Below are 71,722 nucleotides of genomic sequence, written 5' to 3'. Positions count from 1 at the left end.
TTCACGCAGCCTCACTGGCAGAGACAGAGGTCATGTGGGTGGGAAAGGTGAAACATCATTGCTACAAAAGCAGTTTCTCTGTAACCAGCCCACTCCCATGTTCTCAGCAGATTTAGCCTGTGCCTCCCCAACTACACACAGTGATAAAGAATACAAGCTAAAAACCTTATCTTTGAGAAAAAGTGCATGGGAAAGGACCATTATTGACAGTCCCATGCAGGGTCACAAATCCATGCTGGTGTTTGAAACAGGAACAAAGAGAAACCTTCAGACATTGAAACTCAAGGAGGGGGGGAGGAACCACAAAATAAAAGGCCAGTCTATGAACATGTGGAAATACAATTCTCAGAATTGCCTAAGTGAAAGGGAAGCCCTATATTTATTTCTGAACATCCTATGGTGGTTGACAAAGCAAATTCACAGCAATAAGGGGTTACAAAGAAAAGAGCTTATTGTCAAATCCACTGACACGGAGCAGCAACAACTCACTGCAACGGCAGTCAACACCTTTCTTGTAAATACTCCCTGCCCTGTACGTGATCTGCTGCTTGCAGCAAAGATGACCCCAAGCACATGGGAAAAGGATCAAAACAAAAAGCACATGATGGTCCTTAACAGAAACTACATTGTCCATGGAAGGGACAAACACACATGGCCTTCAGATCCACATAAAACAATACCAGGGCTGCAGCAGGGCTGAAACTGGGAAAAGCAGATGCTGCCCAAAGCAGAATCTGCTGGAGAGGTTTAACATGCACATCACATATCAGGAAATCAGACTGCTTTCATGTGAGCAAAGAAGAGATCATTGCAAGCTTATTTCCAGCAAGCATCAATGAACCGAGTGAGAGAGAGACTCAAGAGACTCACAAAGGCTGGCAGAGCTTGGATGCAGCTACTTCTGGAGCCAGCTCCAGAAACAAGGCCTGGCTTAAGGTCAAGAGCTACTGACAAACGTAGGAACAGTTCTACAGCATTTCCTCTTAAGAGATGCTATTATCCACAGCAAGGACCAGAAGATTTCAGCTGGTCTGCATTCGCGGGAAATTAGAAACTGGCACAAAGCAGGAGGGGCCCCGAGACATGGTGGGAGGGGGGAGATCCCCCCAAGCCACATGTTTTTCACTCCTTCAAAGATGCATTCAGTTTAACCCTCCAATCCAAAGCTGCTTGTGCAAACGTAAGAAAACCATCTCTAGCTTTTAACAGGTGCCAAATTCATTATATTGGATTATTTGGATTTTAGAGAAGCAAATTAGCTTTGGGCCAGTGGAGCAGACTGAATGATTTACTGAAGTCCCTTTCACAGTGCTTGTCATAATTTTACAAACCAAATACAACACGCAAAGAGTTTTACAACCAAACCATTTGCCTCCAAAAGTAATATTTGCCTCTTCATGCAGTACAAACCTGTGCAGATGGCATGGAAGCTACCAACATTGTTTGTAAGGAATAATGCATCTTAATTCCCAATTCACAGTAACTGTCATGGAAAATTTACACCGTGTTTATGGCTAATTTAGAGCTAAGCCTTAACTTGCAGCTCAACCGTGAAAGAGTGGCAGATAAATCTCATCAGATAGAATGGACGAATATTGGTGGTGCTCATGTGGCCCGAGCATCTCCAGAGGATGCTCTCTCCAGAAATGGTGCTGGAGCAAGATGAGGAGCTCCTGGGTGCCTGCAGGTGGGCATTCACTGCTTTCCATGCACACATCTTACAGACAGGAGAGGAAAAAAACCCTCCAAACTCAGCTACAGCTGCCTACACAGATATAGAAGGTCTGTTCACCACATTTCAGGTCATCCATTCTCTTTCTACACCAGGATATTTGCAATCAAAACTTGAATTACTAAGTAGGTGACAAAACCCAAAGCTTTTCCTCATCAGTCAAGCATGAGGTGATGCTCAGAGTCCCAGGGTGGAGGTGCAGTTGTGCTGCATCTGTGGCCATCACCACTGCATCACTCTTGGCTTGCAGGGATGTCCCATAGGATCTGGTGACAGAATCACAGTGCCACGCCAACAGGGACAGGTGAACGGAAAAGCCCAGGCCAAAAGTGACCTGGGAACCAGCTGGGTCCTGCCAAGGAAGGAGGCCCTGGTGTTGCTGTTGGCTGCCTGCCCTGCCCCAGGGCTGTGCAGGGAGCCCAGAGGATGCAGCAGATCTGCAGCAGATCTGCAGGAATGGGAGGGGGATGCAGCTGCCCTGGGTTTGGGATGTTAAACAGAGCCTGGCAGTGTAAAGGAAGAGCAGCTCATGCCCTGAGGCTATTCTTCTCTTCCTTTCAAAAAGAAAAAAACAAAACAACCAAAACCAAGCAAAAACCAACAAACAAAAACAACCCCAAAAGAACCCCTTGCCAAAAAAACCCAAACACCTACTTACCCCCAAACCAAAAAGATTAAGAGCATGAGGCTGACACCTCCTCTAAAAGGATTTTTAAGAAATCCTCTGCCTTTGGAGTGTTATCTAGGGGAGAGTTATCCCATAGGCATCACACGAGGTTCAAACTCCCCTCCTCATTAGCAGTGACAAACATCACTCACAGAATGGACGTGGCTCTGGCACTGCTGTGCACACTGCCAGCCAGAGAAACATGCAAAGCAGCCACTTGAAAAACAAAATTCCCCACTTTCTCGTGCATGTGGAATGAGCATGATTTATCTGGGAAGGAATTTGCCCTCAGTGTTGATCTCCTTAAAAGAGACAGTGACTAAAATAGCTACAGGCTGCTCAAAAATTAACCAGTTGTCGTGTGCAAGCGACCTTCTCCTTCTCCTGAATCCAGACCCTTAACCCAGCACCCTGCCTGTACTTGGTTAGTCCCTGTCCCACAGCAGATCATGGCAATGTTTCTGCACAGGCAGAGATTGGTATCACTGCTGGATGATTTTAAATTCAGCAGAGGAGCTGGCAGCCCTGCTGGCATGGGCTGCTGAGGCAGGAAAACCATTCCCAGCTTGGCCCAGGCAGAGAGCATCCCAGGACTGGGAAAAAGTTATTCGGTAGGAAGGGAAGGAGCCAGCTGACACAAACCACTCACCCAGCCAAACAACCAGGATTGCAAATATCAGGAAGCAGGATTAGAATCACAATTTGCCGACACAGACATTATTGGCTTAATAGTGTTTATGAAACATAAAGTGAATTGGTTGGGGGAATAGAACCAACCAACCACCAAAAAACTCTCCCAAACCAAACAGTCTGTCTTGCGTAGGTTCATGTACAAACTCTCCCACACAGCCTGGGACCCAGTTTTGGATCAAGGCCTCAGCTTGGCTTTCATTTACCAGCCAAAAACAACTGAGCAAATTTATGGGGGGGTAGAGGGGTGGACAGGGCTGGGCAGTGTAACGGAGGTTGTCATCTCCTTGGGTTCTCTGGGCTGGTTTATGTTTCCTTGTCTGCATCCTATCTGTAGTTGCCTTCATATCCCCATGGGAACAGAAGGGAGATGAATCCCTTGGAAGAGCTCCTCATCCCTGATGGGTGCCCAGGGCCAGGCAGGAATTCACCCCTAACACCTGTAAGCTCTCACCAAGGAGTGATGCCAGATGTGAAATGCCTGAGGTGGACAGGGCACACCTTGGGCAGGAGACCTGCTGGACGCAGCAAATTCACAGGGAAGCTCCAGACAATTAGATGCTCTCCTACATCAAGACATCGTAAGGATGATCCTACCATCATTGTAAGGATGATGAGGTACCTCACAATGTAACAGAGGTTTTATTGAGTCTTTTTACTGGAGTTATTATTCACAAAAAGCTTTGTTTTAGTCTTTGCCTTGGGAAAAAGAAGAGAGTACATTGAAAGGTTTAATGAACCTTTAAAGACATCATGGCAGGACTGCCAGCTTAACCTGCCAAAACAACATTATTGAGGTCCTGGAAATTCACGATAAGGAAATGTGTGTTTAATGTACCTTGTTTAACTCCTATTATTCAGAGGAATCAGCAGGTGTATTTCTCTGAAGCACACAAGATGCTAATGCAGACTGCATGCAGCCATTCGGTCTGTGCCTTTCTACAACTGAAGAAATCAGATGGAAAGAAAAATACTCTTTCCTCTCTCCCCAGAGCCCTCCAGAGGCAAAAGGGTCTTTTTTCAAGCCTTCTTTTAAGATCCAGCTTCTGTATTCTTTTCCAGTGCTTCAACCAACTTGCTGTGCTCTTCACTGCAGTTCTGATGCCACATTCCAGCAAACTTCCCTTTCTGCACAACACCAAACATAGAGGCACTTATTTTTGTACTACTCTTGCAGTGACAAAGTAAATACTGCTAAGGGAGCTCCTGGAGCACACCTCAAATGTCTGCCCCAAACAGCTGATTATTGCTGTTGTAGCCTCTTGTAGCAAAGCAGCACAGATTAGCCTGGTTGAAGCAGCATCCACAGAAACAAAACCACAGCGTTGTCATGGGTGAGATGGGACAGGTCCATGTTTGAAGCATGGGCAGGAGGCCCAGCTGAGCATCCCAAAGTGCCAGAGGCAGCCCCGAATCCAGCTGACCCAGACTGCTTCATTTTGTGTGCTTCAGACCCAGGCTGCCACCTTGGAAACTCTTCCTCCCCTGCCTGCTCAACCAGGGAAGCACTTTAGCACCTCACCTGAAACATCACCAAGCACTTAGTCTCGGCTCATGCCCCAGATTATTGCAGTTCCCGTGGCCCCAGCACATCATCCCCCTGGTTCCTCGTGGAAGGAAAAGCAACGGTCAACCCCACACTGACACAGCAGCAAGAGCTCCCGGCTGAAGTCCTGGTTTTTACACAAAGAATGTGAAAGCCGCACCTTGCACTTCCCAAGGGAGCACCAGAGCTACCAAGCTCCTGGCAGCTGTTAGTGCAGGTGGTCTGTCACCCCGCAGGTAAAGGCGCACACACACATAACAGAAGATGCACGGATGCCGAGGGCAGGGTGCTGTGACTCACTGCTGGTCCTGGGCTCAGGGAGGGTGGAACGGGAACAGCTCTGTCTTTGCTTCCAAAACTGCTCCATCTGATGGCGAATCAACGCAAAACACATCCATAACCCTGGAAGGGAGGGCGCAGGTCTGGCCGAGGAGCTGGCCCTGTGCTCTCTGCCTCCACCTCGAGCACCAGCTCCCTCGGCAGCACCGCAGCAGGGTGCAAGTGCTCCCACCAGCACGAAGAGCTCTAGGATGGTCTTATCACATGGCTCAAGTGGTTGGGAAGGGGATTGCCTGAAATATCTGGAAGGGGCTCTGCAGACCACCAGGTCCAGCCCAACATCCCCAGAGCAGCATCCCAGGACCCATACAAGACATTTAAAGAGGGGCAATCTCCATCCTCCCATTCCCAAGCCTAGCAGTGCTCCCAGATACAGCTAGTCCTCCCACCAGGAATATTATTTGAGACCCTGCAAAAAGCAGTATCCTCCCCAGGCTATGCCGAAGGGATGTTCTCTGCTTCTGGGCACATAACAGCAAGGAAGGGATGACAGGAGAGTAAGAAACAGCTCTGCATCGCTCGGCCTGGCATTCCCTGTGGAAGGTAGCCCCAGGCAGCTCTTCCCAGCCAGCCTGTGCTCACTCTCCCACTTGCTGCTGGTGCCAAGTACATGGCAGCAAAGGCCAGGATTGCAATCAGAGCCTCACTACTGGGCTGGGAGCATCTAATGTAAGACAACAGAGGCAATTGGAAGAGATAAGAAAGAAGTTATTCTGCTATTTCCTATAACGTGACACTAGACTGTGCTAACGAGAGGTGAGGACACCTTCTGCAAGTGGAGCAGTTTGAAGCATTAATGCTATTTCCCTGCTTTCATTAGACCTTCCTGTCTGACACTGAAGAGGACACTCCTTCCTGATGTCCTGTGTCTGCACTCCCCGTTACCCATGTCCTTTTTACCCCACTCATCTTCATTCTCATGCAGGTGCTTGCAGAACAGGGCAACCAGCAGCCGATGGGCACAAGCTGCCCAGCCCCTCTGCCCTCCCTTTCCCTCAGTGCTGTGGGTTTCTGGGAACAATGCTGGATTGCTCCTGCTTACTTAATCAGTCCCAGTTTTTACAGCACCATTTAAACGACTTCCTCAGGAAATTTCACAGGCACAGTGGCAGGCATTGATTTCAAGCACAAAATATCCCAACAGAAAACTTAAAAAGGAAAGATGTGCTGTAATTATATCTCTTCTGGGCTTGCAAGACGGAGGAAGACAAGATATAAACTAACACAAGCACTGAAGCTGTGATGTGCAGTAATGCTGTAACTAATACAGTCAAAGCTTTCAGAGCACTTCTCTTGCAATCAGGGCTTTGAAGCCTAAGTGCAAAGCTTTCCATTTGCTTGCACACATGATCACAGCAGAGTCCTTTTAAATGGCACAATCTCCTCTCTCCACAATCCAGTTAAACAAGCACAAGCAATTAAATACCTGTGACAGCTCTTGGTACACAAAAAAAAGGGCATGAAATGCAAATCCAGGTTTTCAGTCAATTTCTAGAAATAATAAATGCTTTAATAGAAGAAAACCAACTACACAATGAATGCAAGATAAGGGCTCTTAGAAGGTCTGAAATTACTTCAACTCTGTCACAACAGACATGTTTATGCAGCTTCTGTGAAACTACTTTTTCTAAGCCAGTTTAGGATCTGCACTTATATTCCACTCTCTACCTAAATGAAAATTGATCTGTGATGTTTCTTTGCTTCAAAGCAGACATGATATACAAAGTATGGAAGGGTTTGAGGGTGATAATTATTTTCAAGTTATATTCCCAGATACAGAAATGAGGGTTGGAGTTGGGGGCGATTAGAATCACAACTTTCTTTTTGTTTCAGTGAAATTAATTTCAGGATGCATATACCAGAGAGACCAATTATCTCACCGTAAGACCCATGATGAGTCTGTAACTGAACCCAGGTTTTCCCACAGTACAGACAGCATCCTACCTCTTGGATCGTGCCTTGTTTCTATGGTAAAGTCTTTGCTCCTACAGGGCCAATGTCCTCTGGTTGCAGAGCAAACATGGCAGATTGAGAGTCTCTTCGCATTAGTTTGCTCCTGTGAAAGGAGAACCCTACCAATAAAAAGGGACCCCCACTCCTCTAGTGTCCCAAAGCCACCCCGTTGTGTTGAGCAGCAATGTGGAAAGTCCAGAGTCAGACAATACCAGGTACAGATTTAGTGAAGGATTTACCCTTTTAGGCAAGGTCAGTCAGAATGAGATTGCATTTACAGCCCACATGGAATAAGCTGCCAATCAGCTCCAGGGGCTGCAAAACAAGAATTGTTTTCACTTTTAATGTCCTTGAACTCGCATCACAGAAGACAGCCACCCTGAGGAGCTCTCCCAGCCCTGGTGCACCCAGTCCCTCTCCACAGTGGAAAAAACACTTTAACCCAAGAGCAGAATAGGATGAGGATTTGGGTTTTGCTAGGGTTTGTACCATGCTACTGGAAAAAAACAATGAAATCAAATCACTGCCCAATTCTTGCATCTGAAAATTTGTTGAGGAGAAACTTGATTTATTTTTCTAAACCTGATTTTGCAGGAACAGTGTATAAGTAGTTTTACATCTCCCGCTTCTATAGTTTACAGCCTGTTTTGACTCTGCCACATACACTCAGGTATAAATGTCATGTTTGTTTATAACAGGGGAAAACACATGTATTATTTTACATCTCTCCTCAGAGCAGATTTACCTGTTGTGGTTTACAGGAAAAAATAAAAATCCTCATTATTGGCAGAAGCAGGAAATTCAGGCATAACTTTATAACCACGTTTTATGGATCTGATCTGCAGGAGGGGCGTTCCTGGAGACAATCCTGCTGCTGCCTTGTAACTTGTTCCACTTTCCTCACCTCACAGCTAAAGAAGAAACGAAGCTTTTATTTCAAGGCTCAGTTTTGTGTTATTACCAGCACAGCTATTTATAATCCCTGGAACAATAGCTGACCTTGGCCCAGCGCGAGCACTTGGATACCCTGCTCCTGCATTGTCCCACAGCATTCCCACCCCGCTGCCTGCGGCTGCCTTCCCTCCCCGAGGCTGCCAAGCCCTTGGATGCAGGGTGGGGACATCACAGAAATCATAAACAAAGCAAAGCAAGCCACGACAGTCAAGGCTCGACCCACAACACATCTGAAGCCGGGGAGAGGTGATATCTCCCTCCCCCAGCCAGCACAGAGAAAAAACTTCCCTGCTGACCTCTGTAATGAGATAGTTTGCTGTGCTATCAGCAACTGCTTCTTGGAAGTACAAAGCAAACTCTTTTCACTGGCAGTTTTCTTCCTTTCTTCCTGGAAAATAAGCCAGGTGTCCTGGTTTTTCTCCTGGGTTATTTTTGCAATAAGGAAGTAGCAATGAGGGCAGAGAGGGGGACGCCCCTTGGCCCCGCAGAGCTCTGGCTGAGAGCTGGGTCCTTGGGCAGCCCTGCTGGGGGGCCAGTGGGATCAGCTTGCTGTGCTGCAGGGGGGGGTGTTGCTGCCAGCCCCCACCAACCTCAGACACATGAACTACACCTGAATCCCCTCTCTTAGTGCTTATATACCAGCCTGGGCAGCCCTGGGAGGGCTCAGCTGCATAGGCAAATGCCCTGGTGTGCTGGCAAAGGGAAGCTGGTGTTGAGGAAGCCACAGCACTTTGCCAAGAGAGGAAGGGTTAGTGAGGAAGGGCAGAGAGCAAAGAGGAGGGTCAGAAATTGGCCCCAGAGCAGGGGCTTCTACTTGCTATGGGGTCAGGTGGACAAACCTGTTTGTTTCCAGCACTGCCTCTGGGGAGCATGTCTGGGGTGCGGGGAGCAGCTGGTCAGACAGGCCAGAGATCCAAGTGCTGCTTTGGGCTTCCCTTGATCAGAGATCCCCACCAGAGGGACCTCTTGCTCAGAGCTGGGGAAACCAAGCTCCAACCATCCTTCTGGGCTGTCTTCTGCCCTGGGTTGAGCCACAGGCTGAGCAGCAGCAGCTCTCAGGCTGCACTGACCGTCTCTCTCCCTGGGTCAACACCTGGGTTCAGGTCTTTTGGAATAGTAGCCTAGATTTGCTGGGCAGAGGGTGGGAGAATAACTGAGGCAGCATTCCACCTCCCACCGGCACAGGGGGAGGAAGGAGGGCAGCCCCACACTTGGCTGGGCCCCCTCAGCATGTGGCCAGCATGGCTACCCTGAAATAAGACTGTTCACTGGAGTAAAATTCCTGCACCGTGATGGCGAGGAGGAGCAGCCCTTGTGCTGAGCCCAGCCTCAGGTGCATATCTTGGGTTACAAGTACTGACCTTCCGGGAGACCAAAGCCCTGTTCTCATTTTCTAGGAAAAAAACATATCCTCCTTGTTCCAGCAGCAGCTGCTGCTGGTGCATGTGAGAAAGGAGGGGCAGGAATGACGAGGTGCTCTGGGCCTCACCTCAGCAGAATTGCTGAGGAACCACGTGTACCCAGTGCTTGGGCAGAGGGACTTCAGCAGGGCAACAACTTCTGCCCTTCTCCATCCATCCCTCTTGAACAAGAGAAAGCACACGGGCACAATCCTTGTGCTACGTTTCAGTCAGCCTGAGATCCAAGAACCATTCACTTGGAATCATGTTCCTTTTCCACCTGATTTAGACCAGACCCTTGAATTTGCAGTTAAATACAAAGGGGGAAACCTTTCACCCACCACGCTAACTTTTGAGCAGGAAATCAAGTCATTCTGATTTTGGGATTCCCACCCAGAGTGAAATTGAATCAGAACATTCGCATAAAAACATTTGAGAAACTGGGTTCTCCATCTCCCATTAAAATCATGTTATTGCAGGAACTTGACATCCACCCCTCAAAGGAAAGGCAGAGCATCCATGGGTGCCTGCCGCTAAGGAGCCACACACAATTAACCCCTACATGGGTATCTGTGAGGCTGCATGGACTAAGTGGGCTTTATCAGAGCAACTATTTAAGGCTGAACAATTTCCTCCTCCCTCTCCAAATAGGCTCCTCAGCTGGCACCGGGCCCAGGGGCAGGAGGAACCCACCAAGGGAGCAGTTCTGCTTCCCAGCCACGGTGCTGAGAGGCTTATTTCTCTCTAGCACGAGTATAAATAAATTTCAACAACAATTGGATTAGAGGTTAGATTGTCTCTGAAAATCCCCAGGAGAGCAGCAGAAACAAGGAGAGGATACGGAGCTGCCTGCCAGGCAGTTTGTGCCAGCACACACCTGGGGCGAGCCCCAACCAGCCCGACAAACAACACGTCACACGGGGACCAGGGTGGCCCAGCAGCACCACAGCAGCCACCACCTCCCCTTGGCATGGCCCTGCTTTTATCACCTGAACCTGGGTGAGCAAGGACAGCAAATCTGTGATGGAGTTTAACTGCTGACATTAATTTGAGAAGAGGTCCAGGCAAACACACACACAGACATTTCCGAGCAGGAGCCGACGATTAACCTCAGGTTCCAGATGGTGTCCTCGAAAATGCCCTGGGATCACAGCTCCCTCGCAGCACGGATAGTGCTATCACAGCATCGCCAAGGCTGGAGAAGACCTTTGAGGTCATCAAGCCTAAATCAGGCAGCAACAGAACCGAGTTAACACCTCAAACCCCTTTCTGTGGAGCGGGGGGAAGCGCAGAGCTTTCCTGCCGCACCGCCCAGCGCCTCCGCTCCGCCTGCAGCTCCAGCCCTCGCCACGGGTTTCTGCAGAATTCAGTTTAAAAAACAAAACAACCAACAAAACAAACACCAGAACCCAGGACCCAGTCGGGTCATGGCAAGAGCCGTGTGGAGAAGTTCTCCGAGCACGGGTGGGTGCCGGCCCGGCCGCGCTGCCTGCAGGTGGCGGTGCTGCCGGCGCTTTGCCTGCAGAGCTCCTGCCGCAGCGCTCGGGGATCCAGGAGCTATCCCTGCCAAGTATCATTCGCTGTCGTTCAGTGTAAGGAGCCTCATCAAGAGGCCGTAAGCTTTTTATGCCTATTTGCTGCGGCAGCATCAGGTGTTTTCTTGTCACCTCCAGGCGCGCCCTCTTCCCTGCTCCCACCCACGCACAGCCTGCTGCCTCCTCTGTCCAAACCACCCCCCCTTTTTCATTTTTCTGGGAAGGAATGAAAAATAAAGCCTCAGGTCATCCTCCAAGAGCAATGGTGGAGGTAAGGGAGCCAGGGGACCTTACCACCTCTGGGAATGCCTTGCAGATGATGCTGTCAGTGCAGGACAGGATCACTGCCCTCCAGCCTCTCCTAAGGCTTCAGGTGGAAGACTTGGCAAGGTTAGACAACCTCACTAGGCAGAAAGTGCTTAAGCCCTGGGCACAATATTAATTTGTAGTTTGATAGTAAGGATTTATTTCAAAACAACAAAACAAACAACATTTCTGGGTTTTATGGTTTATGCTTCTAGAGCAAAGAAAGTAAAACCTCAGAAATTGAACCACATGAAAAGCAAGAACTTTCCTACTGCATGGGCACTGGAAGCAGATGGACTCAGCCCTGGACTTGGGTTGGTTGGGGTTTGTTTTTTTTTTGAACCACAAGGCCATAGTTGCAGCCATGAGAAAACTTTTTACATTTTGGACGCTGAGATCCTGCTGGTTTAAGAAATTTTTGAGGATGCTCTGTGCAGTTTGGCTGTGTTGAAATGTTGCTCTGCTGTTAAATCAAGGTTACTGCTGACCAGAGCTGCCTGAAAATGTCAATACTCCCTCATCCACAACTGTTCCCAATGGCTGCATTTTCCTTCTCACCCCTCATTGCACAAGCAGGACCCAGCACAGCACAGGTACCATCCTACCCTGACAGCTCAGCTGGAAAATCCAGCCAAATTTAGTTCACAACTCACCATATATTTCCATATATTGTTACTTACTTTGGAGAGAAAAGTACTACTGAGAAAACACACCAAACACTCAATTTCATCACAAATACTTTGTCCCATCATCATGTAGACCTGGCAGCACACCCAGCTACTCTGTCCTAGTATCATGTTTTCCTCTCCTGCACGTTGCAGTGTCTTCAGTGTTTGCTTCTCGTTTAAAGTGGTTTTTTTGTTCTTTGGAAGATGATTCCCATTGGTTTTTAACTAGATTCCATCAGTTATTGGGGAGTTTTCTTGCCCACACCTGATTGTACCACGCTTCAAACGTGCTCTGAATGTACCATTAATCAGCTATGTATTTTGATTTAAATATAGTTTTGCTGTGGAGAAATTTTCAGTGATGATAAGAAGGGTAGTCCTAAATGGTACCTCAAAAAAAAAAAAAAAAAGAGAATCACCCACATACATGACTCCATCAGATCATTAATAAACTTTGTGCTGACAACTGAAATGCTCAATAATTATATGGTAAAATTCCAACCTCAAAACTGTCCTGAAACTTTTGCAAACAGCTTGTGCTCCCCCACAGAAGTGGCAAGGCCAAAGCCAGCAGCCTGTCCACGAGTGAGGAACAATGGCTGTGAGCTCAGACTCACCAGCTCGCTGAATTATCTGCAGATTAATTCCCTTTATTGATGTTAAGGGAGTTTCCTTTCTTGATAGGATCATTTCCTGGAACTGCTGCCCTTGGAAAGGAGCCGTCCCCTGCGCCATTGTGCAGGGCTGCACTGTGCAGCTGTGGGGCTGGCTTTTCAGGAGGGCTGTGTGTGTCACTCCAGCCTCTTCTGCTCCAAAGGGGCCACCTGTGGTGTGGCACAGGGAATCTTTCTGCAGATGCCAGAGGTGGGTGCCCTGGTCAGGCTCTGCTGCCCAGCAGAGGCAAAAAGCCCCCGAGATCCCCTTTGGGTTTGCTGCTCATGCAGGGAGTGTCACCAAGGGGGCTGCTGCTCCACTGAGAGTGACAACCCCATGCCAACTCCGTGGCCTTCCATTAGGAAACTCAGGTCTTATGCTGTTTAGTCTTAGTTTTCTCCTTTCACACAGACAGCAGCTCTAGTGTCCTCAAAACACCCCATCCTTTCCTGACCCCATCACTTGTTGCCTGTTCCAGCCATTCCTCTTTCCTTCTCAGCATCATCCACCTCCCTCTCTAGCCCCCCACGTTTCCAGATGCTGTTTTGATGGGTGATTAAGCAACATCTCCCTGCAGCAACCTCTGCTCCACACCAACATCTGCTCCAAACCCTGTTTTCCCAGTGCCCCAGACATGATTTCAGCACAAAGCGGCATTTCAAGAAGCAATGATGCTCTAGGAATTACAAGCCTGCCTCCTTGCACTGCTGCTGATTAATGCTCCGTGGTCTTGGAAGAAAAATTCAACGAAAACCCAAGAGCTGCAGAGGGAAAAAATATTCCTTATGGCCAAGTTGAAATCCCACTGAAATCTCTGTAAGTGTTTCCACTGACTCCAGGGGGAATTGGAACAGTCACTACCCAGGAGACAACCTATAAATGGATGAGATTTCTGTGTGAGTCATCTCTACACACAGCCAAGTTAGATCTCCTTTCTCCAATGGGTCTTTTGTCTTGTCAGTGCTGTTTATGCAAAGAACTCTGTCCTTCTGTCACCTCAATACTTCAATGGCCAGGCACCTGGCATGGTGCACAGGGTGGTGACCACAGGCTGCCAAGCAGGAGACATCACTGCCCATGACTTGAATGCAAATTCATCTGTTCCTTCATGTCAGCATTTGCTTAAAAGCATCACCTTCCATGATGGAAATCTGTTCCCTCCATTTTGAAATAGCACAGCACCATGAAAACCAGGGAGGCATTCAGAAGACCACATCAGTTTATGAAGGTACTTTGTTGGATGGCATTAAAGTAAATATCTGCCCAGACTCTCTTCCCAAGGAGAGCAGCCAGGAGGAATGCTGCTCCCTTGGGGTGTCCAGCACTGCTCTGTGCAGTAGCTCTCAGCCAGCTCTTGCCACCCACCCTCTGTGATAACTTTGTCTCACCAAAGAGCATAGAGCCTGGGAAAAGATGTCTGGAAATCCCACTGGAAAAAGGCTTTCAAAGCCACTGTAGAACTTGGCCATTACCTGGCATCTGAATGAGCAGCAACAGAGAGGGAGCTACACCACCACCTTTTGTAGGCCCAGATGCCAGAAAGCCATTAACCAGAACAGTCTGTAGCTGGAGATCTTCAAAATGTTTAAAAGAAACAAGAAGCCTTATCCTTCAAAAGGGCATAAACAACTTGAGGCCAAGGCTGCCCTCCAAGAACACTCAGAAAAACAACCAGACATGGGAAACAAGTCTTTCAGATCCAAGTTCACCCTTGTCTGCTTCACCAAGCTACCCCTCAAGCTGATTTAAGGGGATTTACACCTGATGTGTTTTAAGAGGGGATCATTGCTGAAGACAGTGGCAGAGAAAAGACATGCAGCAATGAGGGGGAAGCCTTAAGGAGAAATAAAGCCTCCCTCACACCACATATTTGAGACAGAGGAACAAACAAAAGCTGCAATTACTAGAAGGAAACATTTCCAGAGTCAACGATTGTCTAATTAAAATAAAAACAGATATATACAGGCCAGACCTGAGGACAAGCAACAAGTCTGTGTCCCCAGACTGACCTTCTATGAACACCACTTTCTGCCAGAATCTGGACTTTCTGGTGCTCACAGCCCTGCTTTGAAGGATTCTTCTGGACACACAGTTTGTGTTATTGGCATTCAGTTCCCTGAAAATACCATCATCTCATTTGCCCACCTGTGAGCTGCCCATCTCCACCTCAAACACATCATACCACAGCCAATGTTTCTACCAGCTACATCCCTCCCCTCTCCAGGGCTCCAAAAGGACCCATGACTATAAAATCCAATTCAAACCAGGATGCTTCCAGGTCATGATTGGTGATACCTCTAGACAGTGTAACAGGGCCACGTTCAGAAAATACATACAAAATAAATCTTCATTTGCTTCGTGGATGTTTTCCCTTTAGGAACAGGAAAGTTGGGTTCTGTTGGCTGCCTCCTGTGCTTGAAACACATACACTGTCCATTAGGACCTCTCCAAACTTCACTGACTTCATTACATTCTCACATTCCTTGGCATGATTGGCCAAGTGTAATCCTAGGAGGTGTTTAACTCTCACATTTTCATAGGCTACAGCCAGAGGCTCCACGTTAACCTCAGAGATGGTCATAAAGCCACTGCCTCAGGCTATGGAAACTGGTGTGTAATGACACGTTGTCACCTTCTGGGATCATCTTCCCCTCACATCCCAATGCTTTTGCTCTATGTTTCATTTCTCAGTATTATAAATTAAATTGTCCTCACTCTGAAAAATGAGAGAGCAGATTTTATGGTCTCTGCAGTGGGAAGGAAAACACATTAAAATAAAAGCATAAATGTAATATTACCTCTAAAAGTGTGGTTGAGTGACAGCTGCTTTTTTCCCCTAAGCCTAATATTCAACTTTTCAAAACCCCGTTGAACTAAATTCATTTATAGCAACAAAATTAGAATCTAGATAAGTAGGAAAATTTCCTTTCACTTACAATTTTTTCCGCTTTTTTAATTGTTTGGCTGAGAAGCAAGTAGAGCTTTTCTTATCAGTCTTCCATGCTTATTGTTAATTTTCTTCTATAAACTGAACTCCAGACATCTTCCCTGTAAAAGCATGCCAGAATTTACAGTGGCACCAGGCTAAAGCAATAATTCCTGCAGAAACTAAGCAGCTTTCATTACTGTCAGCATGTTTTTCACATCAGAGGAAAAGGTTGGACAATTCAAATGTCATAAAAAAGGTGGGATTATTTTACTGGGAGAGAGGGCTGGAGGATCTTGGTCCCCTTGGTATTATAGCAGCTGTAATTCCTCCTAAGAGGCAGAGGCCTGAGCTGCAGAAATCTAGAGACAAAATATTGGAAGAAAAGCTCCCTCTTCATTTCAGCAGAATTGGAACCAGCACAGGTATGCAGAAATAAGCTTGTTTTGCATCTCCTTCAGCTCTTACAGAAGCTTTTGGCATCTCTTTTCAGCTGGAGCAGACTCTTGCCATGCAAGACAGGTCTGCAAGGAGGTTTGGCACACTGAGGAAGAAGCTAATAGACCTTCAAAAGAAAAATCCATCCTGGATGACAATGCCTAAATTTCTCATTAATTCTCTGGTTGCCTCCTGCAGCCCCCAGGACTTCATCCAAGAGCTCTGGGGCATCAGGCATTTGTCTTTAAATCAAATACTTTGCCACAGCTCCCCATTTATTTTAATTTTTAAGTTAATTTTTAAGCAATTCTCCTTTCTCTCTCTCCTTTCACTTTTACCTCCTATAAACTCATTTGAATGTTTGGGGACAACAAAAACAGGTCCTGCCAACCAACAGTTTCTTGATCTGCATGGAAAGTGGCAGCACAGGAATGGCAGGTGGCAAGAGTCCTTCCCTCTTTAACCTTGAAATACACAGTGATTTGGAGGAACTACAGAGAAAACAAACCAAACCAACGAAAAAAACCCAACACCAAAACCAAACACACACCCCCCCAAACACCAGAACATAGCAGAAGCCCAGCACACACTGGGGAATACAGAAATAAACGTCACTCTCACGCAAGAAGAGAGGCACTTTCAATCTGCAGTCACTAACTTGGCCAGGCAAATTCAACAAGACTTCTCAGAGCCCACTGTGAAAAGCTGGAAGGGTTTCTTGCCACTCCTAAGGCCCAGAGGAAGGGCAGACAGCCTCTAAAAAATCCTTGAGGGGCTTCACACCTTGGAGCTGTTTTCCTACAGGAACAGAGAGAAATGCCCAGGGACGTACATCTGTCCACATTGGAGCTGAATTTGTTCTCTATAGTTTATGTATCTGGTAGTGCTGAACTGGTGGCAGGAGGAGGATTGAGGAGAATTTTTTCCCATTAACCAGCCCACACCCACATTCTTCCACTTTTCAGTGAAGTAACATGAAGCCTACCAAGTCCTGATGCTGTTATATAAATGAAAATAATCTTAATTACATGGTAACAGACACATATTTATGTTGATGTTTAACAGATGATGAAGAAATAATTGAAACTTGAGATTAAAAGTTGATTTTTTTGAAGGGATTCGTGACCATACCATCAGTACTGACTCTGGAGGAGTTCAGTCCCAGGGAGACTAAGGCTCCAGTGTCTTAACGTCACTACCAGTCACTACTAGAGATGTCAAATGAGGAGCCAACTGGTGTGTGCGTGGCCTATGCCTGGCTCTAGGTCTGCATTACCATTCCAGATTGCACAACTGATTGTGGAATAACAAAACCACATGGAGAACCACAGTCAGTGAAAACCACAGGGCCCAGCCAAAGGCCTGGGTTCTGTGGTTGCAGTAGAAACAGAATATTTTCTGGGTAAAATCAGAGGCAAATGCTTTCTTCAAGACCTTAGGGTCATGTTTAGAATTTAACGTGTTGATTACAACTAAGAAAAAAAAATGGCACAAGGTAGAGGAACATTCAAGGATCCTAATGATGGCACTACACTGCTTTTGCTTTTGAAGTGAATTACTGCTCCTCACAACATCACAAAGTAGTTCTCAATGTTGGGTTTTTTTTCAATTCAGAATTAGCTGGAAAAATGTCAAGTTAATATGCAAACCATGAGCCACATCTTTTTTTAACTAACACCACTTTTTTGTGACATCACTCCAGTGACCTCACTGCTTCACCATCCATTTCCTTTCAGCATCCAGATGCACTAGACTCCAGTTCCTCCAGCTTCCAAAAAACAGCAAGAAATAAAGGGGCTTTTGAAAGAAGAAGGGAGTTTAGAACTCTTTCCAGGAGGTAGAGGGGAGCTGCTCCAGTGTGGAGATCCGCAGGCAACAAAGGGAACAGGAGGGGAAAGAAAGATGGTGCTGAGAGACCCATGCTCACAAGGCACAGTGCTCCCTTCAGGACCTTCTCAAAAGTTCCCTAAGGGAATCTCTAGCCATTGCCTGCCCTTCAAGTCAGCCCTGTGCCCACAATTTTTGCAAAGCCAGGTGAGATGCTCTGGGTGTCATGTCACAGCCCAAGGCTGGGCCAGGTTGGTCTCATCCCTTCTGAAAAGGGATCCTGTTCAGATCACCAACACCTCTGCAGGAAGGACAAGGTGGGCTGGCACTAACAGGGCTTGGGTCAAGGCTCAATGAAAATCAATCCTGATTCTGCACAGCAGAGCAAAGGTGCTTCTCCTGCTTAGCATGAAACGGTGGTCATTGAGGAAACTGATCAAGATAGAGTAGCACATTTAAAACAACTTTGCAGATGGTGGGTAGGCTGCAGAGGAAAACCCAGGACACACAATATTCTAGGCAAAATGAAAGCTTGAAACAGCAATAAATTGAAGGAAATTATTTCTGAAATCCCTAGACTGTCTGCTCACAGTCTGACCATATTAAAATGACTGTGCTCCTTCCAGAGCAAAAATACCTGACATGCCTGAAGAAACCTTATGCAAACAGGCAGATATACTTGCCTACACTGTATCTAGGAAAACTGCCACTTGCTGTGGCCCTGTGCTGTGAACCTAGGCACAGCAGGTCATTGTCATTTTCAAAATGGAACAGAAAATGGAACAAAAAGGCAGGAGGAGAGACCCTCCTAGGAAAAGCCCACCAAAGCATTCAAAACACCCTGCCAAGCAAGGCTCTGCTGCACCTTCCCTTCCCTGCTTCTCTGGGAGACTGGGATGCCTGGAAAGAACAGCCAATGCACAGCACCAGACAATTCCAAAGAACAGTCTCAGTTTCTTTAGTAAGGAATAAAATTTGCAATTTTGTGTGAAGTACCTTCATGACCTCTCCCTCAAAGTGCTTCAAATGGCTATTCTTTTTTCCATGAGCTGCTCACCATTTGCAGGAGACAGTGACGTTGGAGAAGCCAGCAGTGTGCCAGAAGCAGATCCAAAAGGCTCTGGCTTGGATGTGAATGCAAGTAGGGAATAGCTTTCAGTATTAAAAAGACATTTTCCATTAATACTTGGATGTCAAGTGAGTAATTTCAGCATGTGGAAGCTACTGCTGGGAAGGGATGTTCATGTGTTAGTTAATGAGCAAAGGTCATCTGGCCCAGGCAGCCTCTCTGGAAGGGACTTGGTGCTGAAGACAGGACAAGGGGGGCTTCACTTAAAATAAAATGGCCTCAGCCCAGCCTCTGCTAATCAGTTATTTTGATCTGGGAACATTTCTTCTGTGCAGCTGCCTTCAGATCTGAGCATCAACATACATGGTTGAAGCCTCCAGAGACGTAGGAGACTCAGACACTCTTTCCAACACCCCCTTCAAGAACAGAGAGTTCAAGTGCTCCAAGCATCAAGCTCCACATACAGAGCCTTCTTACTCAAGTGGCATAAGTGCTGGAAAAGGCCAAATCTTCTCTGCAAGTTTTCTCACCTCAAAAAATAAATACACCCACACAGAATTTGGAAGAAAAAATAATGAGTGTAAATATTCAGTGTCTCAGATACTGGGCTCTGAAGCTGAGGATGTAGCTGTCTACCTGTAGCCAGAGGAGAGATGTTTGAACATTGGCAGCTCAGTTACAATCCAAACTTTTCCCCAACAATGCTTGGCTGCATTGGACAAGCAATGCTCCATCTCAGCTGGAGATGTTCAACACCATCCTCTGAGGAAGGTGACCTCCTACAACCTTCAGTGTGAAAACTCTGCTTGCTGGCTCTGCTCATAACCCGAATGATTGAAAGTCTCTAGGTATCTCCAGAGACCTTCTGGGTTTCTGCTGGTGCTGAGCTGCTCCCTGGAGAAGGAGTTCTGCTCAGAGACACCAATGGAGGAGCACACAGAGGCTGTAGGCTGGCTGTTTTCCAGAACTCATATGCAGCAAGAAGGATTTTGGTATGATCATAAGTGAAAGCGGGACTGAAACAGAGAAGGAAAAATATGGAAAATATGAAAGGAGGGACAAGTTTTGGCAAGAGGAAAAAAATTTAAAACAGGCATTTTTGAGGTGAGCACAAGAGGAAAGGACTGGATCTCACGAAGAAGTAGAATGAGGGAAGAGAGACATTGGTAGATGCTTCTCTGAAGGCAAGGCTGCTCAACCCAGCAGGGATGTTGCTCTTCTGAAGATGGTTTGCTGAACTAGTTACTGTGGTGCTCAACACTCCTGTAGCCCAGCTGGGCAGGCTTGAGGATAAGGAGACAAAGCAAATGGAGGAGGGGGCAGAAGGGCTGGCATTTTTAAGTCACAGGTGAGGGAGCAAGAAACACTGGAGAACAGGATGATCCATTTAAAGAAAGTTTGGCAGAGATTAAATAGTTCACAGCTGCCCTGTGGCAGACCGAGGCCTGCTCTACAAAGTGTGACTTAGTAAAATTGTTTTACCTTTGTTCCCAGGGTTAAACATAGGAGAAAAAAAACCTGCAAGTGCCTTCTCCATTCATCCCAACCTTCCATGTTTCTGACATTCCTTCTTTCCCTTCTCCCCCTGGCCTCCCAGGGCCAATAACATTCCATGTCATAAGCTGGAAACAATTAATGCAGAGACAACAGAAAAACATCCTTTACAGATTAGTTCACATGAGCAATTGTATTAGTGTTCTCAGCAAAAGAGTGTTGAAGCCAAAAGGCTCCTGGCTTCAGCCACTGCAGGTGGTTCCAGTTATAGTCACCCTCTTAAAACTAAAAGCACAGACTTGCTGCAAGTGACAGTCATTCTGCTCCTACAGTAATGGTGTGACATGGCTATGACCTACTTGACTGCCAGAGCCATGTCTATCTAGTCTCCAGAAACAGATCACCAGAACCTGAAGAATGTGGATGGAGTTTATAGTAAACATAGTTATACTACCATCTTACAGCAGTGGTGTGTTTTCTACATAAGGCTCATAAAATCCAAGGCATCTCTATGTGCAAAATGTAGAGCAATGAGGGGAAAAAAATCCTCATTAAAATCCAACAGATGAAACACAGAACAAATTCCAGAGTCTGTGCCAGGACTCAGCCAGCAGCAATTACAGCTACTGGAGACTAGAGCTTTACAGATGTCTGCAGCCCATGGACACGTCGTTGGGGAAGGACAGGTGATTGTTCACAAACAGACCTCAGGTCATGGCTTGAAAGGCCACACTAACCTGAACCTACACTTCCCATACACTTTTTCTCTATCCAGGGATGGAGCTGTTGGTGCTACAGACAGAACACAGGGCAGTCACAGTGCTGTAGACCTCAGCATGGTGCTGGGGACAGTGCTGAAGTTGAGCTGCAAGTGCTTTGGTTTGTGTCGTCAGCTCCATCCCTGGATAGAGAAAAAGTTCACGTTAAGAAATTATTGCTTGACTTCTGGCCCTGGTTAAAAATAACAAAGGAAACAGAAGGTAAAGACATCTTTCCTCAAAGGAGTGGGCTGGAAGTAGACTACTCGAGGGTACATCTATGAATAGTCTCTAGTGGGTGGAGCTCTTTCGGAACAGCAGCACTAACACGTCTTTGCTTTTGGACCAAAGTGTGGCACACACCAGTCACCAGAAGGCATTACTGTTAGGGCTAAGTCAGCCCAGAAAGTCATCTACAGAATCATGGAGCAATTTTAGTTGGAAAAGACCTTTATCATCAAGTCTGACTGTTAACCTAGCACTGCCAAGTCCACCACTAAACCATGTCCCTCAGCATCACATCTACACAGCTTTGAAATCCCTCCAGGGATGGTGACTCCACCAGTCTCCTGGGCAGCCTCTTCTAGGGCGTGACAACCTTTTTGAGGAAGAATTTTTTCCTAATACCAAATCCAAGCCTCCTCTGACAAAATCCATACAATTAACAACAAACACAGAGTTACCAGGACATGGGTGCTCAGGCTGATCAGCACCACGGCCACTGTACCCTCGTCTCCAAGCCTGCTGTCCTGTGCTACAGCCAGAGCTGCATGTTCTTGCATGGATGTGAGTGGGTTCAGCTGCAGCTTCCAGCTGCTGCAGAGCCTTGTTCCTTCTGACAAGTCCAGTTCTAACAGTTCATCTCATGGGAACTTTGATTAATCAACTGGATAAAGTAGTTCAAGGGGCTGTCCCACTTTCAGCAGGACAGCCTCGCTCAGCTAAGCTCCAGCATGGAGCAGAAAAGTCATTCTTTGCAGAGCAGCCCAAAAAGCAGGAGTTAGCCTTTCTTATTCCTTTCTATCCCTGGCAAACAGCTGATACAGTCCCAGAAGCCAGGGAAGAAAATTTTGAGGTAAGAGTCATCACTTTGGGGAAGAACTATTAGAAGCAGGGTGTAAATAGGCAATGGTACATTTTAATGCACATGGGGATTTAATCAAGCTTAATTTCCTCTTCCACCATTGCAGTTGGGAAGGGACTGTGGAACTGTAAGAGATCTCAGATATTTAAACCTGACAAATGAATTCCTGCATCATGGAGCCAAGAACAGATGTGAACCCCTTAACCTCCACCTGTGGTATATCTTCAGTAAGTTCTGTGTGCCCAAGGGATGCTTCATGACCAGCCCATCAAGCATGGTATGGCTGGGCAGGTCCTCTCCTCTGGTCTCCAAGAGCTCCCTTAGGCTTTGTAAGGAGCCAGCCAGCTCTGATGCTCCCCAATGTTCAGTTCACAGCACTGCCAGTCCATATAAGCACCTGGGAGACCTCCCAAATCTCTTGAAAGGCAGGGGAAACCACCAACCTGCACCTGAGGTGTGGATGAGCTCCTCTTTAGCCTAAATCCATCCTGAAATACCAACCTCAGTTTTTTAAGCAGTGTGAGCTACACTCTGATTGTCTCCATCTCTCTTACCAAAAAAGCCCACCCAGGATTTAACAAGAAACCTTTCTCATTAACATTAGACTAAATTTTGGGTTCAGTGAATTGACATTTCCCATCAAAGAAGGATTTCACAGGAAAATTCCTGAACCAGATCTAATTTGTTCCTGAATTGAATAAAAATTCCAGGCCAGATCTTCAAGTGGTGCAGCTCCAGTGCCTGAGGCAAGGTGGAGTGATGCCACCTCAGCAGGGACCTGGCACACAGCACTTTGGCCAGCTACTTTCCTCTCACTCTTTATGGACATTCCAGTTTGCCTTTACCTTAAACAACCCCATCTGCAGTGGGCAGCTGTAACATTAGACCTGCAGCTTGCTCCTGTTTGCACATCTTGCTGCTCAAGCCGTGGTGGTGAGCTTTCTTTGGAGCTATCTCCAGTCCTGTGCTTGGCAGTGGATGGTGCAGGCCAACGTGGTCATGATCCAGTGTTTGTCTTGGTCTGGGGTGAGTTAGCTTTGCCTTTCAGGACAGTTACCTACTCCCATGTCGTGTTCTCCCCCAAACCCTGCAAAAGAGGCTCAACATCCCTCTGTTCCTACCGTCCCCTAATAATCACATGGAAGTTGGGAGAAAAAGATCAGAATAGCACCTTAGTACTTATGCTAAAACAAAGAAAAAAAATAAAAGTTGGGTAGGATCCAGGCAATGCCCATCCAAGCTGAATGGCAGAGACTTCAAGGTAATTTGCAGCCCAAAACCATGTAGCACCACATTAAAGTTCCTTCTAAACCACATTCTTACTCAGAGCTTAGTGGTAGGCAGCCATAATTTTCTCATCAATTATGCAAAAAATTGATTTAATTGCTCGTCTTTCAAAACTAGGCTTGTAAATAGATCCCCTTGTCACAGCAGGGACATCTGGCCACAGCTCAATTGCTTTGTCCTCCTGCTGTGTGCTTAAGATGTTGCTGAATCCCTGTGGTCAGTGGAAGACATTGACCACAGAGACATCTAAATCTAAGCAAGAGCCACAGGGCAGCAGATAGGGAAGGACTGAGGCTGTTTCCGTGGTGCTGATGTCATCTGCTTGTGGACACATGCAAGATTCATGTCAAGGCGTTGACCAACCTTTAGGTAAAGCCATCACTAAGAATCTGGGATAGCCATACCTCTGGAATGAAGGTGGGTGTGGAGCACCCCAGCTTCTCACTACTGGATCTGTATCTAAGAGTGCATCAAAGAGCTCAGAGGTTTAGCCAGTGGCAGTGAAATGCCTTAACTGCCTCCTCAGGCCTAATTTGGCGACACTTGGGGCTCTTAAGCATTAATTGGAGTGAGACAAAACATTTCTCTCTGCTAAGATGTGCCCTCCCTGACTGCACAGACATCTGCAGAGGCTCAGAGGCACATTTCTTTCTCCCCAAGTGTCTGGTTTAAATTAGACTCAGAAACATGTTCCAGATACCAGAACATGGAGAACTCGTGACTCATGCTCCGTCATGCCGATTCTGGCCCAGAGGAGCCTGGTGTCTCCTGTCAAGCAGGGAGAAGAAAACCCAGGGGTACTTTTAATGGTATGGCAGGAGGCTGCCACAGCCAGAAAGAGCTGCCAAAGGGTCTGCACATCATTCATGCACTCAGCCAAAGCTTGCAAGAGGGAGTCAAGCCTCTGATGCATGTGAGTTAAGGCCTAGGATAGATACTTCTTGCAACAGGACAAACACAGCCTTCTGAGCAGTTCCCAAGTCAAAAGTCCCTCAACTGTGGCAGTCTGGAGATTCAGCATTAATTGAATTAATTAATTGATTGATTATGTGGTGACAGCTAGTGAGATATCCTGTTTAAAACCCTTGTGATCAAGAATATGGTCTGAGGATACTATCCAAAGGCCCCCACCTTTCTTTTCAGCTGCTATGGTGTCTTTCCAGCTGCTGAAAAATTCAGCTTGGTTTTTCATATAGTGTCTGCAGTGACAGCATGAAAGAAAAAGTAATTGCACAGGGATTTTTGCTCTTGTGCCTGGGGAAGGCTGCCATGGATTGCTGCCAATACCACCTGCCTGTGCAGTAAGGAGCCCTGAACCCTTCCTATTGCCCCATGTGCCCTCTTCCAGGGTGCCTGGGTAACAACTGAGAAAGGCCAAACGTAAAAGGCAAAGGTTTAGCAGGAACCTACAGAGGTGATCAGGAGAAGGGAAAGTGGGATTTTTATGGATAAAGCTCCAGCAGTTCTCATGTAGTGAATGTCTGGATAGTGAGCCGGTAACACAGCACACCACGTTCCCAAGGGAGCTGACAGGGACCTCTGAGCACCATGGATGCCCCTTACCATCTAGGCAACAACTCTTCCTCTCCTCCACACCAGGCTGAGACCTTCCTTCATCACAGTCTCATAATAAAGTCAAGTGCTCACAGGACTACCCTCCTGGGTGCTTTATTTCCCACTCAAAATTAAACCAGATAGAAACCGTCCAAGTAGAAAAGCTGAGAATAAATTTGTGCTAAATTGCCCCTTTTATACTGTAATAAAGCCTTCCTGAGATCCTTCCACTATTAGTCACTGAAATTTACAGGAGTCCTCTAAAATTCCTCTTATGTCATCTTCTTACCTCTTAAAATGCATGCTCTTCACCAAAACCCACCAAGACAGTGCAGTGGAAGTCAGGCTGTGCACTCCTACAGCCAAGCTCACCACACACTGTTGACTTGCTTGAAGGAAAATTCATTCACATGAAAGAAGTGGATGAGGGATACAAACAGCCAGAAGTCAAAGACAATAAAAAAATCTCAGCATAAGTTCAAGATTTTATCAAGCTCTTCTCTTTCCAAGAAGGTACAGCAACAATCATTTTCCTGAAAAAAAGGGCTCGGAAAGGTATCTAAGAAAGAAATAGCAGGGATGGTAGAGACTGAGTTCTTTTGATAATTCATTCTCTGAAAGACTCAGGGTATGGATCTGCACTTCTCCAGTTGAAAGACATTTGATCTGAAGAATATAGTTTTAGAAGTAATGTACACACTGAAAACATTTTCTTCATTTCATCTCTATTTCAAAGCCATTGACTATGAGATGATATGGTTCAGTTTTTAAAAGCCTCTTAATACCTTTTGCCTCAACAAGAATGAGCGAATTCATAAAAGGCAGAAGTTGTTCAAAACAGATACTTCCACAAAGATTTTGTGATACACGTTTTCCATGGTTTAGTGCTCCAAAATGTTGTCTCAGTACAAAACAGGTAAAAATCCCAGGAAAAAAGCCCAAAACATGAAATAAAAGACACAACAGGGCTCCTTCCCCTCGGGTGGCCACTGCTCCTGCCACTCTCATCCCTGGCTCATTGCTCCCCATTCAAGTTCTGTATTTCTTTCCCTTGAAATGACAGCCCACAGCTTAAAATGCCAGTCCCCCAAGACAGCCACCACAAGAGCAGGTACAACACATACACCTTTACTGAAAGCTTCCAGTGGCCCTTTCTCCCTGTGATACAGCCCTGATGTAAAGACTGTACCAGCACATGGGGCTGTCACCTCAACCAGCACAACTGCCCATGTCCAGATATACTCCCATTTTCTTTTTTACAGCCACCTTCTACACCACTGCACAGACATTATTCTTATAGAAAATGGCCTAGCTAGAAGGGACCAAGACTTCAAGAAACGACAAACTTCTCTCAGGATATGGAACAGTGGAAGCCTGTTGCTATTTAGACTTTTTTTTAATACTAGCCTTAGCTACAGTTTACTTTTCCCCACTTAGAAACGTGGAAAAGTTTGTTCAGCTTAAAATTTCCTGTTTGGCATTAGCAGCTGCTGGCTATGATATTTATAAATCTTTCAGCAGACACATCAGCAGGGAATCTGGTTGCAATTAAAAGGTGAGCAATGGGGCTCCCCAGTCCTGCACTCCCCAGCAGAATTGGTGCTGCCTGGGGGTACCTGAGGGAGAAGAGGGGTTGCTGCAAGGCAAGAGTCAGCAGCCAGACTTTTTTTCCACCAGGAAAGTGAAATCACTTGCTTGTGGTATCCAAATATAGTAGGTGGGGTGGAACATTTGGTCAGGAGACCTGGGACCACCTACTCTGAGTTACTGAGTTTCCCTTGCTCCCCTGTGCCCTCCAGCACCCCAAGTTGTGCCGTATAGAAACACACTTCGCCACCCTGAGCATCCCTCCTTGCCCATCTGCCCACACATCCCAGCACTTCCTGCTCTCCCTCGGTACGTCCAGCCTCAGTTTCGCCCAGTTCTTGCTGTCTCATCCAAAGCTGAGCAAGTCAGAGTGCAGGGCAGAAGGAAGAGCCCAGATGAAGACAACCTTTTGATCTCCCAGACAGCTGCCCACAGCTTTCTGAAGCATTCATCTCTGCTGAACCTTTGCTGCAGGTTAGTTCTCCCCAGGCAGCCACCACCTCATTTCAGAGCTTCCCAGGGCTGATTTCTTCCCATGTTTTTAAAAGAGCCTCCAATATCATCGGGACTGCTCCTTAAAAAAAAAATAATAATAAAGGCTCCAAACATCTGAGCATCTCCCTGGACTCAGCAAGACTTTTGCACAGTTGAGGCACAGCATCCTGTGTGGATGTGCTTTTGACCCTTGATGCCATCACTCAACGATAGGCAGAGGAGAAACAGGAGAACATGGTTTCCAGCTCATTCTGAGGAGTCAGGAAGCCTGATAAACAATGAGGCAAGAGAAACCACCAGCCTGAATCAGCAGCTGCTTTTTTGCCTTCAAAAGGACTGAGCTGGGGAGGAGATTACTCAGAGAAGTGGCAGGTGGAGATGACACATGTGCCAGTGAGCTGCTTTCCTCCCAGACTCTCTGGTTTTTATCTCCTTAGCCCTACACCTTGTCCTCTCACTATGTAGAGCCAGGGCAGCCCCAGAGCCTCTCCACTGTGCCCCAGTGACACAGCTGGGACCTCAAGAACAGTTCCCGTGCCCAAGCCCAGACAGTCAGGAATGGATGAGCATCTTTCCTGCCCCATGTGCACACCCATGGAACGTTTCTATCTCCCAAAACTCTCCTCCCTGTATCTTCACAGGCCTTTCAGAAAAGCTTGGAACACTGGTCCTTTTATTACCATTGCCTTAGATTTCAAAGTAACAGCAGTGAGAATGCAAAGTAGGAGCAGTCCAAAAGAAAAAACCCAGAAACCTGCAGTCAAAAGCTGTTATGACAGAAGAAACCAAGTTCCTCATTTGCTGGTTTTACGTAAAAAAGAGGCAAAATCTGCTGAGCAAATAAAAGGCAGAATTGCACAGCCTCACCCCCAGCCTGTTTCCGGCCATACACAGCAGCACCATGAACTTCTTAAAAAGCAGCATTTCCTGACCCTCAAGTGCTCGCAGATGGTGCTGTCCTGGAGCACTTTCTGCTGATGCTCCTCGGTTCCCTTTGCCTTGCGTGACTACTCTGCAGCCTCACTTTGTTTATCCCACTTTTTCCGGCCCTTTATTTGGGAGCCAAGGAAGGGAACCAGCTACTTTTGCTAGTTTAATCACTTGCTGGTGCCAGTGCACGTCTGTGGGGGGGTTAACGGGGTGTGTCACTGCCACTCATGTGAGCGGAGATTGCAAAATCAGGTCCCTTTAGCTCAACTGCAGGGATGGATGGACCGTTGTCAGGGATGAGTTTGTAAATATTTCTATCTGAGGACTTTGAGACCCACAGTCTGAGCTCCAAGATGCCCACTGTAAGCCAGTTCCAAGCTGAGAGCCACAACACCACATGAGCCTGTCCCATGTCCAAAGCCCTCAACACCACTGCTAGAACACACACCATGCCGGGTACAGGGGCTGGGGTCTCTACAGCTTACAGCAAATGGACACATCCTCAGACTAATGTTATAAAGTCAGCCTTAATTATAAAGTGACAACTGCTGTCAATGTCATCAAGATACTTCACCTTTCTTCAGAGCCATCCTCTGGCTCTTCACAGAGGTTGCTAACTCCACAAGTGCTGCATGAACAAAGATAGTGTTGCAATACTTGGGGGTAATGTGGGATTTCCACCTAACAGTTGCTAGAGAAGGTCACTTTTCCCAACTGTAACTTTGAAACAAAGGCAGAGATCTAGAAGACCTACCCAGAAGCAATTGTGGAAATCCTGAATTCTATGAATTCGTCCTCCTGCCTCCACAAAACCACTATTTCAATGAATACAGTCAGAAGGCCTCCAGGTTTTCACAACTATTTTCCAAACAGATCTCATTTTTTCTCCCAGAGTAACAATTGAAATATGAGCAGGTTTCTGCTTGTTGGGTAACAGGTCTTGGTGTACAAGCTGCATGTGAAAAAAATGAAGGTCTGACTTCAAAACTCAGATGAAGTCCCATTGGGAAGACTGACTGAACAGAAAGACAGGTGGCAAGTCACAAGCCTAAGAAGCAACCAAGCTCTCTGAAAAGCTGCAGAAAAGTCAAGGGTAAGTGTTTCAGGAGAGAGATGTGCCTGGGCTAACTCATGACAACTCTGTAAACAATTTTTCAGTGCATCATGAATGGCAGCATCCAACAAACCCTTCCTGTCCCCTTGGTTTCCAGGAGGTGGTAACTGATCCTTAGGAAAGTTATCTGCCTTAGCAGGAGGATGCCTTCATGGGGTGCAGTTTGCTGCAGGACTCTGCACACTTGGTACCCCTTTGCCCTCACACCAAATGACTTCTAGGTAAAGTTCTGAGCTTTTTCAAAGTATTTTCCTCATAAAAATATGACAAAACTGTAAGCCTTCATTCACTGTTGGAAGGGAAGTCCCCCTAAATATTTTTATGGGGGGAATTTACAGGATTTCTTCAAAAACTCTCAAACATGTCATCAAAAAAGACTCAGAAAAAGAATAAACTACAATGCAAGAGTTGCCTGAGCCACAGGTGGCTGCCTCTGATGCAGATTGCTCCTTTAAGCCTGTCTTTCACCAGCACTATTACCCTCAGTTTTCCTTTTTGCTCCACCTGAAACAAGAGTGAACAGGTGCAGTGGCTTTTCCATAGATCACATGTAGGACCAAGAGTTTATGCACAGTGAAACAGCAGGGAGCACCATTTCTTCCAGTGATGGCACATGGGTGGCTTCACCCCTGCCTTCAGGCTTGACTTTCAGGGGTCACCCTCCTGCAGCACATCTGGCTGCAGTGCCTTGGCTTCATCTGAGCTTCTGCCTGGCCTCTGACACACACAAAGGGTTTTGCTGTTCCACCTCTCACATAACAAGGAGCAGGGAGCTGCTCTCACCCACCCCACAGCCCTCCCAGCCTGACCCCCCAAGCACCAGCACTTGGGGTAGGTCAACTCCAAAATTCTTTCATAATCCAAGCAAACAGTGCTCCAAGACTTCCACGATGCTGGAAGAGCACATGTTTTCCACTACAGTGCTGCATGTGAGATCTCTCCCGGGACAAATCACAGTGCTGCTTTTTGTCTTTCTTTAAATATAATTGCAGAAGGCTGCCGGGAAGGAACAGAGTTTTCTAGAAGAAAAGCATCTCTGGCTTTTGTCTCAAGACAGAAGTGAGCAAACCCACCACAGTTAGCTTCCCAAAACACAACATTTCACATTCAACATTTGCTTTTCTAGCCCTTCAGGGATGCTGCTTTCTTTTCACTGCCCCAGCCCAGAGCACTGCTGCTCAGCTGGCACAGGAGCTGCCCCCCAGCATCAGCCTGGCCACCATCATTGGCATCAGCTGGATTTCAGGATTCAGAGCACAGACTTAAAAGTTCTGTTTTTCCTGCATGGATTTCTGTATACATTTAATTATTTTGTTGAACTGCAGCCACTGCAAGTGAAGGAATCATTATTCTACAAAAGTAAACAAGGGCAGTTGCACGTTCCTGCAAATTTTCAATAGAAAAACACTCTTGACTCCAAAGGAAGGAAATAAATAAATAAATAAATATTCTCTTCCAAAAGCCTCATATTTGCTCTCACTTTGGCTCTTTTTGCCCCAGCCTCTCAGGGAGCTCCTGCAGAAGGATCCTGGTATGAGCTCACAGTGGCACACACCCCTAGACTCGGGGTTTTGGGTGGAAATAGTCTGAGAACATGAGAAACCAAGAACCACTGGTGCAGTGTGGTTATGTGCTGAACACCCCAGCAGTATCTGCCATGGCAGTAATCCTAAATGCTCCTTGTCCCAAGGCTGCCCCAGGGATTCTGCAGCCACAACAGCCTGGGCACGCACCCAGCAGCACCTAAAGCAGGTCTGTTTCTTCTCCCCACCCCAAAGTATTGTTGTCCAGAGACTCCTGAAGCTGTAAGTTGAGATGGGGGGGGTACACAGAGGAGCTCTGGCTCCTCCATCCCACCACAGCCCTCAGCTGGGACATCCCTCAGGTTCCCACAGAGATCTCAGCCCCTTGGCAGCACTTCCCCAGGGGAGTTATGTTTATCCTCAACACCAGCAACTTCCTTCTTCCTTTCACTTCCACCTTTCATCACATACAAATATTTTTAAAATATTTCTTTAGAAAATGACAGATAAATTTTATATTCCCACTGTCTCAGCACTCCTCATTTCCCCATCTTTCAGCTGCTCTCCTCTAGCTTCCTCCCTTTGTGCCCCTCAAAGGCTGAAGCAATAACATCTCATTCCCCTTGGTGGGATGACTGCCAGCAACCACCCTTGCTTCACAGGGAACATCCATGGGGTAAAACATCCCCAAAGGGCCATTAAATCAAAGTGAGAGATACAGTCCCTGGTGATCAACAGAAGTAGCTCAACCATTGTCCTTGATCTAAGCCATCTGGGAACACCTCCCTGAGCACAGCAGGGTGAGAAACCACCTTGGAGCAGGGAGAAGGAGGGAATTAAGTAATCTCAAGAGTTTCCACCAACATGAACTGTAATCTGGAGACACCAAAGCCCTGTATTCCAAGTCCAGAGCCTGTGGGAAGGCAGACTGGGATGGCTTCCCAGGATGTGGGATCCTGGGGAAATTAGAGGCAATGCAACAGGAACACCAGCCCTACACCCATTGGACCAGGGGACCTGCTGCTGGTGCCCCACAGCAGCTATGGAGACAGAGCCAGAGGCAGGAGGAGCAAGGGAGGGAGCACTGCTGGAGGGCCAGGGAGGGTAAGCAGTGGAAGGGAGGAAAAAAGGGAATCAGATTGAAAGGATAATTCACCTCTACTTGCTGTAAACACTGCTGGGACTCATAAGCCTGGTATCCTCCTCAAAGCAAGACTAACTAAGTCAGGCAAAACACAGAGGAGATTGTCACTGCATCACCACCAGCCTCAACAACTGCCCATAAACCAGCCCATGGAAAGCCAGGGCTGTATTCTCAGGAGGAGATGAAAACTCCTTATGGGACTTCTGGTAGTTAAACAGCACATCTCAGCAAAGTTTCCCCTATTAACATCTACTCAAGTAGTTTTATTTCATAAAGAAACAATTAGTCACCAAGTTAGACATCAAGAAGACACCAGCAAGAGACACTCACCTACATAAAGGTCAGATCAACTTCCAGCATCCCAAGTTGTGAAGGACTTTGTTTCACTCAGTCAGGAAGCATCAAGGAGGAAACAAAAGCAAAGCAAGGCAGGGCAAAACTACCCTTAAAATCACACATGCTACTACTGAGCAAAATGCAAAGTGGCTTTCCCCCTCTCTCAGGCTTTTGTAGGAGTTACTAATTAATTATTCTAATCACAAAAAGCTGAGCCTCCCCCAGGAGCCAGTCCCCTCACACAACTCTTCTTCCTTGGGCTACTGGAAAGTGCCTCAAAAGGTTCCCCTTCACCACTCCAGCCTTAAATAACAGGACTGTATCATGCCAGAAAAATATAAAGATGAGATGGGAGGTTGGGAAAGGGAAATAAAAGCAGAGTCTGATTATTTTTCACACATTAGAGTTATGCAGATGGCTCACAGCATCCAGGATTTCAATTTGGGTTTTTAATAGAAAAAACCCAACAACCTACCAGTGTGTTTCTCAGCCAGAACAACCTAAATTATCTGTTTGATGGGGGTTTTTTTTGCATTCTGTTCTTGACACCTTTTTCTTTTATCTCAGAATCCTGTGTTGTCCTGTGCTCCTTCAAGTGCACAACAGTGACAGCTCATGAACCAGCTCATACCTCTGAAAAATGATACCAGGCCAGGGTCAGAGAGGAGAAATGCTTTGCCATGCCACTCTGATAACTGCTAGACCTGCTAATACTGATCTGGCCAAATAAGAACCCTCTCCTTCCCAGTGCTCAAGTGGTCAAACTGTGCCATCAGGCAATTCAAACCCAATAAAAAACCAAACAAGCATTATAATGACTTCTCATATTTATATTTTTGATTTTAGTTTTATTTTTTATTAAAAAAACCAACCATTATTAAAAATGATTCATTTACTGGAAGGCTTCAGCCAGGGAGAACTCTCATTTCAAACTCATTAACAAAATGCAGCACAGTTAAAACCTATAGGCATAAACAAATCCCAATTAAAAAAAAAAAAAAAGAAAAAAAAAAGAAAAAAAAAAGAGATAACAGTTTGAATCATAGTTTATAATTATGCAGTTTTCTCAGTTTCAATAGAGAGGCTTTTGTTAAAAGCCTTCAATTCAGAATTTCATGGAAGACTTTTAAAACACAGGGGAAGAAAGAAACACACACTTGTTTAAAAAAAAACACAACAAACAAACAAAAAAACCCAACAAAGAATCCCAAAAAATCCAGGAGAAAAAAAAGAAGGGTAATGGTTAATAAATGCAACAAATGTATTTCCTCCAAAGTCCCTCCATCACTGCTTGCCCAGCCGTACAGCTGGCCCTGGGTGATGTATTTGCTCAAAAAGCTGAACATACACAATTCCTGCCAAGACATTCTGGCCAAAATTTCCCAACTCTGGCACTGGTTTGGAGGGGTTTTTCAGTGAGATCATACCTGGCTTCCCACTTCAGGAGCCTGGAGTTTGCAGTGCCAGTGGGTACCAGTGGGAGTCTGAAAGAGGGGCTTTAATTCAACCCCTTTGGGACTTCCCCAGTGAGAGAGCACCAAGGTGAGCTCTGAGCATCCCTCTGAGCTCCTGAACCAGAGTGGAATGAAGCACCTGCCTTGTACATACATATCAAGCCCAAAAGTGGGTACATTAAAATTGAGACTTAGTGACTACTTTGTGAAAACAAAATGAACAACCCCCCAAAAAAACAACACCAAAAAAAAACCCCAACAATTAACCCTCCCCCCCAAAAAAATGAAACAAACAACCCCAAAACCTGTCCTCAGTGTGGGAACTTTAAGGTCAAAACCAAGTAAAATTGTTCTTAAAATATATACATATATATATGGCTTTTCATTTTTCCTATCCATTTCATTAGGAACAAAAATAAATTTAAGGGTGATATTTGGTTTTTAAAAACAATTCTGTCCTTCTTTATAGCTGTCAGCAGAAGTGGATGGGATGAAGATCTTGCTTGTGGTTGCTCATGATGTGGCTCAGAATCCACCTGAGTTCTCCTTCATCCTCGCTAGTAACCGGGAGTAGACGGGTGCTGCAAGGAGAAGACCAAACTGGGGGGGACAGACACACAGCACCACCCTGTCCCCTCCCCTCCAAGTTATGATCCTCTTGCTTGGAGCAAGACAACAGAATAAACCTGTCTCTGAAGAACAGGGATATATGATGGAAATTAGAAACAAGGCAGAGAAGTTGTTTTACCTAGTCGAGGATTCCTTTGAGAAACCTGCATGGAAAGAAAATACAAACTTGGCATAAATAAATAAATAAATAAAATAAAGAAATAAATCTCTGCCAGCTATAGGAACAGTTTGCATGCCAATATATTTATCCTAGACTTTAAAAACCATGGATGAATGACTCCTCAGGATGATATACATGATTGGAGGTTGACATATATAGTGCCATGTCAAGGTGACACTGAGTGTGCTGCAAAACTGTGGGCTTCATGTTGCAAAACATATTAATTCTTATATAATTAAATTATGTAAGAAGAGAGGATTGGTCGTTCCATGAAACACAGACACTCACTGTCTTTGCAAGTCACAGTCTGTAAGTGACATTATCTTCCAATCGTTAGTGCCAAAATGTAATGACATTAGTTCTACAATGAGAGTTTCTGGGTCTTTTACCTTGGATAATGCAGATGCCTGTTTGAAGATTTCTAACGCGGGGTCTGCAGGCTCATCACCTCTTTCTTGTGGCCTTGAAGCTAAAGGTGGGACATAGACAACATTGAAATACTCTTCAAAGCACACGGGCTGCTTCTTTCCAGTATTCTGTGTTGAAAATCCCTCAATAATCCTCCTCAATAAACTGAAGCAATTGCCACGTGTCACTGCTCCCTCCCCAAGCAGCTCTGCTGTAATGCTGCAGCTCTGGATATTTCCAGCCATGGACCTACCTTGTGGCTGTAAGACAGAGTTCACAGCATAAATCACACCATTCGTGGCCATGATATCACTTTCAGCAACAGGCTCCTTGTTGATGTGTATTACGTTGTTTTTCTGTTCAGGAAAAAAAAAAATAATGTGAAAAGAAAGTAGAAAATAAGAAACTTGGTCATGAGCAGTTTCCGATTTCATTTAAAAAGCCCTCACTTTGCATTCATTCGTGTACTGGATGGCTGCAGGCATTTCCATTCCTCTTGCCAGTTAAGAATATAAAACCAAATTATAGCCTGAGCAGTTTGTACTGGAGTGCTGGCAGGCTTTGGAGCAAAGAATCTGTAGGTGTGCGGGCTGGGAACTTTGTCCCATGGCAGGAGAGCACGTCCACCAGCTTCCTGGTGACAGCAGACACTTCTCCTCACACTACAAGGGGTGGGCGTGGAGATGCCAGACCAGGATTGGGCATGGGAAGAGTCTGTCATTCAAGTTGGCCGACTCAACACCCTCGGAAACATCAGCCCTTCCATTTTTGTCCTGCATTTTCTTCCTCATGCACAGAGTGGGTCTTGAGTTATTTATTTTCTGAAATATATTTTTTCTTCAACAGAGGATCTTACATTTCTTAATGCAGTGCAGAATTTATGAAATGAAATTGTGAATCTAAACAAATCCTGCTGCGTTAAGGCAACCCATGCAGAGCTCATTTTCATTACATTAAAGAAGCCACGTTAGCTGAACAAGCTATTCGTTTCATTTATTTATGCTTTTTCCCACATGACTCAGGGTTAAATTTATAACAGCTCCTGGAAATCATTTACAGTTGGTCTTCAGGGGAGAAAGCTGAAGCAAACCACATTTTGAGGCTGCCAGCTTGTTGAATTGAACACATGGCAGCAGTCCTTCTGCTAAAGCCCAGAAAATGCTGTTTGGTGGGTCTGTGTGTACATTTAGAAGAGGTTGCCACACCATCTAGATGAGCACAGACATACTTTGATCCTCAACATGGACAGCTGAACACAGATCACAGCCCTGCTGACCAAGAAATCCTGTCTGAGGTGACTCACCATGCTGACTTCCAGTTTATCTCCTTGCATGGACTTCAGCCTCACAAGGGCACTGACTGCACCGCTCACCAGGATCTCATCAGCCACGTGGAACTTGAGGATGTTGGCCAGCTCTTTGGCATTGCCTGAGGAAGAAAACACATTTGCAAACCAGCAGCACTGTTTGCTTCTCAGATTTTATGTGCTGGAATGAAATGACATGGAAAATACCATAATTTCCTAAAAGTCTAAATGTAAAATTGAAAAGATCAAGCAGAAGGACATTGATTGGAGCTGGTTAGGACGTTGAGGCTGTTCCTGCCTGGGCAAGTCAGGATCCCAGTGAGTCCAGAAGGACACTCTCTCACTGTACTACCTTGGTACTTACCAAACCTACCTATGAAACCCCTCTCTCTTGTTCTTTCAGTCCCTCATTCCCTCCCTGTGCCCAGCAGGAACCTGCTTCTGCTGCTGCTTTCACTTCCCAAGGAAGTCCAGGGAGGTGAAAGGCCTGTGTGAAATACAGAAGCAGACTGAGCACTCGGGTGTTTGAAAACGTCAAGACTTTTGCCAACACCAGTGTCTTTTGGCAATCACCTTCAGAGCTGAAACTGCAGGATTTCAATGTAGGAAGAAGAAAAGTCCAGGAGAAATGTCGCTAATGGCTCACAGATTGCTCTCCTGGTTCCCCACCCCAACGAGACTCTCCTCATCTAGCTGCGCTTTGAAACAGATCTTAGGGAGAGGAGCTGCTTCCCCTTCACCATCCCTTGTCCAGAAGAGGTGGTGGCATGCACAGCACAAGCCAACAGCCCTCCTCCATCTTCTCCTTTAGAGGATGTACTGTCACTGACAAAACCCACAGGCAAGTGATGGGGAGCAGTTAGTGCAAAAGGTGGCCTCCATCTATGAAACCAGAGCAGCTCCTGCAGCACGGGGGCCCTTTCATTTCACTGCCCGTATTTGAGAACACTGTGAGCTTTTCTTCATATTTTTCCTTCCCTAGCTTTTCTAGGGTGGCCACAGTTCACACTCCACATCCTCACCACCATGATTCACTTCTTCATCAGAAGCATAAGCTAAATATTTGTGTGAAAAAAAAGAAGAACATCTGAAGTGTCTGCATCTGGGATTCTTCATTCCTGCAAAGGTTTACAAGAGCTGCAGAACAGTTCTGAAATATTTATACATTAAGCACTAGACTGGATGTGCAGTCTGATATTACCAGTTTCTCTGCCCTGCACTTAAAAGGATAACCAGCTACCATGGGCTGAAGCTTCCCAAATGATGATGTCAATGTTTGGTTGGGATTTAATGATGAGAAGACATTACGCTCAAATACCTGACATTGTTTCCAACCACAGCTGGTTCTCAACATGAACGAAATAAAAGATCATGCTGCTTATCCAGAAGAGCATTATTAAACATTCCCATGCTTTTTCCACACCCCACCGACACGCCTGTGCTTTTCAGGATATTGGTCTTGGTCTGTGCTAGACTGGAATATTTGTTGTCTTCTCAGGATCAGATTGGTCTTCCTGCTTTGTCCATGTAGGCATAGATGGAACAATAGCTCCATCCTTTTACTACTTAGATTTCATACAGTGTAGCTTGAGACTGAACGTTGACCAAGTTTTCTATTTGCAAAACTTACTTTAGTCAGCCTGATCCTATGGCCACATTCTCACTTCCTTCATCCCTGAGAAAGGCTGTGAGACCCTCATCAGTTTCTCTACAAACGCCAGCCAGAACAGCCAAATTAAAGTCATAATCAGTTTGTAGCAGACACTTACGAACATGTATTCCAAGCAGAAGGAAAGAATAAAGCCATGCCCATGCTTTGTGTGAGAGCTAGTGCCACCCTGTGCATGCTGAGCCTTCTGCTGGATAGGGCGTGTTCAAATCCCATGCTAGGGCCATCTCCAAAGCCCACGTTTCCAACTGACAGGGCTGAAGAATGAGATAGGATAGAGAAACATCGCCATTCCTCCCTGCCAGCAACACGCAGCAGCTGTTCATCTCAAAATGCTCACCCATGAGTTTGTTCAGTTCCCCTTGGGGCAGGGCTCGGAAAGCTTCGTTTGTTGGAGCAAACACTGTCAAGGTACCTGGTCTGTTCAAGTTCTCTGTTAGACCTGCAGACTGGATCGCAGCCACCAATGTACTGCAAGACAGACACACACAAACCACTTCACCATCAACTACTTTTATTAGTCTTTAAGCAATCCCATGTTGTGCTCAAAAGGGAGCTGTGAAGTTACAGTTGCAAAACCCTGCTGGGGTCCAGAGAATCAATTCAGTAAAAAGTTGATTCGGTAAGAAGTGAGCCTCTGAGGTCCAACCAGAACACCTGAGAAATGGCAAAACAACCTGGGAATGCTGAAGCCTGGGGGAACCAATGGTAGTGAGAAGATAGAGAGGTCTGGCCACAGTGGCTCTGATGGGCAGAGATGGTTTTGCAGCCAGCTTCTTACTGTACTAAGGGGAACCACACACTCTTGGCTCACAGTTCATTGAAGGGTTATTTGAAGTCTCTCTCCCTATAATTCAGGGATGAGACTGTGGTTTTAGATGCTCTTTCTATGTTAAATAAATAAATATTCATTACTATGACCCAAAATAAATAGAAACTGCTTTGGCAGCTCTTCTGCTCCTGACTAGTGCTTAGGAAGAGCAGAAAGGTCACCTGAAGCGATGGTCTGCCTTGAGAACATCCATCACTGAGCCAGATGGTGGAGTCAACATTTTGTCCACGCTAAACATGGTCCCAAATCTTCCCCTCTTGTCGTGGGCAGCAATGCAGGCATTTTCAATGCAAAGGTTCTACAAACAGAATTGCAGAAAAAACCCCACTTTGTTAGCATATGCTTCAAAAGAGAGATTTTGATGGTTTCCACAACGCTCGACGACACTTTTTACATGATGGCCATAACGTTACAGACATCAAGTGTCATTCAGTCCTACCCAGCACTGCAGGAACTCACATTGCGGTACACGAAAACCCTCAGCTCCTTGTCACCCAGAGTCTGGAGTTTCTGCCCATGGTAAAGGTATTTTGAGGAGAGCTGGTCTCTAACAATATGGTTCAGAAGCAAGTTTTTCATGTTGCTGTCAACAGTGGGGAGTCCATCTGCAGAAAAAGTATGGAAAGAAGCAGTGATTCACTTATATAAGACACTGAAAAAGTCCAAATGCAGAGTGTTACCTGCACCAGCCTTTAATTTTAAAACTAGGTGCCACTGCCTGTAGCTGAGGCATTTGAGAGGATTTGCACACTTGTGCACTGAAACTTGGCTGAAGACTGAGGGAGATCTGTGGCCCAAACTGGTGGAAGAAAGGGATTTACTCCCCGGGTTACCTTTGAACACTTCATTCACTGGGGCAAGGAGGGTCACTCGTTCACTGCCAGTGAGATGAGAACTGAGACCAGCTTGTCTAAAAAGGTCCGTAGACTTGGAAACTTCAGATTCTTGTGCCAACTCAAATAGGGTCTTAGCTGAAAAGTAACACATAATAACCTTGTATTAAAAGCTATCAACCCATCACTACAAAATATCAGGACACTCCAAATCCAGTGTTTCCTTGGCAAAACAGACAAAAGGAAGGCAACAGAAAGATGCAGAGAGGGGTCAGTACCTGAGTCTGGGATCAGCAACTCATTAACAAAATGTACGACGCCGTTGGTAGCCAGGACATCCTTGTTGGCAATGATGGGCTTCCCGTTGAGGGTCAGCTCTTCCCCACTGCAGCCCACATCCAAGGTGGTTCCTTCCAGAGTCTCCATTGTCAGGCCAGCAATGATGGCCTCAGCACACATAGCTGACTTCAGGATGTGATGGTTCAGCAGGTCTGTAAGAAAAGTGTCTCAGTGAGCTGGGAAAACCAACTAAAATTATTGCAGTTTTCGGGGTCTTGTTCCAGGTCAAGGGCCTCCTGTACAGCACCCAATGGGGCTCCACTCCAACAGATGTCCTGTCATTTTAAATTGTGCTGATTTGAATTCAGCAGCCTGTGAAATGAAGTGCCTGAAACAGAGCAAATTTTATATGCCTTTGTAAACTTTAAAAAGGTTTTGTGAAGTTATTTGACTCACTTGTCAGGAGAGGTTACATTGACTGGATACTAGTTTTCTTGCATCTTGTTGGGTTGATAGAAATCAACATCGTACACAGGAGTACTAAAGGAAAACTCAGAAAAAGGATTGCTTCAGCCCCTTCCTCCAGGTCTGGATAACAACCTCTCTGCCAGGTCTACACATTTACATCCAAAGAACTCTGGGTTGTCCAGTTAAAAAAGCTGGAGTTCTTCAAATAGCTTTAGAGCAGCTGTTGCCAGAATGCATCAAAGAGTCATTCAGATGTCCTTGAGGAGGAATTTAGAACTACAAAATATTCTTCTGTCTCTCCATGGATTCAGCAAACAAGCACTTACCCCTCAGGGCTTCTGGGTCCCCCAGGATCCTGTTCAGTGTTTCTCGTGGGATCTTCTCAAAGGCTTCGTTGGTTGGAGCCAAGAGTGTGTACTGGCCTTCGCTTTCCAGCAAGCTGTTGAGGTCAGAAGCAGCCACAGCAGCCTTCAGAGGAAGGAGGAGAGAGGGTAAAAGTCATTCAGCCAGAATACAAAGGTCAGCATCTTTGTCCAGACACACACTAAGGGCCAGATTTATTAAGGTTTTATAACTTCTGAGATCTTACAAAAAACCCTGAATAGCTTCTTTCAGCACTTTGGTCCCTTTATAAATTTGACCTGGCTCCGTGGTTCTTTTGTGTTCTAGAAATTTGAGTACAAGAGCCCCTTTTTTTGGCAGACTGAGACCTCATTTGAATACCACGATACGCCTGAGAAGACTCACAGTAGTTCCAGAGTGGGATTCAGATCAGAACCCACAGCTGGCTAACTGCAAAACCCCTGTGCTTTTAAATTTATTCCTTCACTTGGCAAATACCAAGGCAAATAAATCAGTACTCATCAAATCTGAGCACTTAACTTCTCCTGAGGCTGAGATTCCTATGGAAGAGTGAGAAGCCAGACTCAGTCCACATCTCCTTACTGACAGTGACAGCAGGGAGACAAGTATTCTCATAAAACCCTACTGATATCAAACACTTCTCTTCCTAAAGCAAAATAAACTATATTGGTTTAAGAGTCATTTTTGGGTCACTAGGCACTGACAAGCTCTTCATGGCAATTCACTGGGAGTGGGATGACAGAACATCCTTAAGGATCCCTGGAGCACAGGTGGGGTGGACTCACCCGCAGCGTTTCCAGGCTTTCCTCGGTCTCGATGATCTGCTGAATGCTGTTGGTTGTGGTGGCAATGACTTTGTCAATGACATGAACCACCCCGTTGGTGGCATGGTGGTCAGCTTTTAACAGCCTGGCACAGTTCACAGTCACAATCTGCAGAGGGAAAAGATCCACAGGGTGTTAATTGCACTAAAACAAGAAGGTAAAGCAGCCTCTGCTGTTTTTCTATTTCAAGCACAGCAAGTGCTGTAATATTGAATCAGCAGGAGCAGAAATGTGGTTTCCTAAGAAAAAAACACAAGCACACAAAGAATGAGAATGCTCCATCAAGAATGCTTGAAATGTTTCATGTGTCAAGAGCTTTGAAAAATAATCTGTGGTTTTGTCTACCCTGAATCATCAAAGACTAAAAAAATATGCAGAACCCAACACTTAGGCAAGATACACAGCAATGTGGGCAACTTCCCTGCACCAGCATCAATGAAACAATCTGTTTATAAATCACAGTCATAGAATCCCAGGATGGTTTGAGTTGGAAGGGACCTTAAATTTTATCTAGTTTCAACCCTCCTGCCATGGACAGGGACACTACCTACTAGACCAGGTTGCTCCAAGCCCCATCCAAGCTAGCCCTGAACACTTCCAGGGATGGGGCAGCCACAGCTTCTCATGGTCAGCCTGGGCCAGTGTCTCACTACCCCTGCAGTAAAAATTTGATCCTAATTTCTAATCTAAACCTCCCCTCTTTCAGCTTGAAATTGTTAGCCCTCATCTTTTCACTACAGACCCTTATGAAAAGTCCCTCTCCAGCTTCCCTGTAGGCTCCCTTCAAACTCCTAAATATGTATCATAAATCAATAACTGTCAACCTAAGCCATACAGACTCCTGGAGGCCCAAGGAGAGCATGGAAGGTGCAAGGCAGAAGTAAAGCAAGGCCACTGTGAGTAGGTTTGATACCAATGTCTTACCCCATTGGGATAATGATGAATCTGGATAGGCAGGTCCTGGTACATGGAATTAAGTGTGGTCCCGTGCTTCAGATCGTCCGTCAGGACACGTTTGTTCACCATGTGGTAGCGGAGGGCATTGAGCAGCTCAATGTTGACGTTGCTGACTAAGGAATCCAGAGTCTCCTGAAAATCATAAAGTCATTTTTCAGTGCTGAGTGAAATTCAGCTGGTTGTTGGAGAGAGCCAGGAGACCTGGCTGCTTCCAGGGTGCTTCCAAGGGGGGTGCACGTGTATGTGCATTAGGGGATGTGTTCATCCTTAAGCCATCTGCGCAAATTAAGAGCTCTGACTTTCACTAGAGAAAGCCAGAGGAAGAGAAGAAAGAAAAGGAATGATGTCTTACAGCAGACAAGGATGCCCAGGCCTCATTACTTGGGGCAAAAATTGTAAAACTTCCAGGTCCTTCAATTTCTGGCCTTAAGTTAGAGCGGTCAGAGTAGAGCTGCGTGGTGGCAGAGCCAACAACTCCCAGGGTTTCATAGATGTTGGAGAGCGGCAGCGCTGAAAGAAGAGAAGGTTATATTCCCCGTACATCATTCATCCTCCCTGCCCTGTGCTGAATTAAAGGAGAGCTGCTGCTGCTGCTGAGAATGCCTGGGGAAATGCAGCTTGTCAGGCAACTCCTATCTGTTCATTAACTAGATCATAAATAATCCCACCCTGACGGCTCCAGCCTTAATTACAGCAGCGTAATCCAGGATCTACGGCATCTCTGCGGGTTTAAATGGAGTTACTCCAGATTTAGATGGATGTGAATTCAGGGGAGCAAAGATGTTAATTGCTTGTTTGTACTCAGGGTGCTCGGAGCTGGCAGCTCACTGCTGGGCTCAGTCTCCACTGTCCTGTCTGCACCAGCCCACGTGGTTAAACCGGGCAGCATCAAGCTTTTGTGGAAGGAAGCATTCAGAAAGCAAAAGCAGAAGATGTCTTTCTTCAATAATCCCAGTTAATCCCCCGCCGACCCCCACCTGTGGCTGAACTGTACTTTCTCCTAAACACAATTTTGCTAACCTCATGCTTGCCAAAAGAAAAACTAGCAGAGATTGGCAGAGCAGTCTGCTACTCTATCATTCCTTTGTATTGCATTTCCAATACAGCTATATTACTTGTTGGAGTAAGTAGTTCCCTATGGCCCTCCCATGCTTGATTAACTTTAATTATATCCAAGGTTTTAAGTTGTCTGGAACATTTTGCATGCTCTGGAGCTGATCTGGCACTCAGCTGCTGCTCTGCTGAGTCCATTTTTCACTTGCTCATGGCAACACACCGCACAAATTGCAAAAAAACTCAAATCCACTTTGAATGATTTTCTAGTATTTCCCTTTACGAGGCAGCTGTATAATTTTAAGAAGTCTAAAAAATGTCAAACATATTTTTACCAGCTGGGCAGCCTTTTTCTCCAGGAACTTTTTCATATCCAGGACAGCACTCGTAACTGATTACTCTGCAATAAGAGATGGATACGGCAGATTAACGGGTGGCGTCTCACTGCTTTTGCCCCATTTGTTATAGTTCTGTGTCCATCCATATTTGGTGATGTTTCTAAGCAGGCCCTTCATTAGAAATCTAGACTTGAACAAAAGACAAACCACAATTTTTATCTATCTCCTTCAGGGCTGTATGTTGCCAGTTTCTCCACAGAACAAAAGCAGACACAATTTATTTTCAAAACCACACTTTCCAGGAGACTTTGTACAAAGAGTGGCTGGAAACCAAAGCCAGAGTCCCAACAGATAACCTGTGCAGGACACTGCAAGTGCTGGTTCATTTGAGCACTTTTTCCATGGGACCTTGGGATGTCCCTGGCTGACTGCTGCTGTCACATCTGATTACTGTTTGGGCAAGATGCCACAACTCCACCATGGCTGCTCCACAAAACCAGCCAAACGTTTCCCCTTCATCTCACCCCATTCTTGTCCATCACCAGAAATTACTTGCTTACTTCTGGCAAAATCCACAAGACAGACCTGCAGGGGAAGGAGCATCCCTGGTCTTGGATGCACTGGCACAAGGGCTTAGGATAAGCTGTGCAAGGACAAACATCACTGGTGGTGGCATGTGCATCTGTGGGCATGCCAGGCACCATCTTTGCTAACCCTGGGTATGTCCATGTGACAGCATTTTCTTCTGGCTGGCAGCAAATTGCACCATCCCCAGTGAAACCAAAGGGGCAGAGAACCCCACCCTGGGGACTCAGGGCCATCCTGCAGGTTTGCAGACCCTCAGTGAGCAGGAGCTGCATCCACCATCTGCAGCTCAGTAAGAAATAAAAGTAATCTGATCCTGAAAGCTGGCCACTGACAGAGGGAGGGGGAAAGAAAAAGAAAAAATAGTTCAGAAATTGCCTGTTTCTTTTTCACAGGGGGATCTTTCACCTATTGCTCTTACTCTTGGTGTGAAAGGAGTGAGGCCATCTGATTGATGAGCTAAGGCAGCCAGGGAATAGGTGTTGCTCCTGAACACAAGTGTTCCCTCTGTGCTCTCGTTGGAATCCAGACAAGTAGGATGCTGTACTGCTGAGCCTCAGCACACTCACTCAGAGAGAAAGGCTAATCCTCAAGCTTCAGGTATTTGTCATCATTTTAACACTGTTAACAAACAGTGGGAATGCCTGGGGTTTAAGAGGGAATTCTTCAGGGTAATTAAGAGGCAGTAAGTAAAACAAATACCTGCTTTTCTGTGACAGAAGCAAATAAATTCTGTGTCACAGTTTCCTAAGGGAATTACAAAGCAAACCCAGACTGATTGTCTAGACATTATATATTCCATGTGGGGAAGAGTTTGCCTAAAGCAATCCCTTCCTTTGACTACTGGAGATCTTAACACCCTGCTGCTCTGCTTGCCCCAGCCCCTCCATCTTGTGATCATTACAAACATATACTTTCTCCCCCCACCACTTCCCTCCCCTACTTCCAGTTTTTCTTTTTTTCACCCTAGAAACTAAACCCAGTCTAGACAGTTCCCTTGGTACAGACCTGTAATCAAAGATGAAGAGCTGATTAAAGAGGAATCCTTCCCAAGTTCAGCATAAATAATTCCTGAGTGCTGAAGTAGGCTTTAAAGGCTTATTTATAGATGGATGGGAGATTAACAAGCAGTGATGTAGGGGCAGGATGCTGATGCACACAGCCAGACACCTGCCAGGAGGCAGTGGGAAGGGGTGAAGGAACCATGTTGCCTTCTCTTCAGCAGGTTCCTGGCCATTTCCACTACCACCCCATGAGGGAAGCTAATGGCAAGAAGCACCAAGGCCAGTAATAGGGCCAGCTCTTTCTGTGCACAGGGTCCTTCAAGCCACCAGTCTCACCTGCTCACTGAAGGTGAATCACCAAAGTCATCTGGTATGCATTTTGCTTTCCAATGTTTGGAATTAGGCACCAGAAAACTTCTGCAAAGGGCCAAGTGAACACGGAGGTCCTCAGCCAAGTGTTTAGACCCACAAGGAGCTAGAGATGGCGATTGTAAAGAACAGCCTCAGCCATTTGGCCTCCCATGGCTAGTGGACTCTGTGGAAGCACAAGACGACCCAGTCCACCCAAAGACATGTGGGCACTACCCAAGGGTGCTGGGCACAGGGCATCCTCCCCTCTGGTCCTGCAGCCACCTGCAGCCCTCAGGGAGGAGCTGCATGGCCATGGCTGGAGGCTTCTCTGCCTTACTTGCAGGACTCTACATCTTGATGCTGCAGTACCCTACACATCCCTACAGGAGGAAGGCTTCTCCTTTGACATGCCCTTCTCCAGGTGGGCCAGAGCCACAGTCTGCTGCACAAGGAGAAGTCATTCTCTTACATGGGCAAACAGCTCACAGGAGAAGACACTGAACAGCTCCCAGACATTCACTGTGTGGTGGATTCTGCACAAAAGCCTTCAGAGCTGCCAAGTCCATCCCTGTTCCTGGTATCTGCTCAGCTGCTGCAGACCCCTGCAGAGGGACAGGCTGGTGCCAGCCATGGGGGTTAAACAAGCAGTGCCCTTCTCCAAAGAGCGTTTGTCATCCACTCTGCAACCAGCCGCTCTGACCATAATTTCCTGACTTCCTCGTTGAGTAATTTCAAGTCTAACCTATAGTTTATCAGCCTCTGGTTTTGAAACATTGTATTTCTTAAATGTCTCTCCATGTCTGACTGCAGAAGCAAACTCCTTGGCTTTTATTAGTCAATGTTTCACTGTTGTTGCATTCTTAGGATCTGAAATTAAATTTTAAGTGCATTTTTCAAGGTAATAAAAATAAGCTTAGGCATATATTAGTGAATAAAGATCCATTTGTAATAATTTCCTGTAATAAAACCCATATGTTTTGTTTCTGTAAAATAAGTGCCAGAGAGTTGTTTTTTTTCTTTCCTGAATTGAGGAAAGTACATCAGACAAGAAAAGGAAAGTTAATTTAAAAGGGAAAAAAAAAAAAAAAGAACATGTTAAGGAGCAACTGATTGCCAGTAGTTATTCCTCAAAAAAGAACCAAAGACCACATTTATATAAGTTGTCTTTTAGTTCTCAAGACAAAAATGAGTGTAGAGACGTGTTCAATTGCAACCTGAGTGCTGGAAGAATGAGTCCAGTGCATAAAGGAGGCAGAAAAATATTAAAAACACAGCACAACAGTGAGAATGGACTCTAGATAAACTATCTCTTCAGCTTTGGAATAACTAACAGTGGAAAATGACCTAATTACCTAAACAATCTTGTTTCAGCGCTCATTAAAATCAAAGCATTGTCAGACTTCTTGCCAACTGTCTTATCTCACTTCATCAGTAAGTGATGCAGTGATAAAAAACATACATAAATCCTCTATCTAATTTCTCCCTGAGTGTGTGAGCCAATACTACAGCAAAGAGAAAGAAAACAAAGAAAAAAAAGCAGATGAAGAGGTAAGAGTCCTCTTCTGATGCATAGGTTGAAATTGCCATGGTGCACGCTCAGCCCTGGTAGAGCAGTACACCCCCATGGACCAGAAGATGCTGCTCAAGAATTTAGGCTGCAAAGCCTCCCCAGAAAGTCTCTGCCACACAGCCCTAACCCATTTGTTTCTGGTCAGAGCTCTGGAGCAACTCAACAGGGTGCCCACCATACCCCAGGGTGACCGTGAGCACGCTCAGCCTGGAGCAGCCACCCAAAGTTGATGTACCTGGGGACACGACTAAAGAGCGGGGACATGGTGCTTTTCCAGTGGGCTTTCTTTGCTGCTCCAGTTGCCCTGTGTCTCCTCAAGGAGTGAATTCTCCATCCAAGAAAGAGTGAAGTTGTGCTACAGGCTTGCAGCAGCTTTTCTGCCTTCCTCACTCAGGGCTGAGTTTCTCTGCCCTAGGCTGTGTCTGCAGGAGCTCATCTTTGCTTCTCTGCAGTACCTGGTCTCTCAGTGACCTCCCTCCTTACTGCCTGTCTGAAACAGTGCTCAGAGCAAGAAAAGAAAATCAACCAAAGCAGTCAAAGCTATCTTCCTACAGCCAGGTATTTACACCTGCAACACACATCCCTCCTGAGCCTGTGGAGTGGATCCAGTTGTCAACAGCTCCAGGAGAGGACTACAGATCCCAAGCAAAGCCTGGATCCACCCAGATCTGGTGACAAACATGCAAATGCTGACTCCTCTGGGATTTAAAGGCTCTTGGTATTGTCAGAACCTCTCCTGGTCAGCTCAGTCCCAAGTACTGGGCCAGTTTAGAGGGTTCACACCATTAACTGTGCCCACATGCTCTTCTGGGTGCTGAGCACTGCACAGCATCAGGCCCCTGACACTGGTTTAAGAGTTTGACTGCTGCAGCACAGCACATCATGGCCTTTACAGCCCAAAGGACTCCTGATTGCTTCCATACACCAGGAACACCACGTCCAGTGGGAGCCATCACCAGCAAACGTTTGTAATCAGAGCTGTCTCAGGGCCTTCTGGAAAATCTGAGTCAAGGCACGTGTCTTTTGTTCTGCACGAGCACTGCTAAAAGGCAAAGTAAGGCCCAGGAGCAAAAATGACTAGGAGGAGAGAAGAAGACAATACCACCCATTGTGGAGATGATGTAAAGCAAAGAACAGTGAGCAAACTCTGTGTGTAATGGGAACATTATCTCATAGGTTAACAGGCAGGTTAATGCTCTGTGAGCTTTCCTCTCAACAATACATCATTGGGTTAGACACTTGGGTAAGAGCAGAGAAAATGAGGTTAGAAGAGATCACCCCATCTCCTGAATGACATAATGAAACACCACCAGATGCCAGTTATTCCACCTCTTTCCAGAGATAAGCGGGTGAGTTTGTCTCTGCCAAACACAGCTGCACACTTGGGTTACATGGGGTTAGTTTCTCCCTTGCTTCAGAGCTGAAGAAATCTGTGCTTTGCCTTCCAGTGAGTGTAACAGCAAAGCTACCCAAACCCACAGCTGACTCATGTTTTCTTTGGAGACCTGCTAAGCCACTCTGTTATCAAAAGAAGCAATCATGATACCACATTGCCACGCCATCACTTTGTCCATTTTATGTCAAAAAAAGCCACCATTTGGCCAAGATGAGGCCCTGAATTCTATTCACCCAAATTAAGTCTTCCCAGATTTGGTGGTTTTGTAGAATTAAGGGGGATGGTGTTGTTAGTTTGATTGTATATTATTGCCTTTTTCTTTCTACTTCTTATTTTCTTTTTCCTCCTGTAAAGACAATTGGCCATAATGAAACCATGATACCTGCTCACTCCCTGGTACATCCTGCAAGATATCCTCCTGACCTACAGAATTTTCCTCTTGTAGAGAATTTCATGGCCAGCACAATGAAAGGCCAGAAGCACAGTGATGACTCCTGTTCTGTCTTCCTCTTCACAGCACCAACACCAGACACATGAAATGAGTCCTGACAGCCAACCATCACAGCTAGACACTAGAGAAACCAAAATAAAAGCAATATGGCTTACCACAGGTCAGGACCTCGAAGTCTGTTATCAACTACAGAGACAGAAGCTGCTCATTCTGCAGTAAATAACAGCACCTTCCTGTAGATCTGCTCACACTTTGCATTGGATGGTACCAGAACCACATGAGATGATCTCCTGTTTGTTCTTCTTGACCTTGCAGATCCAAGACCAAACCCAGCCCACAGCTCTGCACCTTTGCACTGATGCTGGGTACCACGGTGGTGCAGGCTGAACTGTGGGTCAGCAAATGTGTTGGAAAGCCCAGTTTGGCCCACAGCAAGGAAAAAATTCCCTGCTCCTGATCTACAGCTTGGCAGACAGTCAAGCATGCGTATCCTTAATTATCTGCTGACTACAACTTTCAAAAGAATGTCCCGAGGCTGCTTACACAGATACTTTATGCAACAGCTACTTGAATATTAATGTTTGCAATTTTAAATGTGGCATTGGCCTGCAAGTCTAATTAACTTTCCTGGTGGAGTCATCAGAGGGTGTTGGCTAGAACTGACACCTCTTTCTCCTTATTTCTGTTTTCCCTTCCAAAACAAACACGTGCAGATGAATTTTTTGTTCTCTCCAATATCCATCAGCTCTGGTTTGCCTCTTTTTCTTTTTTTTTTTTCCTTTTATTTTTTTTTTAGGCTAGGCAGCATTGAGCCTGGCATGGAGAGAGAGACAGCTAAGTATTAGAAAACATCTGGTACACACTTCATTGCAGCTCCATAAGTATCTATAGAAATGCAATTAGAATTAAACATCAGGGTCTGTATTGACATGGTTCCTCCCATTCTTAACATCTAAGTGGTTTAGGATGATGTTTGCCAACTGAGAAAAACACAACTACTTCTTAGGGATTAAAAGGCTGAAACAATTTTTAACACTCAGACATGGGCCCTAAAGTCCCACATCTGTCACTCCACCTACTTCTGCCCAGCACCCACCTCCTCAAGAGGGTCTTCAGGGAGACCCAGTCCAACACTCAGGTACTTACGTTGACTTCCCGCAGATCTTCCTCTGGTACCACTGCTTGCAGTTGGTAAAATATTTCCTGTTGGTGCCAATCAGCTTCTGCACTGCACACACGTTGGGGCTACAGGTAGGGACAAAGCAGAATAGGGTCTGATAAGCCTCCCTCCTCTCAGTATTGAAGCCCAACGTGGAACCAGACGCCACCTGACAACACCCAAAAAGCCCCACTGGGTTCACAAGGGAGGAAACTTTGAGAGCTGCAAGTTGAGTTGCTCCATCTGAGGCTACAATGACTATCATCATGTGGCAGAAGCTGTGAAAGGGATCTTTCCTCATTGCCCAGATATCTTTTACTCCACTGAATGCAAGATCTTGACTTTTTTCCACACCCCACCTCTCACCAAAATATAAAGAAATTAAGTTAAAAATAATACTTTGGTCAGCATTTCTGTGGTGAACAGCTACTTAAAACTTGGGATCCCAGCTAAAAGCTGCTAAAGTTATGCTATAATTCCAATCCTTCCAACCCCCCCATAACCTTATTGTTTAGGACTTTTATCAGCCTATGGACTGACTTACACCAAAACCAGAAGGGGCGTTTTTGCTGTATGACAGACTCAAGCTGTTCTGGACACAGATGCTGAGCTGCTGGTGGAGACAAGAGCAGTGGCACTGCCACTCATAGTTTCAACACTCCAGGTACAACAGCACAGGTTGACAGTGGTCTTACCAGCCCATAAGACACTGAGAGCTCCTTCTCAAGCAGAAAAGCTGACACACATGTGACTAACCCCTCTGAGAACTGATTGCAGCCTCTCAGCTTTCTAAGAAGTGGTGTCACTGCAAGCAAAGATGTGGTCAAACAGGAGCTGGGAGTTTACTCACTGCTAGTTTGGCCAGCACAGCATTTCAGCCTGGCTCACCATCTCCATGGTTTGTGGCCAGCAGCCCTGGCCATGGATGTGGGCAACACAGAGTCAGCGCATGAGAGATGATTAATGGATCTGGGTTCCAAAGCCACTGACTGCATCTGGGATTGAGCCAGAGGTGTTGCAAAGGCCCAAGCAAGCTGAGGATGCTCAGCTCAACTGAGACCAGATTCCCAACACCAACACCATGCCCCAGTTGCGGCAACAGCACCAAAAGCATGCCCAGGATTGGCTGCCAGGCAGAAGGAGGATAAACAAAGAATTAAGCAAAATACACAAATTATCACTTCAGCCCACCAGAAGTTCTCTGCGTATCCAAGGCAGAGTTCACATTTGCACAAAGGAAGCTCCGGATGGGGCCTGGAGATGCTGTTGTAAAGGTCTTGTTGATGTGTTTAGGAAAACAGACAGCTGCCTGTTTCGTGCTGGGTTTGACCGAGATGCTGCCTGTTTGCCTACCAAAATGAACAAAAGCAAAGTTTGCAGCCCGACCAGCAACTCTTCCTGCAACCATGCTTGCTTTTCACCAGCATGAAACCCAAATTTAGGTCTCTCCAGAATGGGCCAGCCTGCCCGTCATTAGCATGAGTTAACGAGAGGGTCTCCTATACGTTGGCCAACTCCAGCACCAGCCTCGCCGGGAGCTTGGCTTTCCTTCAATGAGCCTTTGTTGATGGGGCTGCTGCAGGGCCCTGTGGAGGCAGGATTTGACCCTGTGTGGCCTTGGCACCTTCATCCTGCCCTGAGGGGAAAGTGAGGGCCCATGGGACCCGGGGGAATTAAGCTTAGGGTTTCCCTCCTTTCTGCCATATCCAGTAACAGGAGTTTGTTTCTGCATGAAAGCGTTTAATTCCCTTTATATATATATATGGTGAGGGACAAAGGGAAATAATCTGCTTACAAAACAGTTAGAAATCACAAAGCCAAACTTTCAGCTGGTGCAGACTGGCCCAGGCTCAGTAATTTCCACGCCAAATCATTGCTTAGAGAGACGTCTGTGCTCTCTGACTCAGCCCACCTCGGCTATCCCGGCCCCGCTGCGCCAAATATGGTTCCAATTACATCGAAATTCCAAACCTTGCCTCGATTTCAGCGTCTGGCTGACGGCAGTGGACAATCCCTCTAATATTCCTCTTGACAAGCCTGGCTACTGAAAGACTTGTTTGATCACTGTCCCTGTATCCCAGGAGCAGCCTGCCAAGAAAACCCCTGCGCCTTCAGGACAGCATGGAAGCCGGCGCTGCCCTGCTCCCTGCCTCGAAGCTCCACGGGGCTGCTGCTCCCTCCCTGGCTTGTAGGGGAGAACTTCTTCCCAGTTTTTCCTCAGTGTGGAAAAATCCCCCCCAGGGCTGTGCTATCAATGATTCCCACAAGCAGGCAGTAGTAGCGGCTCCCTGCCGTGCCTGTTCTGGTCCTTTGCCCATTCTGGCTTAAAATGAATTTGTCAACACTCTCCCCTCTCCTCATTGGAGTTCATCACCTCTGCCATGCCGTTCCCAGCCAGCCACGCTGACTCAAGGATAAAACTGCCTATTGTTCCCTTTCAGCTGAAGCTTTCCACTTGGCAAGCAGCAGCTGGGAGCTGCCGGGACAGGGGCTGCCCTTTGGGAAGGGGCAGAGAAGAGCAGGATCTACCATACAGCCCCAGAGACCTCCAAGAAGCTTGCAAGCACCACATAGTGCCCACAGAGCCAGGTAGGTTTGGGAAGGGCACTCCTAGGTTTTCACTTTAAATGTTAATATTCCTTATATACTTCTCAGCTTCTCTCTTAAACTTGAGCTGATTTGCCTTGAAAAAAAAAAAAAAAAAAAAGAAAAGAAGAAAAAAAGAAAAAGAAAGAAAGTTAATTAAGATGTACAAGTTTTGCTGCAGAGCCAAGTTCTGCCACCCAACGCACTCTCTGCTCAATAGGGACATTGATGGTGTGGGGGGATACTCTCAGCAGAAAGGGTGGCAGGCCTGGTTGCACATCCCTCCTGAGCTCCCTCCTGCAAGCAAAACAACAAGCCTCACATCCAAGAGCTCTTTGGCTGGTTTTGTGTTGCTGTATCTCTTCAGCACATCATTAATCAAGGCTCAAATGTCAGTTGATATTTAAGAATTATCTTGGTATAAATTGCTCTCTCCGTCGGAAAGGGACCAGTGAGGAAAATGTTATGGCTGGATTTATCTGAGCATAATTTCCCTTCATCTGGGAGCTGTGGCATACTAATTCCTTGCCTGTCTCAGAGATCTCAGGCCACGGCACAGACCACAATCTCTTCTTGCCCTGTGCCCCTGCGGGTTGTACAGGGGGCAACAGGCTCCTCTCTGCAGAGAGGAGGGCACTGATTTGCACCAGGACTGCACTAACTTACCGAGTCTGAGCAAACTCCTGCCTCAGGGCTATCAGCAGAATTTACTTAGTTTCAGATTAAGCAGAGATGAAGAACAAGACAGACTGTATTTGTACATAAGTCACTGTAATTCTTTCGTTATTGAAATTTTACAAATAACCATCAGCCCAGAATGTGTCTGTTGGACTCTGAATCTGACCAGACCCATAAACTAGACCCCTTTTCATAAATACTGACCTGGATCACTGCCAGACAATGAATCAAATGGCAATATTTAAGTCTTTGGGTTTTTTAAAAGCATTTCATGACCCTGCCTCCAGCAATCCATTTAAATGGGAGATGGGAGCTGCAGTTCAATGTCACCAGCATGAGAGACAAAAGCCAGCTGAAAGGTCTGTCCCCTTCCTAATTCCCAACGTTTTAAAAACAGTGAGAACAAGTCTTAACATTGGGTTAGTTTTCTACCTACCAGTAAAGACTCAAACCACTCAGTCCATAGCACATGGTCCATCTAGCAAGAGATGTCTGGGTGCATGTTTTTGGATACTCCTTATCTTGGAATGTTTATCAGTAAGTGATGACTTTTGTCAAGAAAACTTTCAAGAGTTACTGGGGTTTCCAGTCAAGAGTAAATTGGTGCCCATTCCACAAAGAAACTTCCCTGCCACTGAACCAATTTTCTTTCTTTTTCTATAAATTAATGGCAACCAGAACTCCTTTCAGAAGATGGTTACCCCTTCAAAATCTGGGGATTCCCTCTGCCCCCTTTTTTTCCTCAGTGGAGATAAGCAGATAAAGAATTATTTGAGGGGATCTAAAACGAAAACATGCAATGTTCTAGCGGGAGGTGTCCCTGCCCACGGCAGAGGGGTTAGAACTAGATGATCTTTACAGGTCCTTTCCAACCCAAGCCGTTCTCCGATCCTATTGGATGTTAAGCATCCTGAAAGAAAGGAGGAAAGTTACCCGAAGAAGAAAGAAAAAGGTTATTTGAGGATGAAAGGAAAAGTCATTATCCCAGGAAGAAAGCACCCAGCCAGAGCTTCCCCCCTGGGCAGGGCAGAGCCGCTGGACGCCCCGCACCAGCCCCGACTCTGCGGCAGCTCCGCACCCGCGCAAAGATCCGCGCGGCCGGAGCGCAACGAGCCCCCCCCCCTCCCCTCCGCGCTGCGGGGCCGCCGCTTCCCACCGGGATTCGCCCAAACGCAGGGGAAAAAAAGTTTTTTCCCTTTCCCCCCTCATTTTTTTCTGCCGAGGGGGGCGGGAGGCGCCGCGCTTACCCGTGCTGGCGGCCGCGGAGCCGGCTGTGCTGCAGGACCTGCTGGTACGGGGACTTGGCGGCGGCGGCGAGGCCCAGCGCCAGGGCCAGCAGCAGCGGCAGCGGAGACATGGCCGGGAGGAGACGGGACGGGCCGGGCCGGCCGCGAGTCCCGTTAAATGGGGCGGCGGGGGCGGGGAGCGGCCCCGCGGGGGGAGCGGAGCCACCGCCCGGCCCGGCGGGAGGGGAGGGGAGAAGAGGGGGCCGCCCCCCGGGAAGGGAATCCATCCATCCATCCGCCCACCCACCCAGACGTCTGTCCGTCCGTGCCCCGTAGCTGGAAGTGGCCCGGGGCGTCCTCCATCCTCCCTTCCAGCTGAGTTTTTTCAGCCACGATCGGTTTCTTCTCCTTCTTCGGGACTTTTTCTCCTCCCTGCCCCCCCCCACTCCTCCCCATTCTTGACTCGGAGCAGGGCAGGGGAGTGAAGCGCTCCTGGAGTCCCATCCATCTCAGCCCCTCTGCCATTCCCCACCCACCCCGGGAGCTTTCCTGGCTGCCCTCCAGCCAGCCCTGCCTTTGCACCAGAGCCTGTTTGAGTGCCACCCCAAACTGCCTCGTCTGGCACATTCTCGGTGCCGGCTGGTGTCACCCCCTGCCCCAGGGACCCTCCAGCACTGTCGGTTCCTGTTCAACCAGCCCAGATGCACCAAGGCTGCCGTGGCCTTACCCCCTTGGCTGGGTTGCTTGTGATCCGTGCAGCCCAGGCGGGAATTTTGCAGTGAGCCACACGACACCTCATTGCTCTGAAGGATCATGGACACCACAGTGGTGGCCCACCTTGGCTGGTGGGACAGGGCTTCAGGAGCCAGCCCAGTCCTGGAGCCAGCCCTGGCATCCCAGTGCTTCATTCCAGCAGCTCATATGGGAAACCTCCATTACAGCAAAGGGCAGAGATGGATGCTCAGTGTTTGTGAAGGTAATAGCAACACAGAAGTCAAACCCTCACTTGAGGCTGTCACTGTGCTAATCACCACAGGATTCCTGGGAAAGAGGCTGTGCAGAAGTCCTAAAGAGGCCAGAACATGGACAAATGACAACTGAGGCTCCTTGTGCAATGCCATGCACAAAGGGACAGGGAAGACTCAGACTGGTCCCCAACCTGACTCTCCACAGCATCCCAGTGTTTGTCATGAATTTGCTTAGACTGGACTGACACCAAAGGTGAAGAAGGGTTCTTTCCTCCCTGAGTCCTCCTGGGAAGCAGGAGGGGTCCTTTGTGGCAACTTACCTTAAGTGACAGACTTCTGCAGAACCCTCAAGTGGATTTGCAGCCTGGGCAGTGGCCGGGGACAGCAGCTGCTCAACAAAGGGTGGGAACTGAAATGTATCCAGTGAGGAGACACTAAGCCAAACAGAAGAAGTCTTTAGTAATAATAAACACTTCGTGTTTACAAATATCTTTTCCCCACAGTAAATAAATCTGATTACTGTAAACAGCATTAATGCTTCTCAGATAAAATACACAAAACGATTCCTCGGTGGCGTTTCCTCTCCTTGGGGAGTGTCTCTCATTGCTGCCTCAAAGCACGTAAAGCATGAAGTCTTACCTGCAAAGGCTCATGACTCCAGCCTAAAAGATAAGAAATAGAGGTTTCAGGTCTTCCTGGGAAGAAGGAACCTTCTTGTGTACTGCAGACCCCGAGTCTTTCCCAAGCACACCTCTGTAAAATTCAGGTATTTTATGAGTGCCTCCACCACTCTGTGTAGAAGAGAGGAGTGATCTACACCTTCCCCAGAAAGGGGTGACTTGGTTCTTCAGCTCTGGGTAAAGATGTAGGGCTGTGAAGCCTGATCTGATGGATGTGCGTTTTCCAGGTCAGAGTTGGACCCTGCAGCCCCAGAAGGGAACGAGCCTCAAAATTCACTCCTCCTCTACCAGCTACAGTAATCTATTGCCAGGGAAAGGCTTAAAGCTCTCAAAAAGTGAAACAAAAAGCAGAGGGAGATTACAACAAAGGCATTGCCAACTGCTGAGTCCTCTGAAAAGAGCAGCTGGTTGCAGTTTCTCTGTTAAGAGCAACAGTGAAGCTCCCACATGGGGCAGGACCAAGCACTTGATTGTAGGCTCCTGCCTTGTCTCCCCCTTGCTATAACACCATTTTGGGAATGACAAGGTCCCTCTCATTCACACAGCTGCTTTATAGTCAGTCCTGTGAGCTTCTCTCCTGGACACCTCCAAAGAGCAGCAGCTCCAGATCCTCAGAAGAGCATCTTTCCCCAGGAGCACAGGGCTGCCTGTCCTAGGATGAGCTCATAGGATCACCATGTTCTTTCAAAACGAGGGTTGATGTCCTCAAGACACCAAAGCCTGCACCCTAGTCAGAAGTTTGTTGAACCCAAGATGCTGAAAACGAACTTGGCAAAGATTTTTCCCAGTGAAGTGTTTTCCTGGAGATTTAAACAAACAGTGGATGAGGAGGGACAGGTGGCTTTGAGGGGTCAGGGCTGGGAGCAGGGAGGGATGGGGCAGCCCCATTGCCTTCCTGTGCCCAGTGCTGGCAGCATCCTGGGTCCCCCAGGTGACACACTTCTTTTCCTGCCCCAATAAGTCTGGATTGATTGTGCTGAGATGCACAGAGCAAGGCAAAGGCAGGACAGGAAAACACTGCGTGTGCAGGCAGGTCGGCAGAGCGGGTGTGTTTGTCATTTGGGCAGCAAAGAGCTCACATGGAAAAGCACACCCCACAAACCCCGTGGGCAAATTCACTCTTTTATCTACCGCTGCTGGTTTCCTTCCTCCCCATCCCTCCCTCCTGCTCCTGCTGCCTCCTCGTTCTCCTCCAGTACATCCTTATTCATTATTCCTCTCCAGCAGGACTCTCTGTACTGACTAAGCCTTCAATTAGCTTCTGTGAACCCATCTGAGAGCTGTTCAACTGTTGTAAAGAAATATTCACATACACCAGGCCATCAGACTGTGACCAACCCACTTCTGAATGGCATTGCTTTGGCTTGCACTTGTTTTAACCTCTGCTTTCCAACGGATGTTTAGCTTGAAATAAAATCCATGGGCAGTGGACTCTCTGCACACTCACACAAATACTTTAAAATCAATCACGTAGAAAATTGCACTTACACAAATAGACCCTTCTATACACATTTCAGAGTAAGCAATGAGCAGAAATAACAGCTGCTCCTCCAAAAGGGAGCAATGGCAAGACGTGCCCCAAGCCAAAACGAAGAAATCTTCAGTAACAATAAACATCTATTATTTAAAAAGCTTTTCCTGTATAAACAAATCTGAAGGCTGAAATTACTGAATCATGAAGAATCATAAATATTTTTTACTTTGTTCTGGGAGCTGCTCAGAAAGGCCAGAGAGAGAGATTTCTAGAAAAAAACCACCTTTCCATCTCTCTAGTAATTTCAGGAGAAACAATCAACAGCGTAGAATTGAAAGATTTTTGTATTTGCCTGCCATATTAAATTTCCACTATCTTCATAATAATGTAAGCAAGAGTTCTCATAATAAAAAGCAGTGACATTTGGTAAAACCCACATTCCTGTGACAGGCTGAATCTCCTTTTCATTTTGTGCTCTATTTAATGGTGTTTTCACATCTGATAATTTTCCCCAGACTAGCTTCTGCTCTCATTTTCACAGACTCTGAGCAAAAACACTGAATACAGCTCTGGAGCATCCTTGCTGTGCTCATTTTAAACTCAGCAGCATTTATCCAGAAGAATTAAACAGGTGATCCTTCATTCCTTTTACTCTTTGGGAAGTGCCCAGCAGAAAGCTCACTGCTGTGGCCAGAGGCACAGCCCTGCATGGGACGTGGCAGAACCCAAGTGGCTCTGGCACAAAAGGAGCTGAAACACACACAACGAGTGATTCAGATAAATGGAATCAGAATACCACAGAGAAATATTCCCTGGAGACAGCAATGCTAACAACCAGTGGTTTGTGCCTGGCTTGGGTAGGGAGTATGGAGGAGAAATGGGTTAATGGATGGGAAACTACCATAACCATGAGCCTGTTAATATCTTGGTATAAAACATACCCCATCTCATCCCACACTCCCACTTTATCTGTTTTCACTCTCAGTACTAACATCGAGGGAAATTATTTCCCTTCTGTGTCTTTTTAGGTCTTTTTGGAACAACTCCTTCCCCCAAAATGCTCCCACACTTGCCTCTTGGGTCATCTTTCCATGTCCCATGTGTTAACGATGTGGCAGATGTTCCTTCACACCACGCTCTGCCTTCTCACATCACTCTTGTAAAAGGATGCCAATAAAGATCACATAATCCTCTTCATTTCCCTTTGTAGACAGCTCCATTTGATGTGTCCAGAGCCTGCAGAAAAAGGAAGAGAACTAATCCCACTTGCCTCCACCGCACACGGCGGGGAATTAATGAGATTTATGCTCCAGCTCTGCTCAAAACTGTGTCCAAAAGGCCCTCAGTATATGTAAAGTGTTATTATCATGTACAGTAGCATCGAGGTCAGCAGTTGGAATAGTGGGGCAGGCAGTACAAGCTCTTTGGAACCTCAGAACTGCCTGTTGGGCTCATTAGAGATGTGACATACAGCGGAAATTCAGAAAATAAAATAAAATATAAAAAATAAAGTAAAATAATAATAATAATAAAAGTAGGGGGAGAACAGAAAGAAGAAAAAAAGGAAATATGCTTTGGGTATGTAAGGGACCAGAGCTTCATTAGAGCCTGAGGAAGTGGAAGCCTTCTGCTCACTGCTGCCCTGGCACAGCCAACACCTCCCTGTGTGAGGCATGAAACTCCTCCAGTGCCTCAGTTCACAGCATCCCCCCAAGTCCTTCCTCATGAGCTACAGACAATTCGGGTCCCCAGCAGGTCACAGACCATGTGTTTGCCTGGGAGGAGCCATGATGCTCCAGAGCGAAGGCAGCACGAGCCCAATTCTGGCACAGCCCCCAAAAAGCTCCTTGAAGGAAATCAGGTCCAGTTACTGTTTATTTTCTCTCTCCTTTCTGATTAAGGGTGAAGGAGCTGAACATCTTGTTGGGTCTGGCCAAACAAATCTAGTCTGAGAAATGTTAAACTGCCTCCCCACAAGCATGGAGGCAGGGTAGCTGCCCTGAGTCAGCTCCCGAGCTCTGAAAGTCACCCCCTTGTCCTTAGGGGCCTTGGGCAGCTCAAGCCAAAAAGGCAATTACACACAATATTCTCCTTCCTCTTCATATATCATTGTGATGGAAGAAATGTGTGCTTTATCTTCTCTGGTATAAACAAAACACTTCTCTTACCTCATCATGTAAGCTTGTAATTATCTTCCCACATTAGATACTTGGAGATAAATCTTTTTAAGAACTTCTCTCCGCTGCCCTTTCTCTCTTGTACGCCAACAGGCATACACACAAAATAAACCCCCTGAAGCTCATGAGTAGTGCTGTGGGGCCAAGCTGATAGCCCCTCATCTGTTTTCTATTTTTTCCCTCCTTCTCCCTGCCCCATATTGCAGATACACGATACAGTAAAATTATAGAGCAGGAAGTCACCAGAAGTAGCAATTCGGGGAATAATTCAATGTCACTTAGTCATATCATCCATATATGAAGAAAGAAAGAGAGAAAACAGCTCCCACGAGGCATTTCTAGCTCTCACATGCTCTCATTTTCTTCCTTATCCTGCAGTTTATCTTCTTGTTTTCATCAAGCCAGCAATACAGTAGAAAAACCCTAAGAACTCTTAGTCTGACATATCTTTCTGGGGAGTATTCATTTCCATGCATAGCTGCATAAGCCATGGAAAAGTCTGTGCCATCACTGGAGAGCAAACCACTTGATGAGCAGAGTCTACAGACCTTAAAATGGATAAAAGCAAGTTTTTTCTGGCCTGCTTCAACTGATTTAAAGGCCTGATAGACATCCAATGTCAGTGCAGTAATCTGCTGAGGTTGGCTCAGAGCCACTTTGTAATGCAGGAAGGGAGCAAACGTTTGAGCATCCTGAGCCAAATTACAACAGACAGTTACTTTGGGATGCTAAGCTTTGAAATCTGAATTAATTTTGGTTTTTAGGGTATATTGGAACTTCCTAAAAAAAAAGTATTAAAAAATCATTTAAAAAAATGTTTATTAACTTCAGTTAAATAGAACAGACAGAAGAAACCATTGCCTGCCAAAAAGATACACAGACTGCATTATGACAATAGACCAGATTGTAACTGGAGATGTGTAGCCAGAAGGCTGCTTCTGTTGGCCTACATAGACTTTGGATGGAATTCAGCTCACTGAAAGCATGACAAAACTGACTTCAAGAGCAACCTCAAAACATTCCTCTGTAGCTCAGCACAGTGATTTCTTCAGCGAGGAGGAGACATCTTCTCCGTCTCTCTGTCATAACAATATGTTAAACCCACCGTGACAAGGGGGTCATTGCCCACTGATCAGGAGGCCTCTGCACAAGCATCTCTCAATGTATTTCACACGGCGTTAACAAAGCAAAGAAAAAGAAAAGTCAGAGCATGAAAGGGCAAGTGTGTTCCCTACTGTACATTTTCCAACACACTATCCGTATTTCTGAAATAAATCTGAAGGTTTATACAAACCCTGTGGGGTCTGGCAGTCAGGAACATATTAAAAGTGTTTAGAAAAAGTATTTAGAATCACAGAGTGCTGGGAAGTCAAGAAACTGTTTGGACAGCAGCAGAGTAGTTGTCAACACTCAAGAAGAAGAAGATTGGTAGCTCTTTCATGTGGCATTTGCACATCACTGACATCCCAGTTCTGCAGTTACACAGTCCTGGGTGTTTTTTCCTGGTTACTCCATTCTTTAGACAATGGCCTCCTCAAGCACCAAGGTTAAGTAGGTTCTTAACAAAGTGCAGGATAGAAGACAAAAGGAGCAGTAATAAACTTTAGGAAAACTAAGTCCCAATAAAGGAAAGTCTCCCATTTAATGAGAAGACAACAAACATCAATGACACTAGAGAAACATTTCATAATGCTCCCAGACATCTCTCGTGCCAGGCCACCACCAAGGAGACACAGCCCTCTCTCACCTTGCACTGGACCAAGTACTTGGATCCAGCTACCACCCTCCTTCTGACTCCATCACTTTTCTCTCAGCTCTGTGAAGAGATTCAACCCACTATATGGTCTTGTGATCCCTGAGCTGACATGGGAAAGGGTCTGTGCAGCTGGGTGGGAAGCTGATCAACCTCCCCTCTTGCTTTCAGTATCAGACATCTGTCAGGAGGGGAGAGCTTGCACTGAGCCAGCCCTGGGATGTGGAGATGGACTAGATGACCTGAGTTGTCAGTGCAGGTTAGGTCCACTTACACACTCCCAGACCAATTTCTGCTGGACAAGCTTCGACATTAAGGGAAAGAAGAAGAACTGTTTCCCACACTTGCTTTAAAGAGGATGCTCCTCCTTCTCCCAGGTACCAGCAATTCTGCCTCTATCAGCCCAGCACGGGGGTCATAGGCAGTTTCTTTTGCTTCCATCACAGTGAGACCCACTTTGCAGGTTCGGTTTCCTGCTGGATTCATGGACTGAAGCAGTTCCCTCTCAGCAAGACCATTTACTGGAGGCAACAGGTGAAAGACCTTCACAGGCTTCATTGGCTTCCCTTCAGCTTTGAGACACTGACCACTGAAGGTGGTTACATACTTCCTCAGCTCCCTCGTGCCTGGTTTTTACCTTTTTCTTTTGATTCCTCATGGTTAGAAAACTCAGATGGTGACACGCCACATTCACCACTGCCTGCTCTGGAGGGGGGGCTGTGTGCCAAGCAGAGCTTCACACCAGCCCATGACCCTGGAGCACTTCTATCTGCATACACATGGATGTACAAGCACAACCCCCCATGGACACCTACCTCTCCATGAGGTGTTGCAAGTTCACCATTGCTGTGAGGAATTATAAGGGACATATGGCTTAACTTAGTTGCAGTGGTTTTGTAGTTACAGCTGAGTAGATAACATGACAAGGCTGGTAATCATTTCTGAGAGGGAATGATTTAGTAATATAATCTGCAGCACTTGTAAAAACTCCTTGATAAAGGGCCAGGCAGAGCTGGAACAGTTTGGAGCCATTTCCTTCACCGCTGCTGAGAACCAATGTTGCAATATGTGTTAGGAGGGTTGAATGGAAAAGAATTGCCTTCATTACGAAAGTTCAAGGAACAGACACATGTTCCTGGATAAACTCTTCTGCAGCTAGCCAGGCCCACGTAGTTTATTTTCCATAAAACAGAAAGAGCAGCATTTTCTGCAGATTTCCAGCAAGCGTTTGAAGCAGGCATGTGCTGCTGCCTGCAGCAAAGCTTACACACCTTTCTGGGCTTCACATCCATGCTGGTTTCTTGCTTTTTACAAGAGATGCAGGTGTGGGAATAGGTCTCCTAGAGGATGGCTGAACATGCACCAGGACCCCAGCATATCCAAAGCAAGGAGAAACTGGGGACGTGGGTTTTTACAGGGGACAGCACTTGCTGTAAAGCAAGACACCTTGGGCCAAATCGTTTCTCTTGTTGAGAAAAACTGACCCCTTGATTTCAGCTTTGGGTTGTTTTGGGAAGAATCAAAGAAGTGATTTCTTTAGTGTGAGACAATAGGGCTTTATGTTAACATGTTAGCTCCAAGTGCCTGGAGAGCTGGAATTGAAAGGAAGCAAAAACTCACTACAAATAAAGAGCTGCTACTTTTAAAAAGCAGAGTGGCCAGCTACTGAGAAAGTGAATCAGTGATGCTCTGGCCTGGAATAATTCCAGCAGGATTAGTCTGGCAGTTGTAGCACAATAAGACAGACTAATTTCTTCATTATTAGTTTTTAATTCTTCTCAGTCTGCTTTTCAAAAGGGTTTGGCACCGTCTGCTCTCATCACTCTCCAACTCCAAATCTGGCAAGAGGACACATTGGCTTTCTTCTTTTACCATAGCAGAAGGATGGGCTCATTTACTCCAGGAGTCCAGTGTGTCTGCAAAGCTCCTCCAGAGCTGGGAAAGCAGGAAGGCAATGCTGCCTCGTTCCAGCTGCTGCAGGAGGGATGTTTCATCCATGAGCAGGAACAAATATTTATCAGACAGACGTTCCAGTCTCATGGTCCTAATCCTCACAGCAATGTGAAACTCCCAGGATGAGGTCATGGTTGTTTAATCCCAAACTGCACTTTTTCTTCTAGAGGCCAGATCAGGTAGATAGGAGACAGAGCACCTTTCTGCTTACCCAGACCAACCACAGGGATTTAGGAACCTGATGTGCACACACTGACTTTTCCAGAGCACAATAGGGCTGCCAGGGTGCAATACCACATTTCCAGCATCAACAACAGGAACCTGTTGCTCTGAGTCTTCAGAATTTCTCAAAAATCCAATTGTCAAACTCCCTGAGAGCTCCTTTAAGCAAAAGCTGTTCTCAAAAGTGAAAATAGGGTAATATATTTTGTTACAGGTCATCAGAAGATCCTCTGAGCTGACTACTGCTGGGGATTGTTTTTAGGTGGCTGAGGTATCTTTGGTTTGCTCGTTATCCTTTCACTGGCCTTTGGTGATTTACACTTTAAACTGAAGGACCAGAGAACTCCTCAGCCCTTTTTCTCCAGGGACTGCTTAGAACAGGAATTGTCCAAATTAGGAATTGTCTGAACCCTCCTGAGGTCTGAGCTAACAGACTAACTCTTGGCTCCTGGACAGATCCTTATTATTTTAGCCTAGTTGGTACTAAAAAAAAAATAGACCATCTCAAAAACATGAGACATCCAATGGCATATTTTAGGACTGCATATTAAACACCCAGACCAGATTTATTCCTTCAGTTTTCTCCTTCTATAAAGAGAGGTGTGCCATGGACGTGATAATATTCCACATAGTGTGATATATTGCAAAATAACTTAAAATATGTTGCACATAAGTATACAATGTATAACAGACCATGGCTAGGGATGAGATCATCTCAAGCAGGACTGGACCAAGGAAAAAAGCAGAACCAATGTGTTGTGTTTTGTGTTTTCAGTGGGAAGATTTTCCAAACCTCTGACAAGATGAAATTTGGGTCACTCCCAGAGAACCTAACAGCCAAGTAATCAAGGAGGTTGGAAAGTCAGGTCATGGTTCTTACTCTGAACCTTTGGTTCTGCAGTTTTAGGTAAGACTGAGTAATTTCTAACCTTGAGCAGTCCATTTACCTACTGCCAAGCTCTTCCCCAGAAGAGCTCGGGTCTCCCAGAGCCACAGTGAGCCCCAACCACCAGATTTGGCTTTGGAAATTCTTTCTCTTTGCAGAGATTTTTCCACAAGTATTGTTTTTTTGTCTCATACCAAAATGAAACCAGCAATTAAAGCCTCTGGTTTTCCCTCTTTCTACCCAAAATGTGCAGCAGTGGGAGGACTCCCATGTTGGTCTCAGGTCAGCAATGCTATTGAGCAGATGCACCAGGTTGCTGGGCCAAAGGCAGGGTCACAGCCTGGGCCTCTATGTCCTCCTAAAATCTAAAAGACAGCTTGTAGCAGGTGGTGATTTGGGGTGTAGTTCTAAATCTGCTCACCACCTCCCCAGGATGAGCTTTCCTGAGCCCCAAATGCTTGGTCCAAGAGGGGAAGGTGGCCAGGCCAGAGAGCCCCTGAACCCCCCACTAGCCTGCAGGAACCCTGGGGGGCTGAACACATTTACTTTCAGCACATTCTGGTCACTTTGAATAAACAAAAGGAGAAGGAAAAGCAAAAGAAAGCAGTTGATGCTGCAGAGCTGGGTTGTTTACCCTCTTGCCTGAGCAACTCCTTTATTTATTTCACATGTGGCAAGAATCAGCCCTTGAATCTTCAGTTTTCTATTCTCCTTCTACCTCATTCCCTTTGAATCCACCAGCCAGGGAGATTAGTGTTGTCACAGGAACCAGCCCTCTCTGCCTAATCCCTTCCAGATGTCCAGAGCCACAAACATGTCAGTCAATGACAAGAGCCTAATGACAAGTTGCTCCCTGTTCATTACTGATGGCTACTGTTTCCTGGCAGAAAAGCTTTTTCTTCCCTCAGAAAGATCTGAAAGCTGTTTTTGCAGGGGAGGTTTCTTTTTCCTTCCCCAGGAGCAGGGCTGCTCCTTTCTGATGGTTCACAAGGAACTCCCCATCCTGACTGTCACTGGAAGCTGCTCCCAGCTCCCCCAGTACCGCCGCTGGAAAACCAGGCACAAGGCCCCATCATGGAGGCAGTTTAGGATGTGCAGACAAGAAACAAGTGCCAGACCTGGATGCAGCCAGTGGGGTTTGACAAAACCCAGGCCATGAGGATCTCCAAAAGCTTGGTGGCATTAGACAGTGCTTTTTCTGTGTTGGCATTGCTGGTCCCAAGGAGCCAGGTGTGAACATGAGTAGATGCCCTTGCCTTTCTCCTTGCACAAAGATGTGCCTTGGTTTTCTCAACCTGTTGCAACATGAAATTTCACACCCTTCTTTGAGTGCACTTCCATCAGTTTGTGATTGCTATGTTGGATTTGTCTTACACCCCCAGCTCCTCACAAGCTCAGGAGGTACTTTCCAGGCTAAAAGGATCCTCAGAAAAAATCAATACCATCCATTGTGGAGATTCCTGATGCTTGTATTTTCCCCTCCTTTCATCTCAGGTAATGGATAGATGTAAAGAAGTGCAGCTGGCCAGGAAAGGCTGTTTCTTCCATGGAAAGTGCTGGTCTCCTCACTGGGATGGGCAGGCAGGATGGACTGATACAACATCCTTTGCCACACTCCCAACCACAGCACCACAAGGAAATGATATTCAGCAGCTTGACCCACCTTGGCACAGAGGCTTCAGTGAGATGCCAAAACTTGAAGTGTCTGAGAACTTCTCTTTTTACTTAACTGCTTATTAACATGACCCTACTTGGGGAGATTTCTTCCTTTATCCTTTGAATTACAAAAATCTTTTCAAAACTTGATCCCCATAAAGACTGGGAATTGTGTCAGCTTTAAGAAGCTCAAAATAGTGATGGGCTCTTTGCAATGAGCAGGAAAACCCACTCAGAGTCTGTCGTTTGGATTCATGAATGTAAAGTCTGCTCTTCTGACATAATCTTCTTGATTTACGCTCGTGGTTTCCACACACAGTTTCCATGAAGATTAATGTAAGTCATCTGGGCAAATATCTCCCAGGTTGATAATATTAAATGTTCAAGTCTTGGACATTTATTCCTCATTTTTGGGCTCAATGCTGACCTGTGCAAGATCCAGCCCACAGGTTTGGAGCCTCCCATCCCTACCCAGCTGGATCTTCAGTGACTGGGTACAAGATGCCTTATCTGGACAACCAAATACCTCTGGAAACTGTTCCTGAGACCAGCCTCAGAACAAGTACCAAAGACTTGCTGGATAAATCAGGAAGTCAGACCTTGCTCACCTCACCTCTTGATGCTGCAGAGCTGCTGGGAGTCGAGAAGTTCTCCAGGGTGTGAAACCAACTTCAGCATCAACATGGCTTCCACAGCAATGTACCATAAATGGGTGAAGCAGAAAACAGAGCAACCCAGCTCAAAATCCCAGTCAAGGAGGACTGGCTGCAAGCCACCACTGAAGTGTGCTGTAAAAGAACATACAGGTATCTCCTCCAAGACTTTGGGACCTCATTGTATGTCAAACCCACCCATTTTGCAGAGGATCCCTCATATCACACCCATTTGAAAAGCAGCTGGAGGCTAAATCCTTCCCAGATTCGGGTCCTGCATGTGAGCCCACCACAGCCAGCCCAGGGGAGCATGGCTTGAGAACCAGGCCTTCCCAGATAAAACCACTACAAGACACAACTCTGTTGAACAATAAGACCACACATGCTGATTCAGCTCATTCCCTCTCGCATAGTTCCCAGGATGATTTGCTTTCTCTTTTTCTTCACTACAATCACATCCCTGACCCCAGGGAAGGACCAGTAGCCCTCTCCAAAACAAGACCTGTCTCTCCTTCCCAGCACACATTAACAGACATTCACTGGGCACTCAAAGGTAGGGTGTTTCATGTTTTCCTCAAGAAAATGTGAAGAAACCCATTTCTTCCTTCTGTCCCCACCTGGGAGGTGAGTTTATTTCTCCATCCCACAGCCCCATCCTTCCCAATGCCCTGGGGAGGGATACCTCTCAGAGAAATTGCTCCTTAGAGCAAATAGAGATAAATAAATTCTCTACCAAACCCCACAAATCTGCACTATTGGGATCCCTCTGTGCTAATAACATCACTTCTCCTTCCCCTTGAGCCCTGAGCATCCCCAAGCCTGGACCCACCCAGACCTACCATTCAGTTAGTTCTCCTGTACACCTCAGGCTGCCTCCTCATCCTCTTCCTCCCACAGCTTGTCCCACTGATGGAGAGCAAATCTCTGAGCTGGACTACAACTCCATTTTCTCCTGAGGTGCAGACAAGAACAGAGGAAAACACCAACGGAACCTTATTCCTCCCCACAAGGACAAACCCATGCAATTTTTTCCAGTAAGTGATACAGCTGGTCCAGCAAACTCAACCCCCTCCAGGCACTGGCTCCACTTTGGGGAGTGGGGTGGGATAGGAGGACAGAAAACCCAAGTGAAAGATGAGATGGGTGAAACCAGGGAGCAGAACTCTCTGCAACCGTTTTGTTTTCACACTTGTCACAGTGGTTATTCATTTTCCAGTAACTTCATACTGCTCTTAATCATAACAGTCAGTGCAAGGAAAATGACTCTATGAGCACTTGAGGATTTCCATGAAGTGTTTCTATCAGAGCCCCCCTGTGTGGGGAGTCCTGTGGTGGCTGTGATTGCTCCATGGTCTGGGGACAGCCTGCAAATGGGGATCACTTGTCACCTGGAGCAGCTGCCCTGGGGGAGGTCCAGACCATGGCATCATCCCTCAGCATGTGCCCAGGACTGAAAACAGGGCTAATAACCTCCACAGAGTAAATGGTTTTAATTCCTTAGTTGTAGCAGCAAGAGCCTGATATACCCATATATGCTAATTAAAAACTCCATAGTTGCCAGTCATTATTTTTAAAGATTAATTAAAATATCAGGGGTAATCTTTTTCTTTTAAACATTGGAAGGCTCTAAATAGAGTAAAGGAGGAAAGGTGTGTGGCAACACTGGCTTTACTAGGATGTCTGATGCCATCTAAGTAACTGGATTTAAACTAGAAATTAGAAAAGGAAGCAGAGTCCATACCTACCCTGGGCTATTAATTTCTTGTTGCTCTGGCTTCCCCACCACCCTTCAGCTCTCCTGCCTCTCGTGCAGCACACACTGCACTATTGTCTCCTAAAAACCTTACTTCAGCAAATGAGAAACATATTGTGGAGCCTGACTTAACTGCAGGCCATGATTCATCTCCATCCTTGTGCCTCCAGCAGGCTCCTCCAGGGCTGCTTCTCATTCCCAGCCAGAGGTGTGGGGGGACCCGAGGCTGCAGCTCTGGATATTCCATGTGGGAGGATGAAATCATCCACATTAGCATGAACAGCAAGAGGAGAGGGAGGGGAAATTATCACCACTGCTTATTGCCCTGCAATGTCTGGAATTAACCTATTACATCAAGATGTCACCTGCAAGCAGAGCCTAAGCCCGTGCTCCCCACTCTGAGCAGGTTCCCCAGGCTATAAATCACAGTGTTACACCACCCCTAACAAACCAGCAACACCATGACATGGAGATGCCTCCCTGGTGCCCACCACTCCACACACAGGGATGGCAGCTGAGTACCTGGCCCAAGTGCTGCCTTGGACCCTTGGGCATCTTCACTGAGGATTTTTCCTGTTGTGCAGTTAGAATTTGACTCTCCCATTTTGCCTGCCTGCTGGGAGAAGTCTGGCACTAACATTGGTCCCTGGTGCTATTGCCTCACGTTTTGCTTAGGCTGTAAAAAGCAGAAAAGGAGGAAGAAAAAGCCCTTCCCATTTAAGAGGGGGGTGGAAGAAAAGTAGAATGAGAAGCAAACTCAAAACTGTAGGAATTGTGAAATCTAGTTGTAACACACTTGCATTAAGAAAATCTCCTGCTGAGTCATAGGTCAGACTTCTATGTAGAAAAAAACCCAAACATTCCCTATCTTCCAAGGGTTGCCACATTTTTCAGAATAAAAAGCAAATGAAGAACCTAACAGGAGGAACCTGAGCTGACATTGTGAATCCTGTAAGCTCTTAAATAATAGAGATCCTCATTGGTATTAAAGGAAGATAAATGATTCCATATAGGTCAAAGCTAGTCTGTACTCCTGCTAAGTACCTTAGTCTTAGGTAATTGTAGGAATGAAGAAATATTGTATATAAATTTCCCCATCTTCATATAGAAAAATAACTTTCAGTTGATTTTGAAGGAGATCAATAGTGTTGTTTTCTTATTTCATTAGAAGAGTACACCATGCAGGAAACTGAGCAACAAATGCTTTGTCAAATGTAAGAAATTGATCTGCTGATATTAAAATAATAAACAGGATTTTTGATCAGTGCTAATGAATTTTTCTTCCATATAAATATATATATACACACACACGTTTGCAACATGTGACCATAAATCAAGGGCAAACCTCAAGCAGATGTCCTGTAGTAGCTGGAATTATCATGCCTTGGTTGTGCCACCATGGGAACCAACCCAGGGTGGGCTCAGCAGAACATGCCTTAGGGATATAGTAATGGGGCTACTTGAAAAGGATATTTATACATGGGGCTAACCTAGGTTTTTTTCAAACTGAGAGGTGACTAATCTTCTTAGCCTGCTTTTAGATGAGTCAGACTGGATTCAGACAGTTTCATTAGAAGAATATTTTCCAGTAATTGGTCATTTGTAATTGGCTGCACATCCACAGGACAGGTTTTCTCAGCCATTTCCCCAGCCTGTGCACTGAGTCCAACTTCAGCTGTGCTTGAAATGCTGCTGGACACAGAAGATAAAAAGCTAGAATAGACTGAGCTAAAAACGACAGGTCAGAAAGAGGTTCACACCTTTGTTTCTGGTGGGGAACTGCACACAGGGTGGAAAGCAGTCCTGTTTATCACCACTGGTCCTAGTTATCCCCACTTGTCCCAAGTGAAAGGATTTGTATATCTGCATCCCAAAAAGCAGCCTGAGGGAAGATCAAAATAACTCTTCTTCTGAATAAACTCCTCAAGTTATGCTTGGCTGGCTGCCCATATTTCCAGGAACAATACAGTGGCTGCTGCAGAGTTGTATTGTTTTACCATCAGTATTTCTCTACAACAGAAGTTATAGGGACTAATACCATCATTCTCTCTCTATATAGCAATTTTAAAGAAACTATGAATGAATGAAGCAAAATCCTCAGCAGTATCAAATAAAATATAGAAACAAATGCACCTTTAAGCAACACCAGAGAGAATGTGACACAGAACTATTTCCAAAACACCAATATATCTTATAATCCACATTTCTTAGATTTTTTTTTTTCCTGTCTACAGTTCATCTGCCATCATAGCTCCCACGTTTGAAAAAATGATCCAAATACCAGAGCTGGATGTTTGTGAGGAGCTGGGCACAGAGAGGTCACGTACAAAGATGTATGTATAGAAAAAGCAGTCCCAGGTATGATGGGCAAACAAAAGGGTCACATCCCTCAACTCCTCTGCATGCTGGTTTGGCCCTTAGCAGCATTTTCATCCACTTTTTCCCCATATTTGGGGATCTGCCCTGAGAACATGGGAACTTGGGCTACCAAGGGCACACTGCTGTGAGATGGAGGTGACGAGGGACACCCTGCCACAGCAGTGCCTGTGGTGCAAGGAGCAGCCATCTCAGGACTGCAAACAAAACGTGGGAGACATTGCAATGCCCTGCAAATATTTTCCATGTCTCAGAACAGTCAGCGATGAAAAATTACAAATTTCACATGTGTGTGTTGGTTTTTTTAAAAAAAGAAAATAAAAACTCCACCAGCTTCTCTGCTGTGCTTGCCAAGGGGCAGCTCTAGCTCATCCCCTTGGCCATCTCTGTTGAATTTTCCTCTCTGCAATTTGTTAAACAGCCTAGTTTCCATGGTTACCAGAGCTCACTACTGATACACCCCAAACATACTGTACATTTTTGGTGGGGAGATGCAGACCAGGAGTCGTCCCTGCATGACTGCCCAGAGGAGCAGGCTGCCACCCAGCCTTGCACCAGCCCTGCCAGGCTCTGCTGAGAGC

General features: G+C 46.2%; 1 protein-coding gene across 1 annotated transcript; it reads right to left on the bottom strand.

The window, feature by feature from the left end:
• Positions 1 to 32,825: 32,825 nt before the first annotated feature.
• On the bottom strand, positions 32,826 to 54,746 carry TGFBI (transforming growth factor beta induced). The gene is made up of 17 exons (XM_051631480.1): positions 54,612 to 54,746; positions 50,088 to 50,186; positions 43,582 to 43,646; positions 42,546 to 42,703; positions 42,161 to 42,325; positions 41,198 to 41,344; positions 40,376 to 40,517; positions 39,581 to 39,793; positions 39,303 to 39,440; positions 38,929 to 39,074; positions 38,631 to 38,767; positions 37,978 to 38,108; positions 35,966 to 36,090; positions 34,916 to 35,018; positions 34,644 to 34,723; positions 34,213 to 34,237; positions 32,826 to 34,045 (listed from the first exon to the last, which is right to left on the bottom strand). Exons 1-17 carry the CDS (start codon positions 54,719 to 54,721, stop codon positions 33,990 to 33,992), a joined length of 2,040 nt encoding a protein of 679 aa, XP_051487440.1. The 5' UTR covers positions 54,722 to 54,746; the 3' UTR covers positions 32,826 to 33,989.
• Between the last annotated feature and the right edge of the window lie 16,976 nt (positions 54,747 to 71,722).

Source organism: Apus apus, chromosome 13, assembly GCF_020740795.1.
Source record: "Apus apus isolate bApuApu2 chromosome 13, bApuApu2.pri.cur, whole genome shotgun sequence".
Lineage (NCBI taxonomy): Eukaryota > Metazoa > Chordata > Aves > Apodiformes > Apodidae > Apus > Apus apus.
This window is presented reverse-complemented; position numbering and strand designations above follow the sequence as displayed.

What these genes read in the sequence shown, in the direction of transcription:
- TGFBI (XM_051631480.1), bottom strand. Translation starts at nt 54,721, where the DNA reads ATGTCTCCGCTGCCGCTGCTGCTGGCCCTGGCGCTGGGCCTCGCCGCC. An exon ending in AGTGAATGAAGTGTTCAAAG is followed by an intron (nt 39,075 to 39,302) that starts GTAACCCGGGGA and finishes CTTTTTCTGCAG; the next exon opens with ATGGACTCCCCACTGTTGAC. An exon ending in ATAAACTGGAAGTCAGCATG is followed by an intron (nt 35,019 to 35,965) that starts GTGAGTCACCTC and finishes TTTCCTGAACAG; the next exon opens with AAAAACAACGTAATACACAT.